This window comes from Suricata suricatta, chromosome 7 (genome assembly GCF_006229205.1).
Source record: "Suricata suricatta isolate VVHF042 chromosome 7, meerkat_22Aug2017_6uvM2_HiC, whole genome shotgun sequence".
NCBI classification, from domain to species: domain Eukaryota; kingdom Metazoa; phylum Chordata; class Mammalia; order Carnivora; family Herpestidae; genus Suricata; species Suricata suricatta.
This window is the reverse complement of record NC_043706.1, coordinates 41,314,843-41,386,931: the sequence shown is the minus strand read 5'-3', so window position 1 is coordinate 41,386,931 and position 72,089 is coordinate 41,314,843. Positions and strand designations below refer to the sequence as shown.

The window sequence follows — 72,089 nt, the reverse complement described above, 5'->3', positions numbered from 1 at the left end:
GCTTTTGAAGCCTTGTTCTGCCATTGCCCCTTCAAATTGTGGGTGGAAAGGAAAGCCACTTAATGTAATAGTAGGGATAATATAATAGCAGGATTTATATTTAAAAGGGGACATCACCCATTACCTTTCACTTGAGAATATCAAAGCATTTTCAACAGTTAAGCTTGGAATGTGTGCCACCAGGAAACACAAAGAGAGTAAATAAGCAGATTTCCCCTGGAGAGTCTCAGTGTTCTAAATATCTGTTTTTTAAGGAAGAAAATTTGAGGTTGATGTGCATTGAGTGGCTAATGTATAAGCTCAGAATTATTTTATGTTTCCATCCTAGTTTGTTCTGTTGAGCGTAAATCAGCAGAGCCCACTGTAATTCACCATTTACTACAGCTTTTTCAGCTGTATTACACTCATGTCAGACACACCTTCATACATGTCCCTCCGGGTCACTAGTTTAGAAAGTCTGCTTCTTCCATCCCCTTCTCTCAACACCTATGGAAATATATGCTAATTGGGACAGAAGGAGCCTACCCAACTAATAGGGTTAAGCCACTCTGAGCACAAGATTAATGAGATAGAAGTTTAAGGGAAAAATAACATTTCTCAGACAGAGTGTAGATGCCAAGTTAAAGCCAACAACCGTCCTGGATTAGTCAGATCCCAAGTTTTGTGTTCCCTTGACCTCACTTAAAGGCGTTAAAGAAGAAACCCCGGACATCCAGCCTTGCCCTGGCCACTGTTGCCACCCTCTGGCTCAGTGTGGCTGGCTCTCCCTCCTTCCGAGAGGCCACAATGTCACCATCGTTGACAAGAAGACCACAGACTCAAGGTTTAGAGTGAGACCCCTCGCACTGTTTACTGGGGTGACATGCAAAAAGGAACGGTGGGACACAGACATGCTGCAGGTGGCTACTTATGCTCACGGCAGCCTTTGGAAGTGTGCGATTTACATCCACAAAAGAGGGCATTCAGAGCCAGTGGATATTTCAAGTCAGATCCTGGCAAGAAGTTGTGTTTGTAAACTATTCCACATTACTGATGAGTGATTGAACCACGGGCTAGCAGACATCCAAAGATATCAGAGGCTTAGAGCACAGTATTTGCTAAAAGGAAGAAAACCCTAAGTTTCGTCTCAATTCTCTGAGACTGTAATTGGCATATCTATATTACTGGGGACAATGGGCTGGTTTCCTCTTAGATTTCCACCGCTTTCAGGTGGGAAGGCAGGATCCAAAGGCAGCTTTCACCTGGGGCACATGCTTAGCTCTTTCTAAGCATTCTAAGTCCTTCCATCACTGACCAGTCATGCCGGAAATAAATTTTATACATTTAAAAAGTGATGTCCTTTCACATCTAGTACCCAGGTCTTAGTTTCTAAATATTCTCCACTGGCATTCAGGCTCCTTGGAGAAATAGATGATCCCAGACCCGGGCAGGGAAAGATGCCTGAAGAAATGAACCTGGAACATCTTAATTCAACAGAAAATAAGAAATTGCTCGTGAATGATGGGAACATGTCAAAAATGGGAGCTGGAAGAGGCTCTTTGTTGCCCAATCTGGGATAATTTGATTGTCCAAAGAATGATAGTAATGGCTTAACACCCACGGAATAAAATAAACATCCTTGAGTCCGTACGATATAAGTAAGTAAACAAAAATACAGAAGAAAGTGAAAATTCCTGTAGAATGCAAAATTATAGATGGAACCATGGCATTAAAAGATCATCAACAGGGGAGAAAGACTGATAAGGAATGGATATTTACGTAGTCTCAAATTCCTCCCCACAAAGTACTCCTCAGTTACAAAGGAAAGGTAGTAACATGGAAAAAACCCGATGCCCTTACGATTATTCGTTGTAAATCTTATTTGTTAATTAAAATACGTTTTTATTGTTTTGGTTCCCAAATGGTTAAGCACTTCTTTTGCTTAAATTCTGTCCTCAGGCCATGTCATTAAATAAGAAACACAGACAAATTCATTTATACCAGTTTAAAGGGGATATTCAATGATGACAAGCCTTTGATAAAATATACTTTGAGTAAATGCCTAATTCAGCTCTTTTTATTTAGGCTCAATCGGGAAATCATTCTCCCCTCCAAAAGCCAGAATGGGCTAGCCCTGCTGCAGGATCGAGGCATACAGGGCCGAGCTCTGTACCCTTGGATCAGAGGGAGATGCAGAGCCACCTTGCTGTGGGGCCAGAGAGGAGTCCATTCCAGGATGGAACTCCTCTGGTCTTTTCCCTGATGAGGACTCCGGCCCTCTTTCTTGTCCCTGTTTTTGTTGTCTGAGACCAGGAACACTATTTCCAGTTACTGGGATGGTTCGGTATCTGCAGCAGGCAGGATGCTGGTGTCCAGAGAGGGCACCCAGGGTAAGCAGGCCACCTCCACGATGCTGGCTCAGCTGGGCTCCTGGCCACCGGTTATGTGATGGGCTGCCCCAGCGTTCCAGGGAGACGGGGCCGGCACCTCGGAGGCTACATTCAGACGTTAAAATACACACCCACAAAACAGCCATCCCAGACCCCTAATCTTACTTTATGACCAAACTATAATTACATTACAGCAATTACTTAAATATTACATTTTTATTACTGTTATGTCATTATGTCTACTAGGAAAAAAATATGCCTACTTTAACCAGTAAAATTCTTAATGACTCATTGAAGCTGTATCTACATGAAACTCCTGACTTTAACATTTTGGTCAAAATAATTTTTCAGGCCTGGTGGAAGAAGAGGGTTAACCTCCATCTATATGACCAAAGAGCAAGAAAAATCCCATCTATAGATGTACTTCTAGAGATTAAAAAGTCCTAGCCAAGGCAAGTCAGAGAGTTAAGAGCTGTATTTATAAAGTCTTCTGTTCCTTATCATCTAGTGATCTGTTTTAACTACTAATGAAAGTAGAACTGGGACCTCTGGAAGCATCCATGTCTCCATCTTCAAATGCATGGAGGCACATGTTATATAGTTCCAAAATGTTAGTAGGCCCAACTGTGGAAGGATTCTTTAGAGGCAGAACTAGGCCAGTTTTGCAGCCTTCCTCTCTGGGAGCCAATGATATGGAGAACTCCCTAAAGGCACTCCCCAAATAAAGCTACTAATGTGTGGTACACACGGTTTTTAATCATTATATTTTACTTCATTACTTCTTTTTAGGTAGCGTCTCATTTTCTACAAGCCTTATCATATCTTGCTTAAAACTTCATGCTGTCAATTCACTACATTTTCTCAGTGGAGGGAACCTCTGACCCTAACCGCTTGCAACTTAACCCAAACTGTGACCTTTACGAAGCAGTGCAGGCCCGGACAAGTTTGGGACGCTGTCTGTCTCGGATATAATTCTATACTTTGAGAGCCAGAACCTAGGCTCTTGAATTTGGAGAATTTATCATCTCTGAGCTGACTAAGTCACAATGTCCAGATTTAACTACTTTTCCATTTTTTTCACATGTATTTTACCCCCAGATATTCTAAGTATTGAACAAACACCCCCTCCAAGAAAATGAAATAGCTGACAGGTTTTGCTTTCCCCTCAGTAAATCAAGCCCATTGTTCTTAATCCTTTTGGCAAATACATGTCCTGTATATTACTGTATAATTCAGTGCCTAATTCTAAAGTTATGTTCATCTGTGGACATAGACACTGTTAAACATTCATGACTGCCTACAAATGTGAAAAGTATTACCAGATCTATTTTTAACATGGCTTTGGCAAGGCTCTTGCTGTGGGGGGAAAAATCCTATAGAATCTTAATGAGAAAGCTGAATGATTCTTTGAAATGTGGTCGTGACTCCCTCAAAGTGGTGATGTCACAGGTTTTGAGAAGCAAGAAACAGTAGAATCCCTCCTGTGCCAGCGTGCTGTAGAGAGGCATCAGAAGGGAAATGAAACTTACCTCGAGTGCTATTTGTACTGAACTGTGCCTTCTCCCCCAGCTCTGAGGGCCACATATGTCCCTACACAGGACACATCTCACACACTTCTTGGCTTGTCTTCTCTGTGAGCCTACATCATGGAAGGTGCGCAGTTTGCATGTATTTTTTTAACAGAACTTGATCTGCCCACTGGCCCCTTTTTCTGTTCATTATCCACATTGGTCTTAGAGAAACAGCCATCTTCTTCGGCTGTTCGGGAGAAAGACAGGTGCTTCTCCAGCTCACCTGAGTCCCCTGGGTTGCTTAATTAGCATGAGCCAAGAAGTTCAAAGAAGTCTGGCAGGACGGGAGAATGTGAGTCTTTGAAGGAGTCCTGTCCTCCTGTTCTCACTCCCTGCCCGCACCCTTCTCGTAAGTGGGCACGGGCCCTTGTGGAACAAGGTGTCCGTCAGGCTGTTCGGTTCTGGCCAGCAAGCGGGTTGGATGGGGTTGTACAGAGGATGCCCTGCACAGAGCACCAGGCCAGGAGGACTCACACAGGGGCGCTTACTTCAGGTTTGGGCCTGACCTGCGGAGCCTTGCGTCCTGGCACGAGAGCTGTGTCAGCCAAGAGCAAGGTCCCTTCAGAGGGGACATTGTGCCTAATTTCTCTCCTTACAGGAGGCACTTTTTTCTGTAAGTCTTCTGTCCTGACAGGACACATTTTTCTGGCTTGGATAAAGTTACTGTGTATGCTCACAGGAGCCCTGGGACTGGTCCTGGAGGAATGAGGACATAGCATACCAAAGGGGCAGCGTTTGGCCGCTTAAATGTTGGCCAGCTTGGCAGTAAATATTAGTGGTGCCACTACTTCTATGGAAAAACTACTACAGAATGAGTTATTTTGTCCTGGACAGCAAGTCTGGAACCTTTCAAGGTTCTAGGATCAGCCATGGCTTCAAGAGAATGCTATTTCCATTTTCATTCAGCCTGAAACCTATAGAACCAGTATCTACAGAGAGAATCATGTTCCATTCAAAGTAGAGGCGAGTTTGGTTCTGCATTCGGGGAAATGGAGTTTAATGGGTGGCCTAGCTGTTCTCCATAAATCTGCCATACAATCATGGGATCACTGAAGCTTAGTGCAGAAACAAGCCTTGGGCCCTGTAAGATCCAGTCACCACTTTCCAAGATGGCCCTATGAACTTGAGGCACAGGACCTCACTGTCCTCAGCCCCAGGGGCCTGCTTCTCCCTCCACACCCATTTTCCCCTCATCCTGGTGCTCTAGATCTTGCAAAGAGAAAGGATTCTGATTCTTGGGCATGGACCCACTGGAGTTCCAACTTCCTTCCAGAAGCCCTTTGGAAAAGGCCTCTGCCATCAATGACCCAGTGATGTCCACCAATCACACAGTAGGATATGATGGCTCAAAGCCTCTCCACTGGCCATCCATGATTGCCAGAGGCTTCCACAGGAGCTAGCCCAGTCCCTGATGCATCCCAACCAAGCCAGTGTGACACCAATCTCACCAATGCTCTGCATTTTTGCCTCAGCGTCCTAGGAGTCCTCTCTGGTCCACTGAGATGATACAAGGGTGCATCCTATCAATCCCTACCGCCTCTACCACACTCTTGTTTCATGCCCCTATACCCTCTGACTGAGATCCAGCTTCAGCTTGGTGGAAGGGGTCCGCCAGAGCCAGCCTCTTCATTGTTTCCTCTGCAGAGACTCCTGCTAGGCCCCGCTCAGCAGCTCAACTTGAGCAGACACCCTAGCCCCGAGCCCTCTTTACCACACCCTGTTGGACAGTGATCTGGACTAGTGCCCATCTTCTGTGGAGACAGCCCTGCCCTCCTCTTAGTTATGCTAACTCCAGCACTATGCATTATCACTTCCTCTCCTCCCATCAGCCCCCACTGAAGTCCCAGATGCCTCACAGCGAAGGCTACCCTAGAGCCAGCACACGGCGTTTGAACCCACCCTTGGAATTCTCTGCCTTTGCAAGCAGGATGTTGATTTGGCAGATTAATTTGGTAAATCTATAAATCAAGATCGGGGATTCTGACTTCAAACTATTATATTTATGATGCTGCTTGTTAGTTTAACAGATTCCACAGAAAGAATTCACTTGTTGCAATAATGTTTTTATAAACCTCAAATAAATATTGGCTTTCCTTTTGGAGACGGCCTCTCACACACTAATATATTATTCTTATAATATTATAAACTCTCCTAAGATCTGAACAAGACACCATTTGATGTGACATTCCCTCCTCCTTGCCAAGAGTGTGGCCTGGAGAAGGGCCCCTCCGGGCTGGCCTCTCTCAATGACCATGTGCCTCTGCCACTGACTGAGAGCTCAAGCGCAGCCTTGATGACTACTTCTCACGGTTTACTTTTTGGCTAGATTGTCTGCAAGCTCGGTATCAGTTAGCTATCATCACATAACAAATACTCCCCAACTCAGCTTAAACCAGTAAGCACTTCGTATTGATGAGTTTAGAGGTTGTCTAATCTCAGCGGGCTTCATCCTGCATCAGTGGTCTGCCGTGGGTTGGTAAGCAGCTGTGTTATTCTTGTCTGGACGCCTGGGGGTCTAGTGTTTATGGTGTAGGATGGCCATGGCTGAGACAGCTGGACTCCTCTCCATATGGTCTCATGATCCAACCCTGGGTTGATCAGACAGAGTTGGCAGGATTCCATGAGAGAGAGGAAGCACACCAGATTTCTTGAGTCCTAGGCTCCAAACTGGTTTAGTGTCACTTCTGCCATTGCCTAGTGGCCAAAACAAATCACAAGACCCACCCAGATTCAAGAGATGGGAAAATAGATACTACCTCTTTAACTGTGACATTGCAAAGGGCATGGACAGGAAAGAGTGACAAAGTATGGGTATTTTTTGCAGTCAATCAACCAAGGCTTTGTTAATAGCTATTATTTTCTTTCATTCTAAATGGGTGTGGGGACTGACTAAATGTCTTCATAATTTTAAATCTCCTTCAGTTGTATTTTTTTTCCCTTACATAATATGCCAGCTAAGGACACTAGAATCTCTAACAGGTGAAACTGCTTGCCAGAAGCTAGAAAGCGGCAACAAAGGACTAGAATCCAGGTCTTCCAATGGCAAGTTCAGAGCCACTTCCAATATTCCACTCAGATGACCTCCTCTTGCCTAATGGCATGCATTTATAAAAATAGTTTCCTCCGCTGGAGAGAGTGACGTGTGACCATATGGTGGGGGGCTCCACTGGGAGCCTGACCCCATGCTCTTGGGCTCTGTATTTCCTTAACACAATGTTGGAACCTCTGAGCCAAATAATCCCACAGAGATGCTGTAGTCCACACACCCTTGTGCACTTCATTCCAGACTGATTCCGTGATTCTTGCTCACTTTAATTCTCTTATTTCATGCTAAATCTTGGTCTCCCAGCTAGCCCCACCCCAGCACGTTTGTCTGTATCCACCGTCACACTTCAACTGCTGGCTGCATACCCCAGCCCCAAACCTGCTGCTTGTACCTTGGACCTGTTCTCCCCACTTCTCTTGATGTCCTCTTGACATCTTAGGGTTGTTGGGATTTTTCCCCAGGACTATGGCCCTCATCCAGTTTTTATGGGATCAGCTGGTGACCTCACACACTCCCTAACTGGGCTGCAAACCATTTTTTTTTTTAGTTTTTTAAAATATTTATTTATTTTCAAGAGACAGAGAGAGTGTGAACAGGGGAGGGGCAGAGAGACGGAGACACAGAATCTGAAGCAGGCTCCAGGCTCCAAGCTGTCAGCACAGAGCCTGACATGGGGCTTGAGCCCACCAACCATGAGATCATGACCTGAGCTGAAGTCGGAGGCCTAACCAACCGAGCCACCCAGGCACCCCTGGGCTGCACACCATTTAAATGCACCACCGGCCTTGGAGTTTTAATAAGAAACTTGACCTGGAGCTCCTGGTTCTGTAGCAACTTGGTGGCGGCTCAGAATCTGCTAAAGTGTTTCCACCTGGTGCCACAGACGGATTGTAAAAGGTTGGGGTTCTGAGGTTTTGGCCACACGCTGCTGCACACTAGCTCCTGGGCACAGAGAGGACACCCCTTCTCAAGCCAGCGGCCTTTTCCCTCCCCAGCATGTTGGTTCTCCTGACATTTTTTCACCAAGGACTGTATGCTCAAGACGCAACAAGGGAGGCAGGGTCTGGGGCGAAGAGAAGAGGGTGTGGGGCACTCAGAGGTTACCCTTGACATGGTTCACCCCACACAGACGCTACCCAACCGCCCAACTCTGCTCTGAAGACGTGAATGCGTGGCCGCGGACAGACGGAGGCTGACTCAGAAATTCCCTCTCCGCACTTGTTTTGCGAAAAAGCAGACCTTGGGTAGCAGAACTGTATCTTTCAGAAGTGTCTTTGGGAATTGCTCCGTCTTCTTTTACCAGCTAAGTTCAAGGGAGTCCTCTTCTAAAAGGAGAAATGAATCTTCCAAGATTCGCTCCAGAATGATGACGCTTGGCAGGCCAGAAAGAAGAGTTCTTAGCTTCTGGCTCACCACTCCCAGATTTCCTGATAGCTCAGTAGTGGAATGAGCAGGATGGGGGCGCGAGAACCGCGTATTTATTTGCAGGTTCCTTGGGGGGTTGTAAAAAACAAACAAACAAAAACATACAAAAAAGCTTGACACTCAATAAATAAACCATTTACAGTAACCTGAGACGAAGCGTTCCTGTGAGCTTCTGGGCCCCTCTGTTTGTTGCTGCTCTCCAATTAGCCGAGAACGCCCGCAAATTGTGCTAGCGCAGCACTACGGCCCGGTGCCAAACACCTTCTCAGGTTTTTTCCCCTCTGCATTCTGCTAATCCCTGGATGAAACCTAATCGCAGAGAAATGTTCAAGGTTGGATACAACAGGGAGGAACTCAGCGTTGGCTCCCACCCAGTGGAAATAACATGCCATCGGACTCGACAAGGCAGGAATAAGGATGTTAAACAAACACACTCTCTCCAGCCTCCTTAGCAACCTCTTGCTGCTTTCTGCAGGAGCCCCTAGATTTCCTCAAGTTGTGCATTCTGCTCCAAGGTTTCATCACCTGAGATGTGTTTTATAAAAGGTAAATTGGCAGGGAAGTCAACAAGCAAAAAGTCCCATCAGGAAAAGAATGGTAAGAGAATTAAGTCATTGATTCCCCTCTAGGGCAAAATTAAAGTAATAAAAACATTTATATATAATAAATACATAATTATATTTAATAATTAAACTCCAACAACTTGCAGTCGTAATTCTTTTTCACTTTCTCTCAAACCAGAGAAAACATTTTTCCCTATTGTGGTTTCAAGGTAAGATTTCTGAACAAGAAGTTCCAGGTTTCAATTGATTCCTGTTATCTGTATTCTGATGCATGGAAATCAGAGGAGATGGAACTTTCTGTAGTGAAGAGAGAGAGTCATCCAAAAGTACTTATGGTATTATACATGCTGTTATCTAAAACATATACACACATACAAATGTCCGTATCTCATTCAATCCTTGCAACAAATAAAATCCTTATTTTACAGAGGAGAATTTGAGATGTGGCGGCTCACAGATCGAATCAAGGAGAGAACTGGAGCTCCCCATGTGATTCTGGACAGAAAAGGGGGCTCAAAGCAGTTAGGGAGGCAAAGCTAGAGCAATAACAGCAGCAAATCTCTTTACTATCAGATTGGCTGAAAAACAAGTAAAGAATAAAGTAACAGGACATGGCTAAAGTTCTAGACCTTTTCCTGAAGGTCTTAGAAACACTCAGTGGTGATCTTGGGTCTCCATCAGTTACAGTGAAGGTGTGCCTTGTGATACAGGATTACCTGAGGTCCTGTCACGAATTTGTGCTGAAACTAAACCCAGAGCTGTTCTTCCCACTCTGCTGGTCCAGCTCTTATGAAATCAGACACGCTGGAACCAGGAGGCGTCTCAACGTTTGTACCTGGCCCCGGGATGGAGAAGACAGTGACCTGCATTACTACCCCTCCCAGAGTAGATCTGTGTGCCCTCCGGCTGAATTGTTCTGGGCCTCTTCCCTTTCCTCTGAAACCATAAACTGCTCTCTGGTCCCCAGGCCATGAAGTCAAATATGGCCACTGGCCCCAGCACCGGCTTCTACGGCTGCTATGAATGTGTGCAAACATGGCAACCACTCCATCTTCCTGCAGATCACCCGAGACCCTCTGAAGCAGCCTTTATTCTTTTATTCATAGAGCCCTTGCTGGCCATGCCAAACATAGTGCCACACAGCAGCACAGGGAGGGTGCAGCTTCTGCAGGATTTCCTCAGTCAAGCGTAGTGAAGCTCGACTTTGTGTAGATTTCCAATGAACTGTGGGATTCTCTTGCCCCTGCTCCCTAACAGAGTTTGCCAAACTTTCCCGGACATGAAGGCAATATGGATTAGGAAGTACCTCCTGGACTTTGCGTTCTGATTCTGGTCCTGGTCAGCCATCTGCTCCTGCGCATGGCATTGACCTCTCTGAGCTTCAGTCTCTCCACCCACAAATTGGAAGTGGGGCGTCCTACCCGGCAGGCTTTGAGGCAGTGCCGAGAATGCAGCTGGTCAGCTGGTGGACCCTTTATGACAGCACCTTCAATTGTCATCAGCATCCTCTCCCTCTTGTTGATTCAGAGGATTTCTTTTTCCTACCACAGTAAGTCATCCCCAAAAACCAAATGTTCCATCCACTCCCTGTCTTTTGGTTCTTTTTTTGTATTTCAGCTGATGATTTCCTCCAGAAAAGTATTTTGCCTGTCTCCTGGGTGAGTGTATTTCTGGCCATCTTTCATGAAACCCTTTGGCAGAAGGGAGCACCCTTCTGCTACAATGCCGTCAGCAAAGAGAATGGAGGGAGAGATCATAAGAGCCCTTCTATCTAGGGGGCCTTTTACAGACCACAGTGCTTCTTCCTCTGCGGCTTCAGCTCATCCCACAGCAGCCCTGAGAAGTGATCGGGGCCCAGACTGGCAGCCCATTTTGCAAATGAGGAAACTGAGGGTCATAGAGTTTGCATGCCGTATCTCAGGCACTTAGCCAATAAATAATGAAGCCAGATCCCTAAAATCGGTCTCCAGTTCCACAGCAGTGATGCTTCCCCCCAGGGAACTTCTTCTGGGAGAAGTCCTTTTTCTTGTTCTATACCAAAGGTGGGGGGGGGGTGTTGACCATGGCCCAAGGGGGTGGAATTAGGTTGCCGGGTGGCCCTGGCCTGCCTTGCCACCAGCATTTGCCAAAGGGCTCTTGCTGTAGCTTCCTTTCTAGGAACACAAGGAGTTAGGGCCCCTGTTTCTGAATTTACCAATAGAATTAATCCAAATCTAGATTTGTAGCAAGTCCCTGATCTTATCCACTAGCCTATCCTCACTCAAGTCTCCACTCGATACTCCATGTGAAGGCTTGCATGGGTGATTATCCGGTGTGGGCCTTAATCTCCTCATCTGTTCACTGGGGACAATAATGCCTACTTCTCACTGTTGCAATGGCGTATTCTCACACACCACCGGTTTCCACATCACAGCATCCTGCGTAGGTATGTGATCTGCCAGGGATATCAGCAGTGATTACTGGGGATCAGCAGTGAACATGACAGAAGGGGACCTTCCTCTTATGGAACTTACCTGCCAAAGGGGGAAGATCAATAATAAAGTGACAATGAACAGGCTAAGTTCCCAGCAGCAATAACTGCTATAGGATATATGATTAAACATACAAATTAAAATTTAAGAATTATTCAAATTGAGGGGTGCCTGGATGACTCAGTTGGTTAAGCATCCAACTTCAGCTCAGGTCATGATCTCCTGAGTCATGAGTTCGAGCCCCATGTCAGGCTCTGTGCTGACAGTTCAGAGCCTGGAACCTGCTTTGAGTTCTGTGTCTCCCTCTCTCTCTGACTCTCTCCCACTCTCTCTCTCTCTCTCTCAATAAATAAACATTTTTTAAAAAGAATTATTCAAATTGAAAGAAATAATTTTAATTTTACACAAATTTGGTGATTCAGCCACACAGAAAGAATTACTTACAGGTCATTTTTAAAGCACAATGTTTTGATTATATGTTCCTAGTAAGCTACATTTCCAGGACAACAAGGACCATAAAGAAATCTTACACACCATTTGTAATTCACATTGGAAAATTTATATGAGTTTATAATTCTCTTTTTTCTTAAGAAATGTCATATTTCCTAGTTCTACCCTTTGAAATGGCTTAGTAGCAAGAAGCGCCCTGTTAAATGGTCCCTATGTGTGATTTCATATCAAAAAGGACCAAGGATTTGTCAAGAAATGGTTGATTCCAGGTTTAGGGTAAGAGAGATACAAGATGAGACTTGGATGTCTTGTGCCAGGAAAGCAAGAAAACGATCAAAGACTCATAATTAATCTACTCAGTAGAAGATAGGACTTAGGACAGCCTACTTGAAGGGGCTCTGTTGGCCTAAGGATAATTTGAAAATCAACATGTATGAGCTAAAAACAATTCTAAAATAAAAACTCACATCTTACCTTTTTGTAGGTTACTGAGCCATCAACTCATTATTTTGAAAATCACTTTGAAAATGGGGAGGACTCCAGCATTTGCCCCTCTCTGCTGTGTGAAGAGTATTTCGGAATATCCAAATTGTTGCCAGGGAAAAATTTTCCTTTGAAGAAGAATTCCAGATGATAAATGCAAGAAAGAATTCCAGAAGTATAAAAAAATCACCATTTTGCAACTACTAATGAAAGAGTGTATCCAGCCACTATTATCAAAAGTTGCCAAAATCGTTGAGTAAAAAAAAAAAGTCACAGCAGAAGGGTCAGGATGGGAACACCTGAACTTCAACCATAATGTCACCACAGCCTGGGGGGGGGGTGCAAACACTGTGTACTTCATGGTGTGATGTACCCCTGGGGACTGCCATCAAACAAACTTGAATGTGATCCTAACAGCCTTTAGCACTATCGGTGTGCAAAAAATCCAGAGGAAGAAATCAAACAATACCACAAGGAAGCAATCAGCCAAATAAAGAATGTGAAATCTTTTCCAGGTCAAATAACTTTGATTTCTCCACTGAGTCAATGGCATTTAAAAGATAGGGAGTGGAGGGGTGCCTGGGTGGCTCAGTCGGTTAAGCGTCCAACTTCGGCTCAGGTCATGATCTCACAGTTTATGGGTTCCAGCCCCACATCGGGCTTTGCAGTGATAGCTCAGAGCCTGGAGCATGCTTTGGATTTTGTGACTCCCTCTCTCTCTGCCCCTCCCCTGCTCACACTCCGTCTCTCTCTCCCTCAAGAATAAACATCTAAAAAAAATTTTTTAATAAAAAAATAAAAGGGAGTGGTGGATAGGAGAGTTCTTAAAGAATAAGACTTGAGGAGTATAACAATCAGATACAATGTATAAACATGCTTGAATCTGAACAAACATTGTAGTGATTCAGGAAGACAAAATCAGAAGGCTTTGAATATGGACCAGCTATTGCTGATATTAATTTATTTTAAACTTTTAAGATATGATAATATCATGGAGATATACTTTAATAGTTAGAGATGCACAATGAATTATTTAGGATAAAATTATTTTTTTTTAACTCAAGTGTAGTTAACATACAGTGTTATGTTCGTTTCAGGTCCACGATACAGTGATTCAGCACTTCCATAAATGAACCAGTGCTCATCCCAACAGGTGCACTCCTCAGTCCTCATCTCCCATTTCACCCTTCTCCCCCCTACCCCCCGCCCTGCTCCCCTTGGGTAACCATCAGTTCCCTATAGTTAAGAGTCTGTTTCTTGGTTTCTCTCTCTCTCTCTTTCTCTCTCTTTTTCTCTCTCTCTCTCTCCTTCCCTTTGTTCAATTGTTTTGCTTCTTAAATTCCACATATGAGTGAAATCATATGGTATTTGTCTTTCTCTGACTAATTTCACTTAGCATTATACTCTCTAGCTCCATCCATGTCTTTGTCAATGGCAAAATTTCATTCTTTTTTATGGCTGAATAATATTCCATTATATATATATATATATATATATATATATATATATATATACATATATATATATACACACACACATATACATACATACATGTATATCTCCCATCTTCTTCATCCATTCATCTATCAATAGACACGGGTTCCTTCCATAATTTGGTTATCATAGTGATGCCACAATAAACATAGGGGTGCGTGTATCCCTTTGAATTACTGTTTTTGTATTTTTGGGGTACCCAGGAGTGCAATTACTGAATTATAGGGTTGTTCTACTTTTAGAACTCTGTTTTCCATAGTGGCTGCACCAGCTGAATTCCTGCCAACAGTGTGCCACGGCTCCTGTTTCTCCATGTCCTCACCAACACTTGTTTCTTGTGTTTTCGATTTTAACCATTTTGACAGATGTGAGATGTTATCTCATTGTGGCAAAACCTTGATGATGAGTGATGTTGAATATCTTTTCATGTGTCTGTTGGCCATCTGGATGTCTTCTTAGAAGAAATGTCTGTTTATACCTTCTGCCCAATTTTTAATTGGATTATTTGATTTTTTGGTGTTGGGATGTATAAATTCATTATGTATTTTGAATACTAATCCTTATCAGATATATCATTTGCACATATCTTCTCTCATTCCAGAGGCTGACTTTCAGGGTTTTTTTTTTATCATTTCCTTCAGTGTATAGAAGCTTTTTATTTTCATGTAATTCCCATAATCTATTTTTGCTTTTGTTTCCCTTGCCTCAGGAGACACATCTAGTAAGAAGTTACCATGGCCGATGTCATAGATATTACTGTCTGTGCTCTCTTCTGGGACTTTTATGATTTCAGGTTTCACATTTAGGACCTTAATTCATTTTGAGTTTATTTTTGTGTTTGGTGAGAGAAAGTGGTCTGGTTTCATTTTTTTTATTGTAACTGTCCAGTTTTCCCAGCAACATTTGTTAAAAAGACTGTGTTTTTCCCATTGACTTTTCTTTTTATGCTTTGTCAAAGGTTAATTGACCGTATAATCATGGGTTTATTTCAGGCTTTCTACTCCATTCTATTAATTTGCGTGTCTATTTTTGTGCCAGTCCCATACTGCTTTGATTACTATAGCTTTGTACTATAATTTGAAGTCTGAAATTGTGATACCTCCAGCTTTGCTTTTCTTTTTCAAAATTGCTTTGGCTCTTCAGGGTTCCACATTTCTTTTGTAGTTCCACATAAATTTTAGGATTGTTTGTTCTAGTTCTGTGAAAAATGCTGTTGGTATTTTGATAGGGATTGCATTAAATCTGGATATTGCTTTCAGTAAGTATAGACATTTTAACAATATTTGTTCTTTGACTCCATAAACATGAAATGTCTTTCCATTTCTTTGTGTCATTTTCAATTTTTAAAAAGTTTTGTTAATCTTTATTTATTTTTGAGAGAGAGAAACAGAATGCAAGGGGGTGGGGTGGTAGGAACAGAGAGAGGGAGACACAGAGTCTGAAGCAGACTCCAGGCTCTAAGCTGTCAGCACAGAGCCTGACACGGACTTGAACTCATGAACCATGAGATCATGACCTGAGCTAAAGTCAGACATTTAACCAACTGAGCGACCCAGGTGCCCCTGTGTTGTTTTCAATTTCTTACATCAGTATTTTGTAGTTTTCAGAATACAGGCCTTTCACAGGTTTATTCCTAGACATCTTATTATTTTTGGTGCAATAGTAAATAGGATTGTTTTCTTGATCTCTCTTTCTGCTGCTTCATTATGAGTGTATAGAAATGCAACAGATTTCTGTGTGTTGATTTTGTACCCTGCAACTTTACTGACTTCATTTATCAGCTCTAGTAATTTATTTGATGGAATCTTTAGGGTTTTCTACATATAGTACCATATCATCTGCAAATAGTGAAAGTTTTACTTTCTCCTTACCAGTTTGGATGTCTTTTATTTCTTTCTGTGTCTATTGCTGTGGCTAGGACTTCTAGTACTATGTTGAATAAAAGTGCTGAGAATGGACATTCTTGTCTTGTCCCTGGCCTTGGAGGGAAAGCTCTGCTCTTCCCTATTGTGTATGATATTCACTGTGGATTTTTTCATAGATGGCCTTTGTTATGTTGAGGCGTATGCCTGCGAAACCTACTTTGTTGAAGTATTTAGGGTGAAATTAAATGATATCCCTGCTCAATTGGCAAAATAATGTCCCCTAAAGATGTCTACATTCTAATCCTTGGAACCTGTGAATACATTACTTTATGTGGCAAAAAGGACCTTGCAGATGTGGTTAAATTCAGGCCCTCAGTTGGAGGGTTAGCCTGGATTATCGAGATGAGCCAGTCTAATCACATAAGTGATAGAGGAAGGAAGCCAGTCCCCAAAGAATGTAGGCAGCCTCTTAGCGCTGGAAAAGGCAAGGAAACGGATTCTCCCCTAGAGCCTCCAGAAAAGAGTCCAGCCCTGCAGACACCTAAAAATTAATCAATTTATGTTGTCTTAAGTCACTAGGGTTTGGTAATTTGTTACAGCAATAAGAGAAAACTAATACATATGGTATCTCTTTTAAAATGCTTCTGAAAAAAAATGGTGGAGAATGGATGAATGGTTGGAAAAGTACCAGTAACTATTGAAACTGGGAGATGAGTACTTCGAGATTCACTTCAGTACTCTGTCTACTTTCATTTGAAATTTTCCACAATGAAAAGGGTCTTTAAAAACAACTGGGGAGTGGGGAGCCAGAAGAGGGAGAAAAAGAAGCCTGGATGGACGGGATGGGAGGGTGGTCTTGTGGTAGAGCATGAGCACGGAGGTCTTAGGCCAGCGACCACCAAGAGTGATGCATTCCATAGGTTAGTGGGGTTACATAGGTTGGATGCTGAATGATCTTTGTGGGGACAGAACTATAAGTAAAGGGCCTTCTCTCAAAAAAAAAAAAAAAAGAACCATCCACTTATTGAACATTTCTTGAGCATCTACCGTAGTCTCAATCATTAGACCTAGAATCATGCTCTAAGGGTTTCCAAAAACCAGAAAGATGGCAGAATTCAAGGACAATTCACTGAAATTTCAGTGTAATTCCACTCCTTTGGTGGCAGACGTGACTGTGAGGTCTGACTTCTCTCTGAGCATGGGGGTAACTCGTGTCCATCCAGCATTTGCCTCACCCCACCCCTATGGAAAGTACTTGTGTGGCCAACAGTCTCTTTGAGCTCCCAGATGAGTTCCCTGGACCCATCCCACTGCCTCAGGTGGGAAAGAAAAAATAAATATCTTTTCAAACTGGCTCAAGAAAAGGAGATTTGGTATAAGGAGTCAGGGTAGTAAAGGGGGCAGATCTAATAAGGGACAACTGCGACCTAGCTAGCTATAAGAAACACAGCCACTTCTCTCTCTGCCAGTCCTGCCCGCCAGTGTTCTCTCCCTTACGTGGTGGGATAACATCTTGAACAATTTGCTGTCCTTGGACCTTCTTCAGTCATTCACTCTCTCAGAAAATATTGGGCTGTTAATCTGAAAAGAAGGGGGACAGACTGCTGGGTTCTCAAAAACAGATTATGGAAACACAAAAGGCAAAATCTTGGAGAACTCTAACGCCATAATCCATAGATTGATGGCCTTGATGATTAGGAGAGAAAGACACTGTCAGATTCCAGAAGTTAGCTATTCCACAGCCTGGGAAATGGATGGGACGAAAGGGATATGACAAAGGGAGATTGGCAAAGTCCAGGGTGACAAGATGGAAGTAGACTCACTCTCTAGAGACTGCCTTGTCGGCACCCACAGACCCCCGGGTCACCATTCACGGCCCTACCCTGAAGTCCAGTGGAGAGTCTTATTGTGAGCCAACAAGTATCATCTCCCACTGGTAGCAGTCTGCACCTGGCCTGGTGATTGTTCTAGCATCAGTGCTGCCCTAAGATACTGCTCAGCCCCACCCTAAATGCATCTTAGGTAATGGCACAAGCTCCCCAAATAACAGTGACATAGTGAAGGGGGTAGAGTATGGAACACCTTCCTTTTCATGGGATGGACTGGCCTAGGGTCTTTCCCTAACCAAGAAGAGTGGTGGAACATTGACCTCTTATACTTAGCACAAAAAGAGCTACTCCAGACCCAGAGGCACTGGTCAACCAACTGGAGGCACTGCATTTTGAGTCCCCAGTCCAGGGACAGAAAATCCTTTTGGCTCAACTTGGGTCAAGAGTCTACTCTTGTGCCCCTTGTGTGGCCAGGGGGCTAGAATCACATGGCTCGCAGCCTCCACCTTAAAGGTCATGGGCACTTGTGCTCTGATTCCTTGCTGCTCAAGCCCATGCTTCTCCAGTCTTCCCCTTCTGGCTGGGGCCATGAGTGACCCCACACTGCCAAATCCTGTCACCACTTCTCTCCTTTCTTCCTTAGCCTTGCAGCTGCATTTGGCACAGATAACCATTCTGTCCCTTCTCAGGACATCAGTGACACCATCCTCACCTGGTTTCCACCTCCCTCAGTTACTATTTCTTCTGAGTCTCTTTGCTGGCTTTTCCTCCTCTGACCAAACAATGTCAAGATGCCCAAAGCTTGCTCCTAGGTCTTTCATTCAGAGTCTCTCCCTGGAAGGTCATATCTAGTCATGATTTTGAACAGCATCTCTTTACCAGGGCCTCCCATATTCACAAACCTAGCCTTGATTCATTCAGTGAGCATCAAACTGATATATCCAACTGATTATAGGACATCTTCATTTGGATACCTAATTCAAGTTTCACAATTCTGAATGAATCCCAGGCTTATATGTACCTAGAGACAGTCTTTCTGTTCCAAAAGAAAGTGCGGCTTACAAGTAGAAGACAAGAGTGACTAGAGCACGGAGCAAATCCTTCGTCCACGCTGGGTATTTATAAAAGAAAACACAGATTTGAGGATCCGGGAGAGAGCAAGAAAGTCTCGGGCTTTGTCTTATTTGGTCAGCAAAAAGCCCCTCCTGAAGGAGAGCAAGGGTAATCCCTCATATTTCTCTCTCTCTCTCTCTCTCTCTCTCTCTCTCTCTTTTCTCCCACCCAGTGAGGACCTCAGGAGGGGTGAAGTGATTTCCCAAGGTCTCACAGCCAGTTCCTAGGATTTGGGTCTGGGGCCCGGATCTCCGGACTCCCTGTTCAGTGCCTCCTTCATGACCACGTACTGCACACTGTCCTACTCTTGGTCTCAGGAAGACCTGAGCACCAAACTATCTGAGTGGTGACAGTTCTTCCTCCATACTTGGCAGCAACCCAGTTTAAGGACTTGAGCAGGGTAAGAGGGTGCCAGCCGGCCCCCTGACGCAGGAGACCCTGTGTGCTGACCCTCCTTCCCTCCAACCCCCGGATCTCATGGCGTAAATACGCCCAAGCTCCTTATCAGACCTCTGAGCCACAAAACAACATTAGAAGGTCTGACCCAAACCTTTTGTTCCACAAATGAGGAAACAGAGACCCAAAGAGGGGCCCATAGTGATACGGTGAATTAGTGACAGAGTTGGGGTACAGCCAGGCCCCCTGCAAACAGAAAAGTATAGTGGATCATATAATCATGCCCCAACACTGTTGAATTTTTACATTTTGCAAAACTTGGCTGGTTTTCATTTCTAAGTGAAACAGTATGACCAGTTGGAAGTCCCTGCTCCATTCCCTTCCCTCCCTCCCCGGAGGGTATGCGCATCTTGAAGGAGGTATTTACCAATCCCCAGTGGTTTCTATACTTTGACAGCACATGTGTCTATAAACAGTACCTAGAATCAGTTTGTATGTTTTTGAACTTGATATCACCAGCATTATGCGGTATGAGTCTTTCTGCAACTTGCTATTATGTTCTTGAGACTTAACCATGATGGTAAACGCAGGACTGGTGCATTCATTGTAGCTACTCAGATACCATAATTTATTTATCTGTTCATCGATGAGCCTTTAAGCTCTTGCTCTTTTTCTTTTTCTGCGGTTACAAATAATGCCGCCAGAAGCATTTTGGGGACGCACGTTCTCCACTCTCCTGCTGATGGACTCCTTTCCCCCAGTGTTGTTGCTATCTCTGCCAATGCTGGACACGTGCCCCAGGGGGGTTCTAGAGACTTCCCCGGAGAGGGATCACCGGGCTGCCTGACAGGCACAGCTTCAGTCTTACTAGATGCTGCCAATTTGCTCTCCAAAAGTGTTTGTACCAATTTACACCCCCACCCAGTTCCGTAATCTTTCCATTATGCCAAGCTGCTGCCTTATTCTGCTTTCAATTCCTTATAATTTATGAAAGGAAAATATAAAAGAGGTGCTATTACCTTATTAAAAAATCCAGCTTCCTTTCCCTGCAGAAAGGAGAGGAGAAAAGAAGGGCAATTGCATATTGGATTAGGGCCTGGCATGCATTCATCAACTTTATAGTAGCGCCGGCTTGGAATTCGGGTCTCCTGAGGGGGGAGAGTGGGGCCACTGGAAACAAGAGACACTTTCACCACGGCCTTCTCCAGGAACGCAGATATAATTTACTCTAAGGTACAAAAACGTTTGCACTTACAGCCTCCCTGGTTCCAATCAGGACATGAAGGGAAAGTGCCAAGACACCAGAGAATAAGCCAGTTCTCATAAACTTTCCAGCCAAACTCTGCAAACTCTGGAAGGAGGAATCAAGACTGGTAATGAACTTGAGCACTGAGGCCAGGTCAGCTCTGCGCTCTGTTGAGCAGTGACTGGCAGCCCCCGACTCCTCGGAAGGCCCTCACTTCTGCCCCCACTAGCCCCCCGTGCTCTGCACCAACCTCACAGATCTGCACTGTGTGTCCGCCCCACGCCCGCACCCTCCTCCCCTGGGGCTTTCTTGAAGGAGAATACGTTGCCCCACAGGCCTGTGGGATCCTGGCTTCCGTTATCCTCCAAATCCTTCTCCTCCCTGGTCCAGTCTCCTCTCTCCTTCTCCTCAGCCTCTGTGACACTGTGCTCAGCACTGTCAAGGTACTTAGGACTTAGTCAGCCTACCTTGATCCAGACTTGTGAGTAAATCTGCTGTTCCAAGCCTGGGGTTTCCTGAAAATGGGAATTATGTCTTCTTACCCTGGTGCCCTGCCCAGTGTGCACCCACTGGTTCTCTCTAGAAGGAGAAAAGAAAAAGCAAAGCAGGCAACAGTTAATCAGGCCCTTCTTTGTGCTCCTCTGTTCCTTTCCATCTGTGTGTGTGTGTGGTGTGTGTGTGTGTGTGTGTGTGTGTGTGTGTGTGTGTGTGTTGTCACTCCATGTTGTGATCATGTGCCATGGTCATTGCAGCAAGCAAGAAAAGATGATGGAGTTTCCTTGGCTATCTTCCCTATGAGGTTGTGAGTTCCCGAGAGCAGGGTCCATGCCCTGGGTGGGTGTTCAGTGGGACTGAATGGTACGAGGTAGGTGTACACTGAACTGATTTTCCGATGGGGCCCTGGTCCTTGTGTCTAATTAGCTGCAGGTATGTCTTTAGAATTGGGGGTAGAAGGCAGAAATAAGAGCCCCGCCAGTGCCCTGAATGAAGCCCAAGACAAGAGAATGCCTGAGGGGAGGAAGAGAGAGACCATTTTAATTGGAAAGCTTTTTTTATTTTCCTTTTCTTCTTGTTTTTAAGTCCCAGTCTTGGATCCTAGAAATTACAGGCTCCTTCAGCATCGCCCCTGCGGTTGGAAAAAATGCTCATTTCACTTTTAAAACAAACAATGGAAAGTTCCTTTTAAAGGAAAAATCTTATTAGCCCAAGTCCAAGAAAATCTGCCCAGAGTTTCAGTCAGCTCCTCGGGGACGACCCTGGAAGGCAGAGGTGGCCCCCCAGGAGGCAGCCCCGAGGGAGAGCCTGTCTGACCACCCCCCTACCCTACCGGCTTCCCTTCTCAGGAGAAGCACCCACCCCTCCCTGTGGGGCCAGACGTGCAGAAGACCTCACAGTGAACACACACAGGAGGAAGCTGCTCAGACATGAAAGGGAGGAGAATATCCTTTACCCAAATAAACAGCCAGAGGAAGATGCAGAAGGAAGCGAATCCCATCAGACAAAGCCACAAATTAAGATCACAAGAGACGGGGTTGGGAGTCAGGCTCTGCCTTTAAAATGTCTTCCAGGAAGCTGGCCCCGGGCAACCCTGTCATCTCAAGAGTCCCTCAGCTCCTGCCCGGCCAAGGGTGGACACCTGGGTGAGTGCTGAGTCAGTGGTGACACTGGAAAGCAGAAGGGGGTCTGACGGGTGTGGAGATGGGGGCGAGACAGACCGTAGGTCAGGGTCACTGATGTATAAGGAAGACCAGGAAGGGAGGGGGCGAGCCCTTCACAAAACCCTGGGTGGCACCAGGCAAGGGAAGGGTGGCCTCAGGCTGGGGCTGCCTCTCAGTCCGAGACAGGACCCTCCCCACCCACAACCAAGGCTTCAGGCTCTTCACAAAGACTCCCATGTGGCTACACCCCAGGATTCAAACACTGTAAATTGACTTTGCTCAAGCTCTTCCTCCCTTTGCCTGTCCTGTGGCCAAGCAGTCCGGTGGGTGGCCCATCCCGGGGAGCCGCCAACCCCACTTGCTTATTGACAACAGTGTGAAGCATCCTGATGCCACCTGAAGGCTCTCTTGGTCTTGTTTAAATGTCCCAGGGCTAGGAAGTGAGGAGACAGGACCTGCTGGAGAGACACAAACCGGTACAGACGTACTTGACAGCCATCTGGAGGCATTTATTTAAGAACACCAAGTGTGTGTTTCCCCAGGTTCTAGCAATAGTTTTTACAGTTTGGTAAGGGTGGTGTGTACAAGGAGGGTCGTGTGGCATTACTTTGGTGCTGGCGAGTTATGGGGAATCCTAAATGCTTATTCCTAGGGGAATGGACAGGTAAAATAAGGTGGATACGTCCTATGGGCACGAGGCAGGTACTCTCCATCAGAAGTTGGGAACGGCAGCGGAAGAGAAATTAGAAGGACCTTATGGCTTTCTGTGTTTACATCCGAAATAAGAAAGCAACACAATTAGGGAGAGAGCCACGTGACTTAAGGAATTAGAAAATGGGGGGCCCGGGTGACTCAGTTCATTAAGCATCCAACTCTGGCTCAGGTCATGATCTCACAGTTCTTGAGTTCAAGCCCCATGTCAGGCTCTCTGCCTTCAGCATGGAGCCTGCTTCAGATCCTCTGTTCCCCCCCCCCCGCCCCTCCTCAGCTTGTTCTCTCTCTCAAAATAAATAAAGAAAACTTAAAATTTTTTTCTTAAAGAAATTAGAAAAAGACCATAATAACCCAAAGAAAGTACAAGGAAATAATAAAACTTAAGGCAGAAATTTATGAAATAGAACATAATAGATTCAGCAAAGTCAAAACTTGGTTCTCTGAAAAGCCACGCCTCTTTTTAAATTTTTTAACGTTTATTTATTTTTGAAAGAGAAAGAGAGAGAGACTGAGCATGAGAGGAGAGGGGCAGAGACAGAGGGAGACGTAGAATCCGAAGCAGGCTCCAAGCTCTGAGCGGTCAGCACAGAGCCCAATGTGGGGCTTGAACTCACAAACCGTGAGATCATGACTCAAGCTGAAGTTGGATGCTTAACCAACTAAGCGATCCAGGCGCCCCAGAAAAGACAAACTTCTGGCAAGAAAGAAAGAGATGCACTAAAGCACATAATGTTAGGAAGGAAAAATGGAGCACATCTACATACAGTGTAGAGATTAAGTAGAAAATAAGAGGCTATTATGAAGTCTAGAATCTCATTGTATCAATCAGATCTAGGTGCAAACATGGTTCCTCAAGTATAGCTCCTTAGGTTGACTCCATGAATGCAGTTCCTTTCGATGTTAAGACCTTCAAACAAGACAGACCAGTTACCCTCTATCAACATCTGATGTTGGAACATGGACAGGATGACTACTATGGTCATTCCTGTTCAGAAGGGAAGAAGAGGGAGACACAAAGGAGTCAATGGCCCATAGGACTTCTGAAATCCAGTAGAAACATGGTAGAAGTTCCATGATAAGGATTCAGTCCTATTTCTGCCAGGTAGGAATTCTCCATGACTCTTACCAACCTTCTGGGCTCTTGGTGCTACCCTTTAGGGCTCTTGGTTTCATCTCCTAAATCGTCTTTTACTTTTTTTTTTTTCTCAGTCTGCTTTCTGCCAGTCAAGTTTTGGATGTCTAACTTTTTATGTATTTTGTATTGTCTCTGTGCCTTTTAGAACACTGTGGAGATTTTTGTGTGTGTGGATATAATTATCCTTAACATCTTTTGGTTATCCTATGAATGTGATAGGGGGGTTCTCCAATAGACCAAGGTCACCCACACAAATCTCTTTGAGGTAAGTCCCTCTCTACGTTGGGCTTCTAATTCAATGGCTACACTTACCTGTCAGCTTCTTAGAAGCCCTACTGTTTGAAAAGATCTGGGGGACGAATCCTTAAACACTTTGGAGGACTTTTTGTCTAGCTGAATGGAACCCTAAGTCACCTCCCCTTTGATCTTTCTGAGGCTTTCACAAAGGATTATGACAGCTACCATGGGCTTTATTTTTGGACCTTCTTTGCTGGCAGTGCCCTTGATTTGAACTTTCGTTGATTTATAGACATTTCTTAATTTTATCGTCGTTTGGCATCTGAAGTTGCTGGGAAGCTTCTCAATCAGCAAAATCTTGTTTCCCTTTTGTTTAGCAGTCTCTTCTTTACCTTATCTCCCTCCTGTTGCATTTTTAGCTCAAGCAGCAGGACTTTCAGCACCTCAGCTGGAAACATCCCTTAGCTAGCTCACCCATAGCGTGCGTTTTCTATTTCCGTGTACTAGCGGGGACACCGCTAAAACCTGTTGCCACTGCCTGTCGGGGATTCCCCTCCATCCAGTTGCCAGCAACATGCCCCTTATTCCCCCTTCAGCCCAGACCAGCAGCCTCCTTAACCCCCAGACAATTCAAGGGACCTCAGGCTCTCATCAACACTCCTGTTTGCGTCCTTCAAGCTTCTGCTCACTTCCCGGTTCCAAGCAGGGTTTGTAGGCATACGTTGTGGCAGATACCTCCTTCCAGATACCAAAATCTATGTTAATGATTGGTCATGCTGTAACAAATCACCTCCGGCATTTACTATTGCACAGTTTCTGGGGTTTAGGAATTCAAGAGCAGTCTAGCTGAGGGGTTCTGGCACAGGGCCTCTCCTGCAGTTGTTGTCAGAACACGGGCCGGGGCTGAAGTCCTTAAAATGCTCCACCGGGACCAGGGGGCCTGTTTCCAAGATGGCTGCCTTACACAGAGGTTGGCCACATGTCATCACAACATGGCAATTGAGCAAGTGTTACAAGAGAGGGTCTAATCTTACGTTTTCACAAGGATCATTCTGGTTGCTCTTCCTGGGGAACAGACCACAGGAAGCCAAGGGTAGAAGTGGGGAACTTATGGGACACCTGGGTGGCTCAGTTGGGTTAGCATCTGACTCTTGGACTTCTGCTCAGATCATGATCTCAGGATTCGTGTGTTCGAGTCCCACATCAGGCTGTGCCCTGACAGTGCAGAGCCTGCTTGGGATTCTCTCTCTTTCCTCTCTCTGCCCCTTCCCCACTTACTTGTGTGCGCTTATATTCTCTTTCTCAAAATAATAAACTTTAAAAAAAAAAAAAACCAGAAGCTAATAATGAGGCAAGCAAGAAAGACGTGGCTTGGAGCAGCAAGGAAGTAATGGAGATGGCAAGACATGCTCCGATCCTGCATGCATTTTGATATTTTGCTGGCAGAGCCATGAAGGCTTGCTGAGATTGGATAAGGAGTCTGACCAAGGATCAAGAAGACCCTCAGGGTTTTGATCCAAGCAAACCGGAGGCATGGAATTGTCACTCACTGAGATGACCACCTTCCATATGACTCGGGAATCTTTACTATCCGTATTTTACAAGTGAGCGGAGTGAGGTTTTGAGGGTTTAAGTAGCTCACGGAAGAATTCCCCAGATAATAAGCCATGTAGCTGGTTCTTAACTACGGCTCGGTGTTGTCCACTGAGCCAGGAATATTTCTTGCTAGAATCACTTGTCAACGCACTACTGGCAGATTCGCGCTGCGTCAGACGGCTGGCCTAGTCGTGGGGTGGACATCTAGAGGGGCTTTACCTGGACATTAGCGCTCGTGAGGCCATGAGCTCACTGCCTGCACCCCCGCTATCCGGGGCCCCTGGCCAGGACCTGGTTCTGGATGTGCGTCGTGTTGGTATGGAAGCCTCCAGCCATCACTGAACACTCCAGAGAGAGGGCAAAGGTCAGGGGAAGGAACCTGTTCCCCGAGTGCCATTGGGCGGCCTGCTTTCCAGCTGGTGGATGTTAACACCACTTTAGGAATTCACCACCAGCACCAGCTCTGCCATGCAGACCTGCTACTGGCATTGCCCTGGATGATGCCAAGGACGGTGGCTGGAAACATCCGGCCGGGTACCCAAGGGACAGTCGTTTCTGTGGCTGTCCACAGCTGGGCTGCTGAGGGAGGTGGAGTTCAGCCTTTCCTATAGACTGGATTCCATTACAGACAACTTGGCTTTTCTCTTTCTTCTCTGGCTCAGTTTCCACCCTCACCTCCTAAGCTCTATTTCAGTACCCAGAGGAAAGGAGGAGAATTTTGAGTGGCTCTCCTGGAGATGAAAGGGGCCCTACTTTCAAACTGGTTCCCATTCATTCTGTCCTTGCCTGAGAATCCCTTTACAGTTGGGGGCGGGGAGTGAAAATATTTCCCTTTTTCTCTCCTTTTTCTCTTTCTTTCCTACAGGAAAGTGTGTAATGGATTCTTTCTGGACCTGGTGAAACTGGTGGATAAGTCCCAAAAGAAACAGTGAATGTGTTTCATCTTGTATTAAAAGGTATTAAAAAAAACCCTCTGAGGTGAAAAAGAAAAAAAAGTTCAATAGTTCATTGGAGCCTAATTAGGGAGAGTTTCCTTGGGGATAAAGGTGGAGTCAGGGAGCCTCGGAGCCTCCCGCTGACCCAGGGAGGGGTCTGTGTCATCACCTTTTCATTGTAAATAAAAGATACAGAGCCCCAAAGGGAGTTTCGAACTGCGGACCACAGGTCTGTGGGACACTGAGGGACAATGTCCATCCTCACTGAGAATGGGGAAAAATGCAAATTAAAACAAGTCTCCACTTTTCATCTTTCAAATCCATGAGGATGTTTTGAAATGATAAATCCAACATCAGTGAGGATATAGTCATTCCCACAGCAGGTGGGAAGATAAATGGTCACAAATTCTTGGTGAGCAGTTTGACAGTTTGTATCAAAAGTGGTTAAAGGGCACCAGGCAGCTCCGTCAGTTAAGCAGCGTCCAACTCTTGATTTCAGGTCAGGTCATGACCTCACAGTTTGTGGGATCCAGCCCCATGTCTGGCTTTGCATTGACAGTCCAGAGCCTGCTTGGGATTCTCCCTCTCTCTCTGCCCTCCCCCCACTTGCACACACTCTCCCTCTCTCTCTTTCTCTCTCAAAATAAACAAAAAACTTAAATAAAAAGCATTTAAAACATCCCTGCCATTCACCCGCGACTCCTCAATGACAGGTGTCTCGTCAACTTAATCCTGCATGTGCACAGGGCTTCGGCTCAAAGAACGCTTGCAGCAGATTTGCTTATTTGAGAAAAAAGCTGGAAACAACTACAGGAAGTTGGTTAACAAACTATGCATCCAAATGCTGACATTTAAACTGTGTGGCAGAAAAATATTTACTGACATAGGAAAACATGTGTCTTGTATTGTCAAATGAGAAGGTAAGTTATGGCAAAGGGGAATAGACAAGATCACAGCCATAGTCACATACCCTGGACAACCTTCCTCCCTCAAAGCCTCAGCTCACCCACCGATGACATGGGGACAAAAGGCCCTTGCTACATGGGGGTGCCTGGACGGCTCAGATGTTTTAAACATCTGGCTCTTGATTTTGGCTCAGGTCATGATCTCACGGTTTGTGAGATCGAGACCTGTGAGGTGCTCTGCGCTGACGGTGCTGAGTCTGCTTGTGATTCTCTCTCCCTCTCTCTCTCTTCCTCTCTCTCTCAAAATAAAGAAATAAAGTTAAAAAAAAAAAAAGACCCTTTCTCCTTCCAGGTGGTCAGAAGAGTGCCCTCCAGAAGGCTTCCGGCCAGCTTTCCCGTCGCTGTAGCTTCAGTCAGCACTGGGTTGGGGGGTCATGTCCCCTCGGTTCCTATTCTGACTCACAGTATCGAGGCCCTGCCAGTTCTATCACAGCATGGATTCGGGCAGTGCAGGAGCTCTTCCCGCCAGAGTGCCGTGGGCAGGTGCTGGAACTGTCCCTGCAGAGGTGGACGTGGTGAGTGCCCCCCTGAGCCAGAAGGACCCCACTGTGCCAGGGCCACCATATTCCTTTGCCCAGTGGGCTCACCTGCCTGTGACACCACTCTCCTTCATCATCCGTGCCCACTGCCCTGATCCTCCTCAGCCTTCCAGGCCCAGCTCCAGCCTTGCCTCCTGCGGGAGGTCTCCTTGGGTTGCCTTGATCTCCACTGTCTCTGCCTCCACCGTGTCCTGCTGAGCTGGCTAAGTGCGACTGCACCCGTATCTCGGGACAGTCTTCAACTGCTCAGCCTTCACCCCTATAAATAAGCTTGGCTCCAGACTTACTACACCTGTGCCGTGCAACAGGTCACCTGCTCCGTTTCTCCTCCATAAAATGGGGATAATCATGCCGAGTTGCCGATTGTTGGAGGCATTAGAAACAAAACCTGCAAAGCAGGCACCAATCAATAGCAGTCACTCAATGCATTCATGAACTTGAGTTCATGTCCAGAGAGCTATTATGATTCCTTGCACAAGCCAAATGCCTCTCTTCTCGCGCAATCCCCATCTACAGGAGGGTGGGCACGCTGTGAATGGAGGCCTGAGGAGGCCAGCCGTGTAAGCAAAGCACATGGTCTTCAGTGCACGGACCTCTGGGATGTTGGAGGATTTTCTGCGTCTTCCTGGTTCTCAGCTGAGAGTAGTTGAGGGGTTTCCCAATTCGTTGCATGATTTAACCATGTTATGCAGGTTTCTGTTCCCCTTTGGAAAGTGTGTTTCACATCCAATGCCACATACCCTGAATTTGAGTAAAACTCTCCAGTACTTTCCAGGTTTGAAAAAACTGCTCTGTGACAGAATTTCCCACCTCGGATGAGTCAGTTGAGGAAGTGGCATTGGCAAAGACCACCTGTATTTCAGGCACAAATAAGGATCTGGCCTGTGTCTCCAGAAGGACTCACTGTGGAGACTACAAATGTGCAAACACCATCTAAGCCACAGTCCAAGGTGGCCAGAGATGGCTTCCAAGGTCAGGGCTTGAGTGACGTAAGGACTATAGGCTTGAGCTAAGAGAATGTGCTGAGAGGGTCCCAGGAGACCTAAAGATCTCCCAAGCTGGGTTTCACCATATCTGAGATTACCCCACAAGAGCTTTATTCCACTGGGCCTCTCCCTCTCTCTCTCTCTCTCTCTCTGAAGATAAACATTCTCTGGGTAGGGAATCATCCAGCTAAGGGTTCTTACTTGGACTAAAACGTTGGTGAGAAAGATCAACAAGAGCTCAAAGGGTATGAACAGCGAGCTCACAGGAAAAGCATGTATATAAATTGTACTTACACAGACATGGAAATGGTCAATCTCACTCATAATAAAAGAAATGCACCGGCCGCTGGGGGCTCAGTGGGTTAAGCATCCGACTCTTGATTTCGGCTCACAGATCATGAGATCAAGGCCCGCCTCAGGCTCTACGCTGACGACATGGAGCCTGCTTAGGATTCCTGCTCTCCCTCTCTCTCTCTGCCCCTCTCCCACTTGCTCCTGCATGGAGGCATTCTCTCTCACTCTCAAAATGAATAAACTTTTAAAAAAATGCACGTTAAAACTCCATTGAGATGCCGTTTCTCACCCATCAGGATGGCAAACATGCAAATGTTGGACGACAAAGGTGTGCCAGCTATTAAGTAATTGATTCTCGGCTCCGGACTCACCCTTCACTCTTTTGCGCTGGGACCCTGGGGCTGGGACCCTGGAAGCACTCCTCTGCTAGACCAGCAGCTCCCTCTGAGACTCCGCCACTGGGGGCGCTAGAGGGAGACTACAAGGCTAGAGGCTGAAGAAGGAACTCACGCCTTCCTATTTTGCTTCCTATTTTGCTTCCTGTTGCTTCCTGCTCCTTTATTGTTCTCACAGGATCTCTCTGGCCCTTCACTGATACAATTAGTGAAGTTGATAAAAGCACAAAAAATTTCGGTTGTACCTTATGTAGAACAATTTAACAATACCTAACTAAATTACAAAGTCAAGTTACTGTTTGGCCCAGTAGTCAATACCTCTTCATTCTAATTTGGCACATGTTCAAGATCCAGAGTATGTATTGCAGCATTGTTTGAAATAGCAAAACGTGTCCATTTGTTTTGTAGGGGATGGCTAAAGAAACCAGCATATCCAAACAATGGATACTCTGCAGCAGTTAAAAAAAGGAAGAATATAAAAGAAAAGAATGAGAAAAACAACACTGTTAAGTTAAAAAAGCAAAGTGCATAATGATGACTGTAGTGGTCTGCTTGTGTGCAGACCAACAAGGTAAGATTAGAAACCGTGTATATCTGCTTCCAGCTGCGTACAAGAAGTCTGCAAGGTTACCTGGGAAGCTGGCAGGGAACAGCTGGCTGGATGGTCACAGCCGGGAGACAGATGCCTGACAGCTGCAGATTATCCTTCCAAGGGAGTTTTGTAGAAACACCAGAGCAGAAAACAAGTTTGGTTACTATCTGGTACAATTAAGATAATCTCCCAGGGGTGCCTGAGTGGTTCAGTCGATTACGTCTCTGACTTGAGCTCAGGTCATGACCTTGCCGCTCGTAAGTTTGAACCCTGCGTTGGGCTCTGTGCTGACAGCTCAGAGCCTGGAGTCTGTTTCAGAATTCTGGGTGTGTGTGTGTCTCTCTCCCCAGCCCCTGCTCATGCTCTGTTGCTCTCTCTCTTTCAAAAATAAATAAGCATTAAAAATTTTTTAAATAAAATAAAAAGATAATGTCTCCCTCCAGGGGCAAAGCAGGGGTAGGTTTGTTCGCAGCCCAATAGGAAAGATTGGGGGTTGTAAGCTTGAGGTTCCTCCGAGGTGTGGCAAATCCTCTGTGTGTGTAGCACCTGCCTGGCCCACTCCACACTGTCCCCATGGAAGTCAGAGGACATAAAGAACCCATGTGAGCATCAAGATCATGCTGCCTGCTGTGCCACGAATAACACAGTCCCTTGTCTCTTGCCTAATTGTCACCTGTCTTCCATCAGTATCCATGAAATAGTGGGAGACTTCTTTGTTAGCTTGTAAGTACGGTAAAATCTTAGACCTTTTACATTTCTTGATGGGGAAGATGTATATGGGAATGGAATAGGATGAGACTTCTTATTGTTTATTTTTTTGTATTATTTTGTTCTGAACCATGTGATTATTTACCTACTCAATCATACATAACATTTCCTTTGAAATAAAAATGTTACTCTTATACGTGAGTCACAAAACTTTAGAGCTCTGGACCCGGCAAGGGCATTGGAGGGCACCAGTTGTGACCCTGGACTCTTACAGAGAAGACCAAGGCCAAGGGACATGCAATGACGTACCCAGCTAGTTACTGGCAGATCCTGGATGAGTTCAGCTGTCCTGGCCTCCAGTCTGGTGTTTTTTCCAGTGTCCAGGCTGGGTCAGGGAAGACATCAGATGTAAGTGAGGCAAGGATGTTGAAAATAGAGACGAAGACCATGATTTTGACTTCGCAATTTAGAAGAGAGTATCACATCATGGTCCCTAAGAGCTCTCAAAATTTTGTTGCTATTCTAGTTAATTGCCTCAAATTATGTTCAGAAGCAAATGAAACATTTAAAAAATGCATGCTGACATGCTAGTCCAACCTAAAAGACTTGCCCATCCTGTTCTAAGCAACTATGGAGAGAAGACCAAATTCAAGGCTTCCTGGGTTTGCCCCAAATTTCTAATAAGTCAGTGGCCACATGAAATGGAAAAGAGAAATATGGGATACAGGGGTGTGGGGTGGGGGTGGGGCTCTTGCAGGAAGATGTTCAGAGGCCAAAACTGAGGTCCATCTGTTCAAGAATTTCATCTGGTCCTTCAAAAGCAGGGTAACTATAGAATGTGCCTAATAAGGGCTCATTAAAGAGAAGTATTGTTATAACTCAAGTAAATTTTTAGAATCAACAGTATCAGGCTCAAGACCTGAGAGCCCAAGCAGGACCTCCTCCTGTCCCTATTGCTGTGAGCTTGATAAGGCATGGAGAAAGGGCACAGGGTGGGCCCTGGAAGGTGCTTCTTCAATCAGACCAGCCCCACCTGACCCCGTCCCTCCATTCGCTCTTCTGTCCATGTAGTCACCCATCCATCCATACGTCATCTGTCTATCCAGCCTCTAACCAACCCTTCAAACCAGGACTTTTGAGCTTGGGTAGAGGGGAGACATGCAGAGACCACTAGAATATAGTCAGAAAAGTGCCAAAGAATGCTAACATCTAACACAGGCATGTATGAGGTGGAAGGTAAAGGAAAATGTTGTTTGACCATTGCCCTGTCTCCTTCACCAAATGGTAAGTTCCTTCAAGGTAGTGAACTCAACTTTATTAATTTCTGTATCCTCGGGGCTCAGAGTGGCACATAGTAAGTAAATATTTGCTCAATAAACAAATAAGTGTATATGTTAGAGAGTATCCACCAGAATGAACTGGATTATGCTGTGTTAACCAATCAACAAAACCCTCAGTGGCTTAGAATAAACAAGAAAAACTTGATTTCTTGCTCATGAAATATGTCCTTTAGTTGGCCCCGAGCTCTGTATTGTCACCACTCCGGACCCAGGCTGATGGAGCAGCCATCATCTAGAACAGTGCCTGTCACCACGGTAGAGGGATGGATGGGAAATGGCAAACCACGCACTGCCCAGAAGTACCCATCTGACTTCTATTCACGTTTTGTTGACCGAAGCAAGTCACCGGTCTGCACTCCAGGAAGAAGACAGCAATCGCCCCACGTGCTCAGAAGGAGATCAGAAAATACTTTTCATTGAATAGTGCTAATATCTACCAGAGATAGGAGGCCTGCCGCTCACAAAATGTTTACTTCACTGTCCCCACCCCAGGAAAGCCCAGTCTCCTCCTCTCTGAGGGAGACAATCAGAAAAGAGGAGGAGCATCGCTGGGTGATGCTCGACAGTCTCATCACCAGGTCTGGTGGGGGCTTTTCCTAATAGGCCCTCAGAATACAAGGGGGCAGAGGGGCAGAATGGCACTCTGATTCTGAACGGGAACAAAGGGACACTTGAACGGACACGAAGTCCCACCATGAGGGGACGTTTTGTCAGACAGGATTGCTTCCTGTGTGGGCCCTGACCCCACTCTCTGGGAGAAGCTCCATTGCCTGCGGCTCTCTGTGACCTCTGGATCAGTCTTCTGAAATATTCTTGGTCTTTCATTATCCTCTTTGACCAAGTCAGAGTGAGCTGTGGAGACTATGTGCCCCTTGGGTCTGTGCGGCTTTCTCAGAGCCTCCATTACAAGTTGTGCTGGCAGCCAACATGGAGGAGGGAAAGATCAGGCATGGAGATCACGCGCTGACGCCCAGTGTTTCCACCCAGAAGTGCCCTGTGCCTCTTTGGCTCATGTTGTTTCTGCCAGAGAGTGTCACGTGGGCGTGCCTCCCTCCAAGAGGGGCAGGACAATGTAATCCTCCCACGTGCCTGGAAGGAGAATTGGAAATCCCAGTGAGTGACGTTTGTGTCAATTGAGTTTCATCTGGCTCTGGAGGTCAGGCCAGCCTTCCAAAAATAAAAATAATAAATGGCATTTGGTTAATTTAGAGAAGGTGCAGAGAAGGGCAGCTTTGACCAAGAGAAAGTCAGAGAAGAGGAGAGGAAGGCTGAACATGGAGCCTATTCCCTCGGGCCACAGGACAGAAAGCTGAGATCCAGGGAGAGCGGGCCAGGACACACTCTCACCCCCACAAGTCTAGTATGGAAGGTTCTGCTGGGTAAGGCTGCAGAACTGAGTTCTGGAAAACAAAAGGAAGACCTTGTCCTCTGTGGGCAAGTGGGCCCCATGCTCTTCCACCTGAGGAACTCTTGGAGGATCCACACCACTTTAGGTGACACAATGGAGGCCCTTGAGTTAGGAACCCAGAGGTGTTCAGAAATGTCCATAACCTCTTGAGGGGGATGTCACCACAAGTCCCTTCCGTGTTCCCCCTCACCTTGGCCCTGGCACTGGAAATCAGGAGGGACCTGGAGGGACCCTGATGGCAATTCTTATGGGCCTACTGCCTGTGAGCTAACTGGAAATAAATGGAATTTATAAAAACTCTCAGTTACAGACTGTCCCTAAAGAAATCAAACAGTGTCTGACGTAATACAGTTTATTCCTTCTAAGGAGAGAAGTAACCTGACCCAGCCTATTGGCAAGCAGAAGGCCTCAGTGCTTCCTTTGGTACAACAATGAAAAATGAAGAGGAATTAACACATCAGTTGGTTACATGTAAATGTCTTGTCTAAAGTACTTAGAAGCTATTTGTTCTCTTAAGTGGCTTAAACAGCGCCCTGCCCCAACCCCCACCCCAACCGTACTTCTTTCCGCTGTAAGTGAAGCCGGCAATTTCTGGGCTGGCCCCTGGCCCAACCATAGCTACCTCCATTCCCCCGCCTGGGGGTTCTCACCAGCGGTGGTACTACCCGGCTAACAAGCATCATCTTCTTTAGGCTGGCTTTTGCACCTGGCCCAGAATGGTCTGGAATTGTAGACTCTCTCTGTAATCAGCAGTGAACACAGAAGTCTGAGGCTCCTGGTCTTGATTTTCAGAAAATGTAAAGTATTGTGTCCATTGGGAGGAAACTCTTCCCATGGGGACAGATGGAAGGGAGTGGAAACTTCACTGGAGGGAGCAAGCACGACTTCCAAGTGAAAGTGCCAAGGATAAAGGCTGGGGTCCCCTGGGGTGACATTTTTGCAGCATAAGATGATCCTTTAAGCCCTGGGTTCAAGGAGCTGTGCTCCCAAAGGGAAAGCTCTCTCGTGACAACACACACTTGCTGTGACTTCCCTGCACGTGAGCCATTTCAAGTGATTTATATGGAGACTCATGCGGAAGAAGCCCACACAGAGACATTAGTGTGTGCTGCGTCTGTCCCTCTCTGTCGCAAGTTGGGTGCCTCGGTGCTCTGCACCTCTCTGGGGGCTCACAGTTCAGGCTAGGAGGGAGTAAACGCTGCTTGTGACCAATCCATCTTCTGGGCCTTCCTGAAGCTCGAGAAGCCTCGAGGGATCACACAGTGGGAGAGAGGGCCCGGAGAGAGAGAGGCAGGAGGCAGGACCCAGTTCAGAGGAGCCCGCAGAGTTCCCGAGCTGGTAGGATCTGTGCGCTGCCACCACCCAGAGAAGGGACAGGCAGACCTCCCAGGGAAATGGCCACCAAGACACCATTATCCCACTTTTGCCAGAAACTGAATGGGCTCCCAGGACAAAGGATTTTCAGCCCTAACCCCGGGGGAGCCTGGGGTAAACCAGGGCACGCTGGTCACCTAGGTGGGCAGAGGTCCCGGCTGACCCCAGTGTGAGAGCCTCCTGCTCTGAGCCACCATCCAGAGGAGCTGAGGGTGAACCCACCCCTGTTTTCTGCCCCATAAACTCCCTGGTGCTGTGCCATCCCAGAAGAGGGGCCCCCACAAGTGGCCATAGCAGCTCAGGGCCAGACCTAATTTGAATGAAAGCAAATAGTGTGGGTTGATGTTTCTTCTATGCCAAGAGCTGTCTGCTTCTCTCCTTCTATCTCTACAGCAGGCTTTCCTCCCTTCCCTCTTGCTCTCACATTAGACCCAATGAGATCTCTGGTTGCTGAGCCACCAGGAGGACCAAGAAATGCCCTGAGCACCCGGCTCCCTTCTCAGCCACAAGCCTAGAACCTGTATTTTTTGTATTAATGAGGTGCTGCAGGAGGCTCCGGGGGGACTCAGTCAGTTAAGCATCTGACTCTTGATTTCAGCTCAAGTCATGATCTCCTGGTCGTGGCATCGAGCCCCATATTGGGCTGTACACCGAATGTGGAGCCTGCTTGGGATTCTTTCTCTCTTTCTCTCTGCCCCTCTCCCATTTGCACTCTCTCCCTCTCAAAATAAATAAATAAATAAATAAAGAGGTGCTGCGCTCCCTCAAGGTTGAGGGGAGCCCCACACAGCAGTTAGTGGGTGAGGTGACTCTACTCCCTCTCAGAAGGTGCCTTTGCTCCCAAGGACCCTGCCCCACAAACACTTGGACAGGAGGGAATTCCTAGCTCACTCAGATAACCTGCCAGTCCACAGAGCATGCCGGCACTCAGAAAAATTAGTGGAAATCACTCGGGTATGCGCTGTTTGTTTTCTGAGGCTTGGTCTGACTGTCACAGGCTGCACTGGGGGCCACGGGGCTGTCAGAAGCCATTTGGGCACCAGCCAGGCATCCCCACCCTGTGAGGAAGCTGCCCGCCTGGCTGTTCTTGCAGAAATCACCAGAACCCCACAGTCAGGTCCATGCCAGGTGAAGAAGGGAGACCACAGTGGAGGCGTGTCTCTGCTTAGTTATAGCTCTGGAAGCAGCAGTGCGTACAACCCCCAAGAAAATCGATGAACACCTGATAGGCTCACACCCCCTCCCCTGGCATGTCTCATGTCTCCCCCCACCCCCAACACCTCTGGGAACTCTTGGAGATTCACATGGATCCCGGCCTTCGCAGCCTCTGATTCCGGGCCTCTGCTGAGCTGGCCTCCTCTCTGCATGTTGTTGCTCCTTCTACAAGGCCTCCTCAACACTGACCCAGAAGTGGGTCTTTTCCCTGACTCCCCAGGCCTCTGCACACAATCCAAAAGTTGGCTGTCAAGATTTTTCTAAAGATTCAGGGTCAGTGGCAAGAAGCATCCATCTTACTCCACGCAGCTGAAAAAAGAAACACAAACAATAGATTTTCAAGTTTTTAGAGGTCCCTGGACTACTCCCTCCCCCTCCGCTTCAGGTCCACCTGGCTCCGGCCCTCTCTCTGCTAATCCCCTGCCTCATCCCTGCCACCAACTCCTGGTCCCTTCTTAGACACACTGGACGGTTCTCCGGTCCTACTCTTCCTCCAGCCATCCTGGAGGGCCCCCTCCAAGTGGCCTTTCTGCATTCTCCTAAAACAATGTTGCTCCATTCCTAAGCGAGACTGATAAGGTTGTGGTGAGACAGTACTTTTCTTCCTCTAAAAGTACCATTCTCCCGGGATGAGAACAGTTGAGCTCATATCTCAGCTAAGTACCTTAGTCAAGGTCCCACAGCGGGTTAAGAAGCAGAGCTGGGATCACACTTGGATCAATCTTCTTAGTTTCATTTCCTCCTGAGTTGGCCCCAGGCCGGGCTGAGGTCTTGGTCTGCAGGAAAGACCTGCTGCAGGAGGGACCGGGTGGTCCTGGGAGAGAGTCTGAATGGGAGAGAATCCAGAAGGGGTGTCTCTGCCTAGTCATAATTCCAGAAGCAACAGTGTCGGGATCCCCCAGGAAAAGAGGCAATCTTGAGATCCAGAAAACTATGCTAGGTAGCTGAGCCAAGACGACCAGGTTGGGCTGTGGGGTGAGGGGCTGGCACAGAAGGCAGGACCTTGGCCCCCACGCAACAGATTCATGGTGGAGGGAGTCAGGAAAGCAAAAAGCAGGCAGGCCCAGAGAGAATTGGGGAGACTCTAAAAGAGAATTACCAATTCCCAGGTACTGAGAGCTGGGCTGAAGCATTTGTATCCGTCATTTCTAATCCACACGACAAGTCTGAGAGTCGTTATCCCCCAAACTCACAGATAAGGAAACCAAGATTCACCAAGATTGAATGACTTGCCCAGTGGCCCCAGGCTAGTAAACAGCCAACCAGGACTCAAACTGGGCATGGCTTCCTCCAAGTTCTATGAGTTTTCCTCTTCTCCACATAGCCTGGGCTAGACAGAGATGAGGGGCCCTGGGCTCTGTCCTGGGCACTTGGTCCTGGGGCAGGTAGAACCCAAGTTATGTCTGGGCTGCTGACTCCCAGCCTGGGGTTTGCACCTTTGACTGATCAAGCGTCGAGCATCTGCCATGTTGGCTCTGGGAAGATATTCAGCTACTGGGTGTTATTGGTAAATTGGATCTTCCGTTCCCACCTGGGGAGTCTGCCCTGCTCTGGAATACTCCCCCGGCCCCCAGATTTCAACATGGCAGGTCCCATCTCCCCTCTGGGACCCAGTCCAAGTGGCTCTTCTACCTTGGAGAGGCTTCCTTGACCTCCCAATCCAAAGAAGCCCTCCAGAAACTCTACCCCACCTGAACCTATCATAGTTTCTTCTAGGCACTCCATTCATACCTTCATTTATTATTTATCATCTGCCCCTTAACCAGCATGAGAGAGTGGGGCATATCTGTCCTGTTCTTCCCAAATTCCCAGTGCCCAGATCAGTGCTCACGCACAGCAGGTGCTCACCAAACATTTGGTGAGGGACCAAATGAAGGGAGCAGACTCCAAACACCAGCAAAGGCCATCCCACCATCCCTCTCTCTGTAGCCACAACCACCTCAACAGCTACTCTTCTGCCCCCTTCCCCTGTGACAAATAGTTGCAGGAGAAATCACATCTTCCTGGGATGTCATAGCCAGAGTTGGCAGCCCTACCTGGTGGGGCTCCGCACAGGCTGATGGAACTTGGAGCCCAGCCCCATGAAGCCACCCACTGACTCTGTTGCGAATTCCTCCCTGCCCTGCTACCTCCCCTTCTGCTCCCCTGCCTCGAGGTTTCAGGGAAACAATAGCTCTGCCCCATCACAACATCAGGGAGGTGGTTCCACGTGGTCCAACCTTGCTGCGAAACACGGAGCCCAAAGCCCAGCATCGGAGCCGCTGCTTGGAGGCCCGAGGACAAGGCTCAGACTTAGATATCGGCCCTGAGGCCCCTGGTCCCACAGACATCACACCTGCCGTAGCTGGACCAGTTAAATTCATCTTCCATCAAACAGATCCAGCTACTCGTTCCCTTGAACTGCCCAGCAGGGAAGGCAAGGCAGCAATGAAATATGAAATCGGAAGCACGTTGTGCTTCTTAGATGAAAAGTGTCACGGTTGGAGAGAGATTCACGGCTGCCTTGCTCACCCATTGAGGTCAAATTGCTTTGTCTGGGAGATTTTTATGTGGGTGTGAGGTTTAGGGTTTGAAACAAAAACAACTCGTTTCGTAGAGCTATTATGGAATTTTCTCTGTAGAAGCAGACAGGCTCTGCACAGCCCTGAACTGTTTTGACAGCTCAGGCAAATCCTCAGGAAAACCTGAGGCCAGAGCATGCCAAGGAGATGCTTATCGCTCCCCGCACCCGCCTTGGGCATCCTGGGAGCTTCCCCAGCCGGCTCCTCAGCAGGCCTGGCCGCCACCCTGCCCACAGGGACCCGCCACACGTGGCCCAGTTATGAATCAAGCTTGTCCTCCCGTTCGATGCGGGGAAATGGGATGATGAATTCATTTCCATCACCACACTGCCCATAAGTCACGGCTTGAAGGGCCTTTTTTTTCTTTTGGAGTTTCCAATGACAAAGATTTCATTATCCGAAGCAATAATTTTTAACCAGAGCAATGCAAGATTTCACTCTACCTGAATTAGGCCCATATGTGAGAGGGAAGCCCGGGGAACATCAGTGTCTGGAAAGGGAGGGGTGAGGGGGGCGCTCAGGGCTCCTTCTGAGTTCTCACCCCTCCCCCCATTCTTTTCCTTTTTCTGTGTGGGTACTTGCTTTCTTTGTTCTCAGCCCCCCTCCTCTTGAGCCAGCCCATCTCCGGTGCTCTGCGCCCTCACAGTCTTCTCCCCTGGGGTCTTAGTGACGGCTACCATACTGGGGTTGACATTCTGTCCCTTCTGTTTGGCTATCCTTCCCTCCCCTGCTACAAATCCACTTTTCCCCAACACTGGAGCCAAAAAGGGGCCTAATTGCCTGTCTTACTCCTTCTCCTGAGCAGAGGAAAGGACCCTGCAGGAGGTGGGGATGTGCGGCGGGGTGGGGGGCATAGGGTGCACAGATGGGAATGAGTCTGGAGGTGGATGGGGAGGGAGGGTGGCCAAGAGTGATCAGCCAAAGGCCAGAAGTGAGGCTAGGGAGCTATGGATGTCCATATGGGTTAAGTGATGTCCGTAGCTGAGCTTAGAAGTCCACCTCAAAGATCCAGGCCTCACAGCAATCCCCTGTTGGCCACAAAGGATTCCCAGTCACCACTGTCATACATGTGACTTCCGGCCCCCACCCCCTCGGGACTACAGGCGCCACATGCTTGGGGACCAGGGGAGAGAAAAGAAGCCAGAAAGGGCAGCGCCTGCCCTGGGCAGCCTCTAGAGCCCCCCACCCTGGAAGAGCAGGTTCCCGTGGCCTCCACCCCTTGCCCCACCACAGGCCAATCCCAAATTTCCTGCCTCAACACCCACCCACACCAAACCCCTCCTCCGCCAGAGTTCTGGGTGAGCAGTTGCAGGTATGGATGACATTTGTGTGTGCTGGGATGCTGTGAAAAAATTGTAGGCAGTGGACAAAAGGTTTGACTCAAAAATGTTTAAGTAATTCTTCTCATTAAAAAACAAAGTTTGAAGATACAATTCCCACAACACAAAGTCAGCCTTTTGAAAGTATACAGTTAAGTGTCATTAAGGCCACTCACAGTGTTGCACATCTACTACTTCCATCCAGTTCCCAAACTCTTCCGTTACCCACAAAATCTCCATACGCACAAAGCAGGCATTCCTTATTCCCTCTTCCCCCCGTACCCACAGGTCTGCTTTCCGGCTCTATTGGACGTATCTATTCTAGACATTTCGTATAAATATCATGCAGCACGTGGCCCTCAGTGCCTGGCTTCTTTCACCTAGCATAACGTTTCCAAGGTTCATCCATGCCGTAGCCACTATCAGTGCTTCGTTCTTTTTCATGACTGAATAATATTCCAGCATACGGAAAGACCACATGTGTTTATCCATTCACTTGCTGATGGATACTTTGGCTATTGTAAATAATGCTGCTATGAGCACGTATATACAAGAGTAGTTGTTTGAGTTCCTGCTTTCAATTCTTGTACATATGGGAGTGGAATTACCGGGTCCTATATCAATTGTGCGTTTAACTTTCTGAGGCCCCACGGAACTGGTTTCCACAGGGGCTGTGTCCTTTACATTCCTATCAGTTGAAAGGTTCTGAGAGTCCTCAGATGGACAGCAAGTGATAGAGGGTTCACCTGGGGGTTTTTTGTGATTCGAGGGAGGCCCAGATGGGGCTCCGACCTGGTGTTCCGGAACAGCCAACTTCCCCAGCCCCTCAGCCCAGAACAGTGTTAGCTCAGACAAACCCCTACAAGGCTGGGGTGTGAAGGTAGCAGGCTGGCAGGAAGAACTATAAGGGGGAGGTCATGACAAAAGTTCTGGGCTGCAGAATTTTGAGACATGACAGAGCCACAGTGAAAATCAAAGCTAAGAGCCCGGGGACGGGCAGGCTTCCCCAGTCGGGCCCCTCCCTAGACAGCAGTTTGGGGAGCCGGACACCTCTGCAGATCCCATTACTGGAGACCGGGCTGCAACATGACATGATGAAAATGTAAAACATGAGGGAACATGCTGTAAATCACTTATTGGCAGCCGGTCGCCTTCCAGCCACACCCCATCGAAGCACGATGCTGCAGCTGCCTAGGGTTTCCTCGCGGCCTCGACCAGGCTTTCCCCTTGGGTGCCAAGATCCTGACCTGAGAACTGAAACCATGTGAGGAAAACACCTCAGGGCCTGACTCACGCTGTCCTCCAGCTGGGAGCCTCACCGGGGTCTCCTACTGGCGCGGAGCCCACAGCTCCAGGCCTTGAGAAACCCCCTGCCCTCCAAGCCTGCTCCGGGTTTGTGCAATGATGATGCCTTGCTTTGACCAGCCTCCCGGGCTCACCAGCGGATTCCAGATGTACCTCTGACTCACAGGATTTCCCGCAGTCCTGGCTCTCTTCACTTGGTTTCAGGAAGGACACTGGGAAACAAAGGAAGAAGTGACCCCCTTTCGGGCCAGGTGGGATAATATAGGACACCTGGGAACATGCAGGATTCCAAGAATACTTGGCATTCCCTCATGTGTACAAGGCATGCTATGGCTCCCTGGAAGTAGGACCCAGAAAAAAAAATCACACTAAGAAAGAGAACAAAATGACGGGCTGTCTATCTGCTTTCTACCTCAGGACGACTTTAACTGATGTGTTTTGAGCGGGATTGTATCTCCACACACTTGTGCAGCTTTGTGTGTATCACACTTGATCTTAGACAATAGGCCGAGAAGCAGTCATGTATTGTCTGCAGTGGAGGTTAATGTGTCCAGCTTTTCTTCAACTGGGTAGGCTTTCTCAGTCCTTGCTTGAGGCTGTCCCCTGCAGCCCAGCTGGGCTTGGCCACCAAAGCTAGCCCTGGGCGAGGAACTGGACAGGTAGAGGGAGCCCATGGAAGGTGAGCAGCTGAGTTCTGGTTAGCGGGAAAACCAGTGATGGAGGAGTGAAGAAACCCTGTGTGCCCTGCAATGAGCCCTTCCCATCTCTGGGCCTTAGTTTCCTCCTTTCTACAGTGAGGACATCAGGTCAGGTAATGCCCAAGTCTCTCCAGCTCTGATGTTCTAGGCTGTGGGTCTTTCTGGAGCAGCTTCGTGGTCATGAAGCTCTGGGCAGACCAGTCACGGCAGAGCTAAGAAGCACAAGCAAATCCCCCTCATGCCCCCTAAAGAGTGGGGATGGGGGCGGTGGTCCCTGCACAACTGAGCACATCATTTCTCATCTCGTCTCTCTTCTTTGTTCCTGGGACCCATGCAAGTGGGAGAATCGAATGTCCTGTCACCTGAATATCATTCAGTAACACAGGGATCCAGAGATGTCACAAGACTATTGTTATAATGAAGTAAAAGATCCATATACCCAACCACTGGATTCCTGTTTACCAAAAATACCAGCTACAGCAGCTTTGCTGTGCAGAGAACCAGTGCGGAAATGAGCTCTCTCTCCTCTCCATGCAGCAAGTTTAGCCCAGAATGCTTCTTCTCCCAGAGTGCAGCAGTCTTGCCTCCCCAGGTTCACAATTCTTAATCAGAGTCCTTTTGTGATTGGCCCACAGTGCCAGGCACATAGTGGGTGCCTAATAAATGTGTGTGGATTTGTTTCCAAGAGCTGTGAGGTAACAAAGACCAGGATTTCAGTTACCTATGGCAGCAGAACCAACCATACACAACTTAGTGACTTAAAACAACAATTTATTCTTCCTCATGAAATCTGTGGGCTGACCGGGCTCAGCTGGGAAATTGGTTGGACTCACTCATTCACCGAGAAGCTTGATTGGGGCTGGGATCTCCAAGATGGCCTCTTATGCTCCTGAGCCTCTCTCCCGTGGCTTCATATTATTCAGTGGTCTAGTCTGCACTTCTTTACAGCATGGTGGCTGGGCTTCAAGGGAGACCATCCTGAAAAGACAAGCCTGGTGTACAAACACTTACGAATCCCTGGCTTGCATCACACTTGCTAACATCCCATTGGCCAAAGCAAGCCAGATAGCCAACCCCAGAATCGATGTGGGAGGAGCTCATGAACGTGTGAATTCTGGGAGACATGGTCCATTGGAAGCCACCAAGGCAATACTCTACCATGGTGGTGAACCCTCATGGTGGGCACAGAGCCACGAAACCCTAAGCCACCTCCATTCTCCCAGGATGCTGGACGACAGGGCAGGTCTCTCAGCAAACAGAGAACGCTTCCTCTAGGAAGACAAAGTGTGGGGAAGGTTCCTCGAGTCCCATCATGGTCATGGTCAACTCTAACAAAAGCATGTGAAGATTTCTTTTCAGATCCTGGAGGATAAGTGGGGCCTGTCATTCACATGTGTGCATTCATTCATTCATTCATTCATTCAACACAGTGCCTGAGCATTGCCATTACAGGACACTCAGGGGATCAAGGTATATCAAAGCAATGCCTGCTACCAACGGCAGCACATGCATGCCCTCCACATCCTTGTGGGCCATGGGGACAACCTTGGCCTCACTGGGGAGTGATAATGTCATACAGTGGTTAAGAGCATGGGCCCTGATGGCAGACGGCTTGGCTTCAGGTCCACCTCTGTCACACAGCAGCTCTGTGAGCCTGGGCAACCTGCCCAACCTTCTGGAGCCACTGTTCCTTCACCTGAATTCTCTTGGGAGTTCAATTCTTTAATCCTTGGAAAGTACTCAGCACAATGCCCGAGTACCAGGCAAGCATTTGCTAATATTACATATGAGGCATCCTTATGATAAGAACTCTTTTTTCAAAACATAAAAATCATATATACTCCATGTAAAAAGAAACAAACCAACGTTGCAAATCTGAGAGAGAACTCCCCCCGCCCCAGCCCCACCCCAGCTCCATCCCACCCTCCAAAGGAAAGCCTACTAACCACAGGGCATGGGCACTGAAATATGTATATGCATCCATTCTTTTCTTTACAAAAAAACATTGTCTTGAGTTAGTCATACTATTCATAGTCTGTCACTTATAACTTAACAATATGTCAAAATTATTGGTCATAAATATTATTCTACAGTTTGATCTCATTGCGCGTATTTCATTGCTTGACCCCTCATCATGAGCCATTTAAATGATTTGAGATATTTCACAAATGAAAACAATGCTGTGAGGAATATCCTCATCCATGTCGCTGATTATGTCCTCAGAATCAATTCCCAAAAGAGGAAATGCTGGACCCAAGAAGCATGCTCAATACTCTGGTTTCTCTTCAGATCATATAAATCTTTTGCCTTTTACCAAGAAGCACGCTCAGCTTTAGGGTTGTCTGATTCAGACATTGCTGGATGGGTCTGGAAAGAATGAATCTCTCTAGAAGTCACAGCAGCAGAGAGACATGTATGTGTCCTTCCACGTCCTTGTTGGCCATGGGGATAGCCTTTTTCTCACTGGAGAGCATGAGTATCAACCTCAAGAGCCATGACTCTCTGAGCAGTGACTGCCAGCTGTGGTGTGACCTTTACTCAGCAGAAAGCGAGTCTGGAATGACCTTCAGTGCCCAAGTTGCTCCCACCTGCCATAACCACTACTGTGCCCCGGATTTCCACCTGACCCTCCAGCACATGCCCCCTAAATCCACACTTCCTGCTCAGGTGCTGATGTCTGGCCTCACTGTCCCATGGAGTCCTCAACTCACCTGACCTACACCTATCCTTGCCTCTCTCATAACCGGCTCCTGTGAGCCGTTTGAGCAGGTGCATAGCTTCAGGGAGCAGGCAGCCCAGGTCTGACTCCCGGCTCGGCCATTTTCCAGCCAGGTGGCCATGGGGAAGTGGCTTGTGGTTTTCCTCACCTGCAGAATAGGGATTCAGTGGGGTGACCTCAGATCCCAGCACAGAGTAAATGCTTAACAAATGGTAGCCAGGGCAACGTTTATTATATTTTTATTGTTCCTATACAGGGCTCCAACTGGAACTTTTCTAGTCACTCTCCCTCCTCCTAGGGTCTCTGCTCTTCCACACACCCAGGAAGCACATCTCAGAAAGGGGCCCCGAAGTGCTCCCTGCTCCCTGCTTCATGCACAGTGGGCTCCCTGCTTCCCCCTTACCCCGGCTCCCCAGCCCACAGCAGATGCCTGAAAGCAATTTGAGTGACAGTACCCTGGTCCCCAGCTCTAATGAGCTGTGTGACCCAGCATCACTTCCTCCACTTTCTCTCTCTGGACCCTGCTTCCTCATCTGTAAAGTGATCTCCAAGGGCCCTCCAGCAGCAGGGAAATACCTCCTCCAGGGAACGGGAGGCTGGACGTATCGTTCAGGCAGCCAGATCCTGAGCAGGACAACAGCTGCAGAGGTAACTCCTCTTTTTGTCTCCTAAACCATCAAAGCCTCCCCGAGATTTCTGGACTTCTGTCCCTTGGCTGGCTCAGAAATTTATTAGCTCTACCAATATTTTCCTTCGTAGTTCTGTAAAGCAAGCTCAAGCTCTGTGAGCACTGCCTATGCAAAGACCTTAAACCACATGTTTATTTTCCTAAGCTATAAAAAGTTTATAGAGGGAGCTGGACTCCTTGTCCAACATCATGCTCAGGACTGCTACTACATTCCACGGGAAGACAGAGGGCTCTGTGTCAGCCCCCCCCCCCGGTGGGGGGGAGCAGGCGGGAAGTAGGTGGGGTAAAGCTGCCCAGCCCCCAGCGGAAAGGGCACAGGGCATAGGACAAGACAAGGGAGTTGCAGATTCATGGGGTAGAGGGGGCGGTGAGGAGGAAGAATGGGAGCGAGGGTGGAGTGTGGCAACAACGAGAGGCAAGGCAACCAAGTGAAAATGCTGAAGGCGTGGGTTACCCCAGTGTTCTGCCCTTCTGGACTCTCTTCTGTCAAGGCAGCTTTGAGGACACTCAGTCAGCAGAAACACTGGAGCCAACTCTGCCTAAAGCCCACCTTCTGACAGTCCCTTTATCCTAGAATGTGGAGCCATAGACCCTCAACTCTGGAATAAACCACCAAAGATCTTCGCTTCGGTGTTCTCGAGGTTCATGCTGACCTCAGGGTATCTATTCACTCACTTCCAACTAGCCCCGTGCTCAGTGACAATCAGATGCCCACAGTGTCATTCAGAACTCCAACACCAAGGACATGCTTGATGGATCCCAGAAACCTGGCCTACAGCTGATACAGGCTGAGCCTTTGAGTGTAGAGTATTTCCACTTGGAATGCAGGTCCACGTTTTCCCACTGAGCTAGTGGCCAGAGCTTTAAGTGGACATTTTAAGTGGCCTTCGATCCCAGCATCTGCAATGTGTCATGCCAAGACCATAAAGCTTTCTGAGTCTGGGTCCTTCGTCTTGTAGGTCCATCCCCTGCTCTGCCCCACCTGGGCCCTCACAGGGGTCGTATCACAGGAGGAAGAAAGCAGGCTGAGGTGTGCAAAAGCCCTGAGTCCTCACCCCAACCGCACAGATAGGAGCACTGGATGGAGGCAGAGGTGGGACAAGGTGACCTTCAAGTTCTCTTCCAACCCCAAAATACTGTGACTCTTAAGGAGAGAATGAAACTGCCATTGTCCCAGAGCAGGGCTTCTCAACCTTCTCAAATGCAACGGTTCTTCTCTAGGTATTACATAATGCTCCTTGGCTATCCGGAAATGAATGGAAAAGGTAAAAAATTCTTAAAGGTCAATAGATTAACTCCAACGAAAAGGAAAGAAATTGAAGATAAGTCACTGTGTATTTGCTGTGTGCAGGCATGACTATCCCAGAGGCCCTCCTGAGGCCCCGCTGTGCCTGGACTGGAGTGGTCCCCTGTGCCGACCACACCAGTAACGGAGAGGGATGCAGGTGGGTGGTACTGGGATTCCAAAGCTGCCGGCAGCATTTCTACGGGCAACACATTTCAACTAAATCATGCACATTGCTGACTTGTCATCTTAACTGATGCATTGGTTGCATTCTTGGGAAATTTTAATGTACTATAAAACCACGCAAAAATAATTTCCCTGGGTTCCCTGGGTAAAAGCAGGCTTTTTGCCTCCAGCAATGACTATATGGGTTGGGCATTTGACGAGCGGGCACGTTGCAAGATCATTCATTTTGTAAGACAGTCTCCTACGATCTCTTGCAGAATGACAGGCTGTGAAGCAGCTTTTGGCTTCCCTTCCAAGCGCCAGTTGTGGTCCTCCACCCCTCCCTGCCACCACCCTGTTCAGAATGGCTGAAATGGAGTCTCCTCTCCTCTACAGGAGGCAGGGAGTGGGGGTCCTGGGTGTCACGGGATCAAGGACACCCCTGCAGCATCTGCAGGGACATTGCTCTGGTTTGCTGAAGCAGACATGGAGGTACCTGGGTTGGGCCACCAAGGACTTCCTCTGACCCTGCCCTTGACCCTCAGCTTCATCTCTCACATGGTCCTTGGTCTCCACACCAGCCCCAATATTTCAGGTCTCATTTAGCTTTAGACCCATTTATCAACCAGGGATGCTTTCGGAAGAACCTGAACCCCCTCGCTTTTGGGCCAGACATTGTCCATGTGTGATTTTCACAGTCGTTGCTCTGTTATGGCCTACTCCAGTTCAACCACAGGGGCTCTTATAATCGGGAACCTGAACAGGAAAAAAAAATCCTGTGAGCTGGGTAAGTTGCTTAACCTTTCTGTGCCTCAGTCTCTACATGGGTAAATGGGCATAATGTTACAGGGATAAGATTAGCCCCATAGGTTTGCTGTGAGAAGGTAGGGCATTATACTCTTATTTGGCACTATTAATACCACCAAGCCTGTCTGAGAAACACCCAGCATGTGTTGAGCATGGCCCATTCTTTGGCGTCGGTGGGAAAGGAGCCTGAGGCTCCTACCGCCTGGGCTGGCTCACTGCATGCCATGGGACTGCCAACAGAAGGCCCAACACAGCCAACTGTGGGGACCTGGCTGTTCTGGATCACGACAGTTCTGGCATGGTGGCAACGGCAACCAAACACCACGCGATGACAATGGCTTTGCAGGGCTTTGCAGGGTACAAAGACTTTGATTCTATTTCTCGTTCAATTCTCACTACAACCAAGCATATGTAAAATCAGACCCATTTTCCTGGGCAGGAAACTGAGAAGTCACTGATCTATGACACCCCAAGAAGGAGCCAAGCCAGGAGAGAACCCAAGCCTTGAGTCTCTGTCCAGGGCTCTCTGTCTCCTGAAGCACAATGCTTTGCCTGGGAAAATTCTAGACGACTGCCGTGGCTGAGGGAAACAGTTGGCAGCAAAGCAGATGCTGCAAGCATCTCTTCCCAGCTGCTCACGATTGCTCAGCCCTTTCCTGAGGGTAGGACCAAACTTGGGGCATTTATTCCAGGGTACAGTTCCTGGACGAGTCTGCCCCAAACCATAGGAGATGTGTAGGGCTGAGAGTGTGATGGGAAATAGTGAGAAACGAGAGGGCTGACCCGGGACTGCATAAAGCAGTGTTCCCACCCAGGCCAACTCCCAGGCCCCACCTGGTCACTGCCCCAGGCAAGCAGCTGACTCAAGACCCGATCAGACTTCTGGTTTCCTTTCCTGGATGATGACCTGCCTCCTGGGACATGGCCTAATGGCATGAGTCCTCCCACCTGCACCCTCCCCGGGGCTGCCACCTGTAGACCAGCGCCCCTGGGCAAGCCTCCAGGAAAGCCAGGAGAGTGCTGGAGTGCCTGCCCCGTGCGTGCCCCCTGCATCCCCCCTGCATCCCCTATATGTGCCGGAGCGTGCCCCCTGCATGCCTCGTGCACGCGAGCGATGTGCCTCATGCTTGGCGAATGGGAACCAGTAAGACCACGCTTGCGCATTGCTCTAGGTTTTCTTTGGCAGCCGTGTCTTTGGCCTTGATTCGCAGTGTGTGGCCTCAGTACTAGGCCACAAATGTGGGGCTCAGCTCTCCCGGCCGAGAACCGATGGAAGCAAGCCTCTCCAAGATGCCGATGGGGTGGTCCAGCTTCAGCTCTGTGACCTCTGCCTGGGCCCTGCCGGGCTATTCTCAGCCTGGTCGGATTTGTGGGCAAAGCAGACGCATTTGAGGCTGCTGTGAAGGACCAAAGACCCTCACTATGTGCAGACTGGGAAAGCGGAGAGGGAGATTCTGGCTGGTTCTCCTAAGCCCCTCCTGGATCCGTGCCTCTGACTGAGTTGAGGTTAAGATAAACCTTGGGGCCCAGACCAGGAAATCTCTACGAGAGTGGGTCCACAGACCAAAAAGAAGTTGGATGGCCTTTTTTGAAACTCCCTTGTATTGAGCCCATTGTAGGGACCGTGAGTTTTATACACTTGGTGAGGTGGCTATTGCTGTCTGGGTTTTACAGATGGGGAAACATAGACCAGGGTTGGGGTTGAGTCTTGTGCCCAGAGTCCCACAGCTAATAACTGGCAGCGCTCAGATTCGAACCCAAGTTTACCTCCTGCAAAAACATTTGCTCTTTCAACCACTCTATGCATCCGTCCCAATTTAAAGGGACTTGGGCCAAAGAGGGATCTGAGGCCTTCTTCATTCACAGCCTGAACTCGGACGTCTCTGTCCCTAACATGGGGAAGGACATGCGAACCTCCAAATTTCTGGAATCCTAGCCAAACAACCAGCCACACCTACACACAAAACGTGTTCAACGATTCATGTTTTGGCCAAAAAAATTTCTGGGAAGTTTTCTTTCTACCCCATCATACATCCATATTTCGCTTTATGTAAAAATTTTTGAAAGGTGTAAGCCTTGGGTAAAACCGATTTTCTAGGGGCCATCCTTATTTATCCAGGAACTACTGCTGTACCCTCCAGCAGGTTGGTTGGTTGGTTGGTTGGTTGGTTGATTTTTTTGATAGAAGCCATCCTAACAGGTCTGAGGTATGTGCTACAGTTTTATATGTGCTTTTTTAAGACTTTAAATCGCAGTCTTTATTTTTTTAATTTTTTTTAACTTTTTTTAATGTCTTATTTATTTTTGATACAGAGAGAGACAGAGCATGAGAGGGGGAGGGGCAGAGATAGAGGGAGACACAGAACCGGAAGCAGGCTCCAGGCTCTGAGCTAGCTGTCAGCACAGAGCCTGACGCGGGGCTCGCACCCACAAACGTGAGATCTGACCTGAGCTGAAGTCGGAGGCTTAACCGACTGAGCCACCCAGGCGCCCCCGCAGTCTTTAGTAGTAGGTGTAATGACTATCATAATACTGAGGGAGCGAAAACCTTAAGTAATCTTATGTGTGCAATGGTAATATTAAAATGTCTGATTTCTGCTGATGATAATGCTTTTGTTTAAAGGGAATGGAGGGGTGGGTGAAACAGGTGAATGTAGTCAAAAGGTACAGCCCTCCAAGTTGTAAAATAAGTAAGTCATAGGACGGGAAGGCACAGCGTGGTTACTGTAGTTAATAATACTGCTTTGTACATTGAAAGTTGTTGAAAGAGATCTTAAAAGTTCTTATCATAAGAAAAAGGATTCTGTCCAGTATGAGTGGTAATGGATGTTGGTGAGCTTCATTGGTGATCATTTTGCCATGCGTACGAATAGGAAATTATGTTATACACCTGAAACTAATATGTCAAATGTCAATTATACCTCAATTAAAAAGGAATACTAAATTTTGGTTTGAGGCGAATAAAAACAAAACTGTATGTTTTTTTTTAATCCACACTCACTAACAGCTTGAAATATTACCCCAGGTTAAGAAAACCCATGCTAGAGAGACATCCCTTGTGCAAGAATCCTAGAAACCTAGAAATCCTGGCAAATTGAAGCTAAAGGAAGAGGTCTGACAGATTGTGGGCCCACCTCCCAACCATCCTGCTGCTGTGGCAGAGTGACCTGGAGGGTAAATTTCTCCCCTTCACCCCAAGTCCAGCCTTAGTCATTGAATGAACTCAAGCCATGATGAGAGTCCCTGAACAGGACTTGCAAACCCACTGTGTTCACACGCTCTGGCTTCTGTGCTCTCTCATTGTCATCCCCACATCTCTGAGCCTTGACCTCCAAATGCTCTGAAGAACATCGCCTTCTGGGTCACATGGTCTCCTCTGGGGACCCCTTACTGCAGAGGAGGTGAAGGGGGTCTCTCTGTCTGGAGGGCTGACTGTCGGGACCATTCCACTGTGAGGAATGAGGCTAACACAAGGAAGGGCCTTTCAAAGCCCAGAAATCAACCAACCAGCCTCCCAGTCACATCTTGAAGCATTTTTACTATCAAGAAGGATCTACATGCAAATTTCAGAATCTGTCTGCTGGTTCTCTTTGCAAAAAGTGTTGGAACCGTGGCATGAAAGGAAATCCAGAGAGACAGGCTAATGCATGTGGATGACTGCTAATGGGACCCTCAAGTCCCTGGGCTGTCAGCCCTGTCTCCTTTAAGCACACATTTGGAGTTCAAGTTCAGTGAGGTGGAGGTGTGTTCTGATTTGTTGATCTGGGTGAGGGGGAGAAGAAAAACTCAAATCAGTCATCTTTTGGAATCTTTGTTTAAAAAGAAAAATCAATATTTTAACCATTCATATATTCAGTGAAGGCAAGAGCATAGTTTCAAACACTAGGTTGTGGGAATGTTACGAACAATTTTTCTCATATGCTAAAAATTAGTTATTTGTGTTCTGCTATATACAATATGTATTTGGAAAGAAAGACTGACACTGCTTGTGAACAAGGGGCATTTCTGTACGACTTCCATTACTATTTTTTTTCCCAACAATTCCTCCTTCTCAAAATCTCAATATGGAAAATTAAGCTGAAAATTATAATGGCAATACATCTGGGATATTAGTCTTTACAGTTTGGGAGTCAAGATATAAGCCCTCTCTCAGTATTGTCTGGAAGGGTGATGCTCTGGGCTCCAGCCTCCCTCCTTCCCTTCACCTCCCTCCCCTGTGTGTCAAGGAAACTCCAGGTCCATCTGGCCGGGCTCGGTGGAAACTAGATATGTAGACAATTAGAGAGTCCCTTTGCCTGTGGCTACGGTCTTAATTCAGGAAGCCCTGTGGCCTCTAATGAGTGTCCTGAGCTCTGGTCACTGCCACTGTGTCGGTTTTATTTCAGGACACTATTGTACTGTCACGTTACTGGATTATAGTCTGAGGTTTAGATCCATTCCGAATAATGTCTACAACTTGAAATCTGGGAAGAGAGAATGAGATTTTTCTCCCAGAAGGCTTCTGGATTCCTTATGAAACATTGCTCATGTCTTTCCAGTAAGTTTTAAGTCAATCATATGCAAACATATCCAGAGTCATCAGCTTGCTCAGATGGTATTTCAGTTATCTTTTGCTACATTAACAGACCACCCCATAACTTAGTGGCTCGAAACAAGAGTCATATATTTGCTCATGATTCTACAGTCTGGAGGCTGCATTGAGGCTGGATAGCCCTTCAGCTGCTGTTGCTGGAATAGCCCAGAGCGGATGGAAACTTTCTCTCTGGAGGGGAGTCTGATTTACACGGGATTGCTGATTGAGTTTCAGGTTAGTAGAAGCGGCAAGCCATCTTAAAGCCTGAGCTCAGAAGTTCCGCCGTGTCACTCCCACAAAGTCAGCCCGGACTCAGGAGGTGGAGGGGTAGACCCTACCGCTCAGTGCCCCTAAGGGGTGGGAAAATTGTTACTGGTTGCATTTGCAGACAATCCACCACAGTTAGAATAAATCTTATCCCTGGAACTTTCCAGAAATGACAATTGCACTCCAAGCTGGCAGGTTCCCTGATGACTTGAGAGAAGGCATCAAGGCATTGTTCCAAGGGGTTTATGAGGACAGGACACAGGGACAATTGTGGGACAAAGTGAACAGTGCTCTGAAAGACAGGACCTCTGCAGCCTCTCTCCCATAAGCCAGCTCAGGGATTGGCTTTAGAAAGCCTCAGCAAAACTAGAGCTGAAAACAAGAAAAAACCTCTCAAAGACCATGGAAACCATTTCATAGAGTGTGAATTATTGTCAACATTCTAAGTAGTTAATAGAGGGGCGCCTGGGTGGCTCAGATGGTTAAGCATCCAGCTTCAGCTCAGGTCATGATTTCACGGTTTGTGGGTTCAAGCCCCTCATCGGGCTCTGTGCTCACAGCCAGAGCCTGGAGCCTGCTTCAGATTCTGTATCTCTCACTCTGACCCTTCCCTGCTTGCGCCGTATCTCTCTGTCTCTCAAAAATAAATTAAAAAACATTAAAAAAATCTAAGTAGTTAATAGAAACATAATTTTGGTTAGTAGGTAATTCAGCCTGATCAAACACAAGAGTGGGCCATGGACCCAATGACCCCTTCCAAGTAAGGACTGCAGTAAGAAATGGGAAACACCAGCAAACAGATGACATGGCTAACTGATTTTTGGCAAATCAGTCTGTTATCTGCAGAGCACTTATAGTTTACAGTGTGCTTTCTCAGTACTTATTTAATGTGGCTGATTTAACTCCATCTTATAAACTGATCGCTTAAGCTCTAACTTCATGATACTTTCATTTACCCACAGCCACCATTTATCTTAATCCAGACAAGCAGAGGAGGCTTCAGTTGGAATTTGGATGCGTTCGGGTGTGTTTGGGAAGATTGTGGGCAGGGTCACCAGAAGCAGATGCAACCAAAGGAGCAAGGAACACCTGGAGGAACACAACTCAATAGATAGGGCAGCCACATGGGACCAGCTTGGCCCAGTTTAAAAAAAAATACATAAAAACACCTATCTGGGTCAAAGGGAAGCTATGGTTCTGAAGAGTGTTTGAGCTTCATATGTGGAATTTAAGAAACACAACAGATGGGAAAGGGAAGGAAAAATAAGAAAAACAGGGATGCAAACAGTAAGAGACTCCTTAATATAAAGAATGAACTGAAGGTTGCTGAATGAGAGGTAGGTGGGGGGATGGGCTAAATGGGTGACGGGCAGTAAGGAGGGCACTTATTGGAATGAGCACTGGGTGTCATAGGTGAGTAAGTCATGAATCCCTAACTTCTACTCCTGAGACCATTATTATGCTCTATGTTAACTAACTTGGATTTAAATCTTTAGAAATACGCATAAAAAAAAAGAAGGTTTGAACTTGAAGTCTGTAACTCTGATTTTAGTCACCTCTGAAATGCACAAGGATTTATACAGGACCTAAGAAGATAGAAGACTGAGGGCAAGTAGGAGATATCTGGCTAATAAATTCTGGAAGCAACGCAGCAGTGGGAGCCTTTGACCCCTCCAAATGAGATGAGCCGCTTCCCCACAGACCTTGGGCTGTGTCTGTGGGAATGATGCCCAGAAACCCTTGGGGGACCAAGGTCCTCCTGGAACAGACAGAAGCAAGAGCCACAGAGATGTGAGTTCTTACTGTTAATGCTTCTCACTCTGCACTTGTAGCTTGGGAAAACTGGGCTTCCGAGGGAAAATAATTAGCACTGAAAATGTCAAGTAAATAAAATCATAACACATTCATTTGCTAATTATGGTTCTATATTACAGACCTGAGTCTCTGTCCGTTTTTGAGATCCCCAAAGGAAAATGGGAAAATATACTATTCATTTGAGTGATGGATTACCATGGATTTACCAGGGAACTACAGGATGACCATTCAGATATGTATGCACCCTCTTGAAGATAAGGAAATTCTGGAGGCTAAAGCACAACACCAAATGTCAGGAGTCTTGCTGATATCTCTTGTGCCCCCATGTGCTGTGAGGTGGCTTGGAAATTCACTTAACCTCTATGGTTCAGAGTAGTTGGGGAAAGAGATCTAAAAGAATTTTTTTCAGGGGCACCTGGGTGGCTCAGCCAATTAAACATCTGATTCTTGATTTCGGCTCAGGTCACAATCTCAAGGTTGGCGAAACTGAGCCCCACATCGGGCTCTGTGCTACCAGTGTGGAGCCTGCTTGAGATTCTCTCTCTCTCTCTCTCTCTCTCTCTCTCTCTCTCCTCTCTCTCTCTCATCTCTCAAGCATTTCAAAAAATTAAAGAAATTTTTCATTGGATGAGTTCAGCATTTTCTACAAATTCAGTGATTCTCGAATGGTGTGAGGCCGACGTTAAAATCCATCTGTGGACACGAACTTAGAGCAAACATCTGCTGAACTTTCAGGTTAAGGCCTAGTCCTGCCGCAGACTCTTCCAAGTGCCTGTGGGTTTTTTTGGGTAAAGCTCTTATAATGCTTATTAAACAAAAACAAAACGGTCTCTGCCAGAGTCCTGCAATGTGAGGTCCATGGTTCTGAGACCTCTAAAACCGTCAGAAGCCACACTTTTCAAGGAACTTTTTGATGCAGAGCCTAAGGCAGCAGCTTGCGGGCTGTGCAGATGCGCTGATCTCTAGGGCATCGCTCGTCTCCTTTGTGCACGCCCCGGTGAGCAACAGAGAGAGAATCAAAATTCCACGGTCAGGCTTTGAACTGAGCCAAACTGTGCACCCAAATCAGCCCAAGCTGCTCTCTTCAACTACGAGCCAAACCAAACCCAAATGCTAGCTAGTTTTCAAAGTTTGTCACTAACCAAAACAAAGATCTTCCCAAAGCTGAGCAAAAGCCCTTGCTTGAAAAAACAAAATTGGACCTGTATACATCTTTTTCATAAAAATAAAACCCTGAAATGGAATAAAAATAAAGCATAAAAGTGCTCTCCAAATTGGACAGTTACTTTACTTGGTTCAGGTGTCTGGTAAATATAAGGTCACTGGTAGAATTCAGCCAGGGAAAGTCTGTTTCTTATAATAACTGCTGTCTTCCAGCATATGTGACTTAGGCCGGTATTCATTCGGTCCTCCTTATACCTAGGAGACTGATTCCACTTTTGCCTGCATCTTGCAGAGAATGAAACTAGGGGACCCAGAGGTGAGGAATCTGCCCTTGACTCGCTGACCCACCGGAGCGCGGATGTGACCTCCCCTTGTACCGGAGGCGCACTGTGAAACTCTACAGGAGGGGCCATCACAGAGCAAGCAGCTCCTTAGCAGAAACATCAGCACCAAGGAAGCTTTCATCAATATGTGCAATAGGAAGTGATATTTTTATTACCTGGTCACTGATGTGGGTTTTTAATTCGGCAGCTCAGGAAATAGCTCCTTATACTTTTAAAGCACATATTGAAACAGAGTTGGAACCTTGCGAGACCCCTAGGCTCCCATGAGCAAGGTCATAGGCCCTACTCTGGAGCTCCTGGAAATTCTCATGTCCTGCTCTACTTCTGCTCTCCCCTTCTCCCTCTGCCTGCTGACTCTGACTATCCGATGCCTCCCCATACCCTGCCCCCTGGTCAGGAGGCCTAAGGAGGACTATCATTGGTTATACTTGCCTTTGCCTTGGACAATGCCATTCAGAACTACTTGGCTCTGTCTAGCTGCCTATGGATTCTATTTGGGCCCCTCCCTGGGGACAGTTTTGGTCAGGTGGAGCCTATCCCTGAGGAATTCAAAGCATGTCCCCAACTCTATCAACTCTAAGGCCATACCCCTGCGGGAGGGTCAACAACTATTCGGCCTTATTCACCTTGGAGAAGGAGATGGGCTTCTTTGGTGAAGCAGGTGGATAGGGGTGAAAGCTGTTTCTGTGCACACATGAGCCCAGGACCTTCAGAAAAACCTAGGTGAGGGGGATGAGGTCTTGCACTCCTATTATTAGGGACTTGGGACTGTCAGGACTACTAAGGATTATTAATATCCAATATTGGATATTAATGTTGGTGGGGCTGTATTTGCACCTGTATTTATGGTGTGGACTGAACTGTTGTAACAAATAGACCCAATACCGGTTTGTTTCTTGCTCACATAGATAGTTTTGGATAGCCGTTCAGAAAGGCACAGTGTTTCTCTTCTCTATCTTTCAATGACCCAGACTTCTTCCATCTTGTGGCTCTATCATCCACTAGAGCACTGTTCAGTTGATGGAAGGAGAAAACTATGGTGGATCATACATGGGAGACTTTATGACCAGGCCTGGAAGTAGGATGCCTCACTTCTCGCATTCCATTGGCTAAAACTCAACCATGTGACACATCTTCCCAGCAAGGGAAACCAAAAAATGGATTTAGTTGTGTGCCTCAAAGAATGGAGAAAGAATTTTGCTGAGCAGAATGGTGAAAACTATTAAAAAGGCATCTGGGCGGCTCACTCCCTTAATCGTCTGACTTCGGCTCAGGGCATTATCTTGTGGTTCATGAGTTCAAGCCCCGCATTGGGCTCTGTGCTGGCAGCTCAGAGCCTGGAGCCTGCTTCAGATTCTGTGTCTCCCTCTTTCTCTGCCCCTCTCCCCACCTCAAAAATAAATAAACATTTTAAAATTTTTAAAAATTAGAAAAAAGGAACTGTTGCAAACATTTTAAGTTAATTTATGAAGAATTTAAGAGAAAACAAAAGGAAATCAAGAGAGAAAGATTTAAAAATTATTACTGACCACAATGAACTAAATAAATGTGAAGTTGTTATAGGTTGAAATAACTAGCCCATCTTAAAGAATCTGTCCAGTGTATCCTGAGAAAGTTGTCCTAAATCTTTCATCTAAAATTTGTTACTGCTTTATGTGTAATAATTGACTATTAAAGATAAATTCCCTCTCCTAAGGGAAAGAAAAACAATCCTGGGTATATCCATTCCTTTAATAATGATATTCTCAGTAAGAAGTTGGCAACCTGAAAATGCTTAGATTAAATGGGAAATGCAGGACAGACAGTTGTATAAGCAGTATGATGACTGCTGTGTAACACTAAAATGACAAGAACAACATAGAGAAAAGGTCAGAGTAAATACATCAAAATAGCAATAGTTGTCTTTACACCAGGGAACTCTAGGAGATTTGTTCTTCCTAGATCTTACTTTTCTGTAATATTTAAAAATTCCTGGAGTGGCTCAGGTGGTTAAGTGCCTGACTTTGGCTCAGGTCATGATCTCACATTTTGTGAGTTCGAGCCCCACATCAGGTGCTTTGCTGTCAGCACAGAGCCTGCTTTGGATCCTCTGTCCCTGTCTCTCTGCCTCTCACCTGCTCGCACTCTCTCTCTCAAAAATAGTAAACATTTAAAAAAAATTTTCAAGAAAGCATGCATTGTTTTGTAATTGGGATAGGTTGTGGAGGAGAGAATCAAATGTCCTAAGAGCCCCACCTCGTCCATCCTAACTCAGACCCTTCTCTTGTGTTCTTTTTGTCCCCTGCATATTCCAGAGGATTGAACCAAAATAGACATCACTGTCCGGTCACCCTGGTGCAATGGAATGTTCATGTGCACCAGTTTACTTACCACCGACCCAGTAGGTATCTCAGGATCCTCATCTTCCTGTCAGGAATGAAGGGCAAGGCCCTTGCTTACAGGACCACCATGGCTGGGCATTTTGGGCTAGGAGGGTCCAGAGTTATAGTTGGTTTTTTTCATTGTGAGGATTTGTTCATGAGCTCCAGCTCTGCTCCTATCAGCCCCTCTCACTAGCAAAGTCCTTGCCAGGGTCAGGTGAATGCATTTGTTGTGTGTTACTGTACGTGTGCACACATGCCAATGTTCACCCTTATGCTGACGAGGGTTCAAGACTGAACATAAGATCTACAGCCTGAAAACTCTATTTTATACTCTAATCGATGGATGACTTACATTAAAGTCTTGGGGCTTGAGATCATTATTATTATCTATGAACAAATAGGAGAAGAGATTTAAGGTGAGATTCAAAGCAGCAGGAGAAGGAACCAGTGATGTGTGTCTACAAAGGGCTTGAGATGCAGGTGTCTGGGAGGAGGGGGCGTAACTGGACTTCAGGGAAGATGAAGTGGAGTGTAGAGAAGAAAATGAGAGGGAGCTGAAGGAAGCAACAGCTGGCTCGTGCAGGGTCTTAAAGGTCACAGTGAGAAGTTTGGATTTAATTTTAACTACAGGGGGAGGCCACAAAGTAGTTTTATGCAGAGAAATGCATAAAATGCATCATGATATGAATTCCATTTTGAGAAGAAATACAGTCCCTGGGGCAGCTGTGTGGAGGATGAATTGGTGGAAAGACAGAAAAAACAGTGAGTGGAGATGGTGGAGACCATCTTGGATGATGACACCATCTGGTGGAAACCATCTTGGATGGTGGAAACCATCTTGGATGATGAGACCATCTGGCGGAAACCATCTTGGATGGTGGAGACCATCTGGTGGAAACCATCTTGGATGGTGGAGACCATCTAGTGGAAACCGTCTTGGATGGTGGAGACCATCTTGGATGATGAGACCATCTGGTGGAAACCATCTTGGATGGTGGAAACCATCTGGTGAAAACCATCTTGAATGATGGAGATCATCTGGTAGAGACCATCTAGTAAAGATCATCAGCAGATGCTGATGGCCTAGAGGGGCACAATGTCAGTATATGGAATCAAGAATGATTTGGGCCTGGAACTTAAGTTTCCAGGACTTCCTGTTGGACCAGGTCTAAAGAATGAGCAAGAAGGAATGACCAAGGAGGAACCTGAAATTTCCAGCTTGAGTAGATGCTACTGTCCCTGACTGAACTAAGAATATCAAGATGGAAACAGGAAGAAAGAGTTCCACTTCAGATGTATTAAGTTTAGACAAATAAATTAATGAATACTTTTGATTTTATGGGAAGGACCACAGTTAGGTCTGTGACTTGAGTATCTAAAATTTTCAGTAGAACATTAAATTCAGGACAGACTGAACCCCAATCACTTTTATGTTGGTGTCATTTTCAAAATACCACATCCTAAACCAGATAGCAGGTTCCTCCTTTGAATAATGAAGATAGCTATGTGATAGTGGTATTCACAGACTCAGATCAGGTATGGAAACACTAACAACACCACAGGGTGGACCAGAGAAGCAGCGGCTCCACCTGAGAATCCTGCAAAGCCACCCTGCAGATGTGAGAGGAACATGGCCATGTGTGTAGGAAGGCTGAGGACTGGACCAGTCATTATCTCCAGCTCCGTTCCCACTTTTGAGCTCAGCAAAACCCCAAATGCATTTAGGCCCCTGAACTCCCTTTCTTCTGCATGGAAGTCCCTACATATTTCATGGAAATCTGTAACCGATTTGTGAACAATCTGCCTACCCTGGAGCAACTTTGTCACAAAATATAGTATTTTCGCATTCTTGTTGAAACCACTGATGTGTGTGCCCCTGCCCCACAGCCCCCTCTCCCCAGCATGCTCTCACCCCACCAATCAGGGCCTCTTTCCACACATGTAACTGTTGCAGAATGGATGCCAAACCCAGCAACTGGTTATCTCCAAAATAATTTCCATCTTCCATGGGGCCATGTGCTTCAGGGGAGTAGTTAGGAGAAGGTATACTGTAAATTAGAACAGCTTATTTTCAGAAGCCACGTTTTAGAAACTTGATAGCAGCTCTGTGTTCTTGATAACTGTGATCCTTGGAGGGCCTCACACACGTCTCTGTTGATGCTGGACGGGATGCTCCCAGATTAGCTAGTTGGATCAGTTGAGCGGCTCAAGCTTCTTTCCCTGTATTCTGGGATGATGGAAACCCCAAATGCTCCCCCACCCCGCACCCCTTCCCTCTGGGTTGAAATTCTGTGTATCACAGATAAATTTTAGCCATCTGTTTCTGATTCATTTACCCCAACTCATCATGATATTTGTTTTGCAAGAGATATTCAACAACTAAAAAGTTATTTTCAAATTCTTCACAGAAAAGGGCATATGTATTCCCATGTACAAATAGAATGTCTGCTCTTGTGGAAAAAAAAAATACCAGAGTCCCTACAAGAGAGTCCATAGAGAAGACAAGATGGGGAGAACAGAGGCTCAGACTCCGTCTACATGTCTGGCCCCCATACTTGCTAAACCCTAGAGGGGACCCAGTCATTCGGCATTCTAGGCTTCACTCCTGGGCTGATGATGGGGGAGCGGGGAAGGAGACAGAAGATACTCTCCAAGTGATCAACCTAGAGTCATGTGCTATAGGGAGCAGACTCACAGCAGAGGTGCTGAGGTGGCAAGCCAGGGTGAGGGAGCTCCTAACCCATGAGAGAGCGATGCCAGTAGAGGGTGGTCCATGGGGACCCCACCCCACCCCCACAGGAAAAAGCTGCTGTGACACTACTGTGACATGGTTCCTCTGATTACGGCAGACACACCGCCTCATTTCAGAAAGGCTTGGAGATGGCTTATGGAGACGGTCCAGACACCACAATACTGGCAGTGCATTGGAAGGGCCACCTCCCCTAAGTGAGGAGGCCATCTTCATCTAGCCACGCCTTCTCCCTGGGGGCGGGGCCTCAAGAGAAAAGAGGTGCACAAGTCCCTCAGGCCAGACGCAGGCGCTGGCGTTGGTGGCTTGTCATTTCCATGGTGGTAATGAGGCGTCTGTGACCCTGATGTTCTGGTGCCCATCTGCATCTGGCTGCCGCCACAGCCAGGAGGACGAGGGTCCAGCTCCTGTAACCACCGGTGTGTCTGGCGGACCCGGACGGAGGCACAGGGAAACGCTCGGGCAGGGGCCGAGGCAGGCGCCATCTGGGACCAATTAGAGGCTGACTTTTATCCCGAGGCCTCTATAAACCATCCATCAGGGAGGCAAAAAGAAAAAAGCACAACCTTCTTTCCCTTTTTATTTATTTATTCTCTTCTTTGTTTATAGTGACAGTGGTCAGTTTCCCTGAAAGGAAATCACTGAAAATTACAGGGTGTTTGGTTGGGCTTTTTAAAAATTAATTTCCTCTATTTTTGTATGAATTTGATTTGTTCTCATTCCCTTCCACTAACTCATACTTAGTGAAAAATCTCTTTTGATTTGTTCTTAATGTGGAAAATGTTGGCAGTTCCACATGGCAATTGGGAATAATCCATGGAGCACAAAGCAGGTAGAACTTTCTGCTGGCTTCCCAGAATGAGGAGATAGTCTCTCAGAGGGGAGGTGGTGGACGGAGCCCCTCACCCGGCCTTGGCCCCAGCTCCAGCTCCCCCTGAAGCCCACCTCCCTCACCCCTCCCAATCAACACCTTTGCCCCCGGAAGTGTGCTCTGCTTCTCCCCCTCACAGTTCCCTCCTCTTTCTAGTCAAAGTATCCTTTCAAAGAATGTCCTCCATTAAAGACCACTTCTCTTGCAAGGTGTCTACTCTCGTCCCCCAACCAGAAACTCATTCTTCTGAAATGACCTCCAGATGCTGCCTCCTGAGCTGGGATGGATTCTACAGGCTAAATGTAAAAGATCTTCAGGGTTCAAAAGGGTCCTGCATCTTGCTTCCTCACAAAAACCAAGCTCTTGGCTGTTGGGCCTGAAAAGAGGCAGCAGCTTCGAAGGCAAGTGCCAGGAGTTAGGCAAAATCTCCCGAGGGAGATTCAGAAAACCTGGTTCCAGGCCCAGTACTGCCATATCCTGGCTGGGTGACCTTACACTTCAGTTTTCTTGGGAAACATATCATTGTTATTACTACTGCACCCTGTCCTGGGCCAAATTGGAGCTAAGCTCTTTACTCACTTTGCCTTATTTTATCTTCATAACAAGCCCAGAGGGTAGGCATTTTTATCCCCATTTTACAGAAGAGGAAACTGAGGGACTGGGAGATTACATTGTTTTTTTGAGCATTGAAACCTGGGATTCAGACCCAGATTGCCAGATTTGGAAGCAAAAGCTCATAACCACCATGGTTTTATTCTGCCCGTCTCCCAAAAATAAGAGCTCCTAGTTCTGGAGCAGATGTGCCTTTCTATGTGTTTTATGCAGCTTATGTCCTTTATTCCCCACAAACCCTTTGAGAAAGTCTACCAGGAAGCGGGGAAGTACCAGGACTGAAGTGTGGTCAGTGAGCCCCGTTTGTACACATCAACACCATACAAAGTGGTGAGGGATGAATGAAAATGCGTTTCACTCATATTGTTATTTGAAAACCAAGAGGGGTCCCCCCTTAGCAGCACCCAAGGAGCCTGAGGTTCAATTCTGGAGGCTTCAAAGGGCCTTGCCAAAGGCTCTTCTGTAGAGGATCATTTCAATAAGCTGTGGCTTTGGCACCCATGCCTCAAAGCAAGTCTGAGCAGGGCCTTCATGACCACCTGGCTCATTTCTTCAAGCTCATTCTTTGGCTTCTTTGGTTAAGCTCCTATAGAAACTATTTCTTAGTTCACCAATTCTTTCTTCAGCTAAATCTAGTCTTCTGATTTGACTGGCCCATTGAGCTTTTTGGATTTTTGGTTCTTCTTTTTTATTTTTAATGGCTATATATTTTTTTATGTCTAGAAATTCTTCATGGATCAACACTGAGGGTAACTTTTTCTTAGCTACTGTTTTATGTTTTTGATATGTTGCTAGATAGATGATGCTGGTCATCCAGGACACAGGCAGGGAGTAGGTTCTTGAGTTTAAGAAGTTAGTTCATTGACTTCTTACTTCCAGTGGCATGATCGTAGAGTTTCAAATAAAAGTATGCCCATGCTGGACTCACTGTCCATAACCACACCTTTCTAGTGTGCCTCCCATACTACAGAGTCTGGGAGACTAAAAACCACACTTCCAAGATTTCCTTTCAGCCAGAGTTTTAGAAGACAGTTAAGTTCTACCAGTTGGGTGCAGAAATGAGACAGGAGCCTCCTTCCAGATGTTTTTGGCTGCTTTCTGCTGGTAAGCAAGGTTATGAAGACACAAGATGCAATTCCATTTACATGATTTTGGAAAGGCAGTTCAGTAACTGTACCAGCTGAATATAGGTTTCCAGTGTCCAATAATCATATTCTTGGGTGTTTATGAGCAGTAATGGTGATGCTGCTGCTTCATGGTCTGGTTTCCTGATTCCTGGGTCAATTACTGAGGTGGTTCCTGATTTCCTGATCTACCTTCTCCCAGCTTCCTGATTTGCAGGTCATTTCGACAGTGTCCTGGGAGAACTTTCTGGTGGTCCATCTGACAGCCTCCCCCTCTGACCCTTACAAAGATTTTCTAAACAATGACTCCATAGTATTCAATCCCATTCTACTTAAAAATACAGAGTGTTGGGGCGCCGGGGTGGCTCAGTCAGTTGAATGTCCGACTTCAGCTCAGGTCATGATCTTATGGCTCGTGGGTTCAAGCCCTGCATCGGTCTCTGTGCTAACAGCTAGCTCAGAGCCTGGAGCCTGTCTTCGGATTCTGTGTCTCCCTCTCTTTCTGACCTTCCCCTGTTCATGCTCGCTCTCTCTCTCTCTCTCTCTCTCTCTCAAAAATAAATAAAACACTTAAGAAAATTTTTTTAAATACAGAGTGTTTTCTGTTTCCTTGCACTGAATCCTGCATACTATACTATAGTAGTATCCATATTATAATGTCAAAAGTAAGTCTATTTACAAACATAGTTAAGCTCAAATACTTTTTATTATAGAGCATTGGAAAGAGCAAGTGATTTAGAGATAGCCAGCCATATCTGGGTTGAACCCTTCTCTAGTTTCTGCCTTCATGGCCCAGGAGAAGTAAATGAACCCCTCTTGTGCTTCAAGCTTTTTTCTTCTGCAAAGTTGGGTTACAATATCTCATTCATAGGGTTGTTAGAGAAGGACATGAATTTGGGTATGGATCATTCACAGAATTTGTACGAGTTCCTTGTACAGAAAAGGAACTTCACAAGATGTAGGAAGAAATGTTGAGATAGTGTTTCTCTAGGGCAAAGTTTTAAGATCAGTAAAACTTTAAGAATATACATTTCCATCAACCCTAACCTAATATCTCTCATGTTTGTTCTTTTACCTCTTTTACCTTTATAGCAGTCTTTCAAGTGAGGCCTTCTGCTTCTTTCTCCAAATTACCTGTTTGGTGTTCAAAACCTCTCACAATGGCCAAGTTTTACTAAAAATGTTATGCTTAACGAAGCATAGTTTTCCAACTACCAACTCTCAAACTACCTGGGGCCTCAGTTCTCTCTAAAACATAATGGAAACAAGCGAAATGCTGGAGACATAGTTAATCATAGCCCAGAATCCCTCAGATCTAATGTGCCAAATCCTGCTAGACTCACCAAAATCTCTTTAGGAGAATAAATCGCTCAAATTTGCATTTGTACAGTGTCTAAATAGATGCCAAGGCATAGTATTTCCTCTTATATGCAATGAATTTCTCTTCCCCTTATATCTTTATATGGACCACAGATGCAGAGCATCACACTCAACTCACAGTCACTGCTCAGTTGGCAAGGTGTGGCCCTTGTCCTGTTGATTCCCCATTTCCTGCCCCCATTCCTCTCTCCCCATCTGCTACCACTCTAATGTGTTTCACATATATCCTTGAATTTGTATACTGACATCTAAGTACTAGTATGGCATTTAAGGGTACAAATATTTACTTTGTATAAATGATATGGTCTTGTGAAACTCATTCTGTTTCTTATCTACCCCTCCCCCCACCAAACACCATGTTCCTAGGATATATCCACATGGCGTCATGCTTCTTAGCTATACAGTACTCCACAGTGAGCATTCACTCCACGGTCTACACAGGGGTTTCCTCTACCTCCCTCTTGCACAAACAATCTGTAGTGCGCATGCTCCTGCATATTCCCTCATGGACTCAGAGAATGAATTCACGGGGCTATGTGTGCAGGGGGCGACTGCTGACAGAGGGCATAAACACACTTCATTGACTATTACCAGATAGCTCTCCAGCATGAGTGCACCTGTTTGCACTTCCACCAGTGGTATACAAATTTCCATTTCCCCAGATCCATGTGACTTTGGCATTATCCAACTTCCAATGTAGACATCTCTGTGGGAAGTGACACATTAGTGTTGATTTGATTTGAATTTCTCTGGTTTCTGTTGAGGTTAAGCATCTTTCCACATGGGCAGATATCTTTTTCTGCCATTTGGGTCTCCCTTTTCTGTAAATTTCCCATTCGCATCGTTTGCCCCTTTTTTTTTCTATTTGGGTTTCCTTTATAAAATTTATTAATGTATATTACCATTTGATAAGACAGATCATCACTTTTTGGTCATGTTTGGTTGACATAATTATTTGTGGACTTCTATGTTTCCATAAGAATTTTAAAATAAATATATTGAGTTTCTTAAAATATGTGTTGGAGTTTTTATATTAGGATTGTATTGAATGCATAGACCAATTAAGGAAGATACTTCACCTTACAATGTGATGCAATGCCATCTAAGTGTATGTATATCTTTCCTCATTATTTAGATTTTCTTTGGAATCTCTTAGAAGAACTTTAATTTTTTCCTGTGGTATATTCTTTAAATTAGATTCTGGATACTTTTCTTTTATTAACAATAATATTTTATTTTCTATTATATTCTTAGTCAACTGTTGCCACTCTAGAAAGAATGCTATTAGTTGATATCTTTGTAAGTTAAATTGTATCTAGCAATGTTGCTAAACATCCTTATCAGTTCTGTGAGTTTGCTGATTATTTTGTGGGTTTTTTTTTTTTAATTTATAGGAAGGACAGCTATTTCTTCTCTGCTAAACTTCATGCCTTTTCTCATTGTTGTCTTGTTCCATTGTGGATTTTCAAGGGTGTGGGGAGGATGTTTATAGGTTTTACAAAGATCAATACTTGACTAAGCATAGCAGCAACAGTGAGATCCTTGTTTTGTTCCAATATTGAAAGGGATCTCCAAAGTTTAAACATGATGTTTACTATAGCTTTTGATGTATCTGACCTTTATTGAGTTGAGGAAGTACCCATCTATTTCTAGTTTGTAAAGAGGTTATCTTAGTTCTTTCCAGCTGTTCTAACAAATTACCATTGACTGGGTAGCTATAAACAACAGAAAATTATTTCACCTAGTTCTGGAGAGTGGAAGTCCAAGATCTGGATGCCAGCATTCTCATGTTCTGGTGAGAGCCTTCTTCCAGATTGCAGACTGTCAACTTCTCACTCTGTCCTTTAGTGGTGAAAGGGGCAAGGGATGTCTCTGGAACCTTTCTATAAAGGCATTAATCCCACTAATGAGGATGGAGCCCTGGAGCCTAATCACCTCCCAAAGGCTCCACCTCCTAATACCATCCTCTTGGGGGTTAGGATTTCAACATATGAATTGGGGCTTTGGGGGTGGACCCCAAAATTTTAAATTTTTTTTAATGTTTATTTATTTTTGAGAGAGAGACAGACAGAGGGTGAGTGGGGGAGGGGCAGAGAGGGAGACATGGAATCTGGAGCAGGCTCAAACCCCCAAACTGTGAGACCATGACCTGAGCTGAAGTCGGCCGCTTAATCAACTGAGCCCCCCAGGTGCTCCATGTGATATCATTTTTAAAGAAAGATGTTGAGTTGGATTGGCTCATATTTGGAATTTTAAAAGTTTAACTTCTATGCTGAACATATTTGTTGAGAGTCTGTGCTGGAAAGACAGTTTCAAGTCACAAAACTATATATCACAGTTATTACTCAAGTTTAAGAAATCATAGATGAGGATCTGGCAGAGAATTAACACTAGTAAGGATATCAGGATTATAGTAAAATAAAGATATTTACTGTATTAGTTGGGCTTACTGTTCTCTTTGAGAGAGAAAAGCTACCTTGGTCTGAATGTTAAGGCCCACCTCTACTCCAAATTCATATGTTAAAATCTTAATCCCCAAGAGAATGGGGATTAGGGGGTGTGCCTTTGGGGGTGATGAGGTTCTGAGGTTCTGAGGGTGGAGCCCTCTTAAATGACGTCAGTGCCCTTATAAGAGAGATGCAAGAGAACTCTCTTGCTCCTTTCACTCACAAGTTATAGCAAAAAGATGGCCATTTATGTATGACCCTAGAGGTGAAGCCTCGCCAGACAACAAATCCACCAGTGCCTTGGCCTTGGATTTCCCGGCCTCCAGGACCGTGAAAAATTAGTATTGTTTGTAAGGTACCTGATCTATGGAGATTTTGTTATAGCCAACTGAATGGACTAAGAAGTTGATGAGAGGAAAAGAGGGAAAAATGGTTGAAGTCGCCAAATTTTCTTTTTTCCAGCTATGACTCTAAATAATCGGTCTTGCAATATTCTGTCAGTTTTCATTTCTTTTCATCAGTGCTTTTTTTTTTTTTTATCTTCCTCACCTCAAAGATCTGGCAAAATTGCCAAAAAGTTCCAACTTTCTCCACATATTCTAGAAGGCAGGTTTCTGTGTGCAGAGGGACAAACTTTTCATTCCCAACGTCTCCAGGTCAGTGGGAGGATGGAGCAAACAAAGCAGGAACCTGCCTTTCTTCTCTCACATAGCAACACTTTTCCCTGGAGGAAGGAAGACCTCCCGGGCCCTAGCTGGCTTCTCCACACAGCACATCCTTGGGGTAGACGGCACAGGCACACAAGCTGACTTAGGGGAGTGTGTTATCTTGCACATCCACTCTACAATCTCAGGTCACGTGGGTGTTCAGTCAGTTAAGCGTCTAACTTCAGCTCGTGATCTCACGGTTCATGAGTTCAAGCCCCACATGGGGCTCTGTACTGACCACTCAGAGCCTGGAGTCTGCTTTGGATTCTGTCTCCCTCTCTCTCTGCCCCAACCCCGCTCACACTCTGTCTCTCTCTCTCTCTTAAAAATAAACATTAAAAAAAAGGAGAAGACCTTTATAATCTCTTGATGGAAAATAACAGGTAGCTTTCTCCTGAATTCCTATGATCCGCCCAAGTCCCCAGCTTTCTCAGAACCATGTCCCACTAACCCTGTGCAGATCGCTTCTCAGAAATGAAGAAGCACTTAGGAAGTTGGAGGCGGTCAGTGCATGAAAATCAGTGCATCTCCTATCCTAGCTAGGGTATGGGCAGAGTCTCCCTCAGCGAAAGGAGCCTCGCGTTGTTACGTTGGAAACAGGTCCATCGAGCAGTGTTAAGGGGCCACTTACAAAGTGTCAGGCACTGTGCTGAGAGTGTTAAGTCATGATCGTATTTAATTAATTGCCCAATCTGATAGGCGGGTCTTATCATCCCCCTTTACAGATAGCATTAGGTACAGCTCAGCAAGGTTAAATAATCCACTCGAGGTCATACTGCCTTGTGTGGGAAAGTGGGGGAGGGGGAGCTGGATTTAAAGCTGGCCTTAAGCCTGTTTTAGTGTCTCCTTTAAGCTTTTAAGCAACATGATGGAGCTGTGCAGATATCTCAGAAGAAAGAGCACCAGAAAGGAAGTCTGGACACCCAGAGTCTCATCCCGTCTCCGCCTCTCTGGCTGTGGGACTCTCTGAACTGCAGTTTCTTCCTCTATTCAGCAAGCAGGCCAAGTAGGTGACTTTTAAAGGCCCTTCTAGCCATACTTTTAGGGCCAAGAAAACATCACATGCTTTTTCACACTAAATTCCACCAAATTCCTCACACCCAGAACCAAGTGGCCTACATGGAAGAGCCTCCAATTAACAGCTCTGTGGGTCTGGGGTGTGGGTGAGCCACTTCACAGAGCAAACAAGCCAAAACCGTCACCACCAGCAAAGACCACCAACGCGTTCTCCAAACCTGTGTTCTGAGCGGCTGGCCTCGATGGAAATCTGCAATTAGCTGTTTTAATCCCTAAAATAGCTTCACTACTGTTGTATACAGTCACATAGGAGAAGGAGAAAAGAAAAAAGAAAAACAACCCAGGGGCCACCACAGTAAGGTCAGGGAGGAGTTAGAGACCCGGGTCTCCAAGTGCCAACCTTCTATTTGAGTTGCGTGTGGTTGCAGATAATGCTCTGATTTCCAGAGAGCTGACAGCTGGGACGAACGGCTGCTTAACCTGATTAGACACGCCTCAGCCACAGGCTCCGGGGCCACGGACAACTGCTCATTTGAGATGCATGCCACTAAAGAATAAAGGGCAGCCTCAAACAGACAACACATTCTTGGATGCAAACCTTATGGCTTCTACAGAGCGAAAAAAAAAAAGGTTTATAACCGCCCAGGGTTCCTTTTCACAGAATATTCTTTGTTGAAGAGTGTTTAGAGCAACTTGTAACTTTAGCACTTTACTGTAATTGCAGCTTGTCATCTAGGACCCAAGTGGAATGTGAGGAACCCAGGGGGCGGGGCGGGGAGGGGAGGGCATTCGAGAGCTACTGAGTTCCTGTGCTCAGTCCACTCTGTGCTCCCTCACATCCTGGGGGTGGCTCCCCGCCTTTTCCGTCAGGACCCCCATGCAGCCAAGAACCTCTGTCGCTGTCTTGTTGCTGGTTGTCAGGACCCCATGGCATCCGTTTCATCGGCAGCTGGAGTCACGGCCTGGAGGACGTCTCCTTGGTGGCCCATGGCCCTCTCTATTCTGCCACGGTTCTTGCTGTGGTTCTTAGTAGGACAAGGCCTCACAGGGCGTCTCTGGGAGCCGTGGCAGCACTGTGGTTGGCGTGGCCCCATGGGAAAATGGTGGGAGGGGTCAGAAGGGCTTCTTTGAGTATTTTTATGGTGCATTTAAATGTAAGTACATGGGGTGCCTGGGTGGCTCAGTCGGTTAAGAGTCTGACTTCAGCTCAGGTCACCATTTCCCGGCTCGTGGGTTTGAGCCCTGCGTCAGGCTCTGTGCTGTCAGCGCAGAGCCTGGAACCTGTTTCAGATTCTGTATCTCCCTCTCTCTTTGCCCCTTCCCCACTCATGCTTTGTCTCTCTTCCTCTCTCAAAAATGAATAAATATTTTTTTAAAAAATAAATAAATGTAAGTACAAAATATTATGGTATGAGCACACACTGTTGGCCTTGTATTGAGAACAACTCTTTAGGGCGCCCTCCTAGAAGGACCAGCTCTTCCTCTCTGCTCAGGGAATCACTGTGGCCCATGGTCCATGTGTAAAATGGAGGTAAACATCAAACTCATACAAACAGTTGGGCATCCGTTTTTTCACCAGCCACACATCAGAGCCAGGCATGCGTACTGAGGCACATGGGTGAGCCTTCTACACTCTGACACTTTGTTCAAAGAGTAAAACCTACTTGAGGCTCCTGGGTGGTTCAGTCAATTCAGTGCCCAACTTCAGCTCAGATCATGATCTCACAGTTTATGAGTTCGAGCCCCGCATCAGGCTCTGTGCTGACAGATTCTATGTCTCCCTCTCTCTCTGCTCTTCCCCTGCTCATGCTCTGTCTCTCTTTCTCAAAAGTAGATAAACATCAAAAATTAAAAAAAAAAAATTAAACCTATTCAGTTACTAACTATAAACCGTGAATACCCAATCTTCCTGTTTGCTTCTCTCCAAATGATAGAGTTACACAAACTTCTTTTCATAGGCCTCCCTGTCTCCCCTTTCACCAGAGTGGTAACGAGCATGGGGGGAAGGGTGGGGGGGGGAGAATCTAACTTGGATGTATGGAGTATGGAGCATCTCATTTGATCGTATGGAATATAGGAGAATCTAACTTGGGTTTGAATCCCTGCTCAGTCTGAGCCTCCCTTTCTTTATCAGTTAATTGAGGATAACATGAGTATCTTCTCACAGGATCACTACGAGATTAAATGTGTGTAAAGCACTTAGCAGAGACCTGACTCATGTTATAGGCTAAGTGAATCCGAACCATCATTATTATCGATAATCCATCCCCTCCCCACTCATCAACTTTGACTTTGCTTGAGCCCCTCTTTGATCACTTTCCTGGAAACATTATTCTGCTCTGCACTGTAACTATTTGGGTACTTGCCTCATTCCCTTATAAAAGTCATAAGCTCCTTGATGACAGGAATTGGGTCTGGTTCACTTACATTCTACACAGAGCTTCTCACATGCTAGTTATGTGTCAACTCCAGCTCAGAAACCTTTCAAGATGCTCCAGAGATTCAGGCTCCTGTCTTGATGGCTGAGGGTCTTCACATAGAGGCCCAACTATGCCGTAAATTCCTACCACCCCACATGTCTGCTCATGCTGTTGATGTTGCTTAGAACCGCCTTCCCACCTCTACCTCTTGAACTCTTATTCATCCCTCAAAGCTCAGCTTAAATCATACACTCTCAGCGACATATCCCAGAAGATA

The 72,089-nt window shown here is 46.5% G+C and overlaps 2 long non-coding RNA genes across 2 annotated transcripts; one reads left to right on the top strand and one right to left on the bottom strand.

Moving 5' to 3' along the window:
* The first annotated feature begins 21,886 nt into the window (after positions 1–21,886).
* On the top strand, positions 21,887–27,967 carry LOC115297204. Its single transcript, XR_003911340.1, has 3 exons — positions 21,887–21,961; positions 26,527–26,617; positions 27,854–27,967. It is a non-coding gene; the product is annotated as an uncharacterized LOC115297204 (long non-coding RNA).
* A 15,082-nt stretch (positions 27,968–43,049) lies between these two features.
* On the bottom strand, positions 43,050–45,149 carry LOC115295532. Its single transcript, XR_003910454.1, has 2 exons — positions 45,007–45,149; positions 43,050–43,273 (listed from the first exon to the last, which is right to left on the bottom strand). It is a non-coding gene; the product is annotated as an uncharacterized LOC115295532 (long non-coding RNA).
* Between the last annotated feature and the right edge of the window lie 26,940 nt (positions 45,150–72,089).